This window comes from Apostichopus japonicus, chromosome 9 (assembly GCF_037975245.1).
Source record: "Apostichopus japonicus isolate 1M-3 chromosome 9, ASM3797524v1, whole genome shotgun sequence".
NCBI classification, from domain to species: Eukaryota; Metazoa; Echinodermata; class Holothuroidea; order Aspidochirotida; family Stichopodidae; genus Apostichopus; species Apostichopus japonicus.
This window is the reverse complement of record NC_092569.1, coordinates 21267175-21339263: the sequence shown is the minus strand read 5'-3', so window position 1 is coordinate 21339263 and position 72089 is coordinate 21267175. Positions and strand designations below refer to the sequence as shown.

At 41.2% G+C, this 72089-nt stretch overlaps 3 protein-coding genes across 6 annotated transcripts; 2 read left to right on the top strand and 1 right to left on the bottom strand.

The window, feature by feature from the left end:
- The first annotated feature begins 25455 nt into the window (after positions 1 to 25455).
- Positions 25456 to 47751, top strand: LOC139974504 (ras-related protein Rab-23-like). Of its 4 annotated transcripts, XM_071981694.1 has the most exons (7): positions 25470 to 25595; positions 26773 to 26930; positions 36011 to 36186; positions 36905 to 36990; positions 37711 to 37867; positions 38842 to 39005; positions 40340 to 47751. In XM_071981694.1, the coding sequence occupies exons 3-7, from the start codon at positions 36032 to 36034 to the stop codon at positions 40486 to 40488; spliced, it is 711 nt and encodes a 236-aa protein (XP_071837795.1). In that variant the 5' UTR covers positions 25470 to 25595; positions 26773 to 26930; positions 36011 to 36031; the 3' UTR covers positions 40489 to 47751. The 4 variants fall into 4 exon arrangements, with proteins under 4 accessions (XP_071837793.1, XP_071837795.1, XP_071837796.1 ...); XM_071981692.1 differs by lacking the exon at positions 26773 to 26930 and having other exon boundaries at positions 25456 to 25595; XM_071981695.1 differs by lacking the exons at positions 25470 to 25595; positions 26773 to 26930 and adding an exon at positions 25755 to 25893.
- Positions 47657 to 56598, bottom strand: LOC139974505 (BAG family molecular chaperone regulator 2-like). The gene is made up of 4 exons (XM_071981696.1): positions 56462 to 56598; positions 55037 to 55276; positions 54185 to 54371; positions 47657 to 52947 (listed from the first exon to the last, which is right to left on the bottom strand). Exons 2-4 carry the CDS (start codon positions 55230 to 55232, stop codon positions 52770 to 52772), a joined length of 561 nt encoding a protein of 186 aa, XP_071837797.1. The 5' UTR covers positions 55233 to 55276; positions 56462 to 56598; the 3' UTR covers positions 47657 to 52769.
- LOC139974503 (ubiquitin carboxyl-terminal hydrolase 14-like) lies at positions 56537 to 70414 on the top strand. Its single transcript, XM_071981690.1, has 12 exons — positions 56537 to 56687; positions 58642 to 58820; positions 60422 to 60526; positions 60889 to 60992; positions 61702 to 61888; positions 62850 to 63004; positions 63923 to 64037; positions 64626 to 64784; positions 64956 to 65081; positions 65900 to 65987; positions 66336 to 66443; positions 67701 to 70414. Exons 1-12 carry the CDS (start codon positions 56672 to 56674, stop codon positions 67874 to 67876), a joined length of 1518 nt encoding a protein of 505 aa, XP_071837791.1. The 5' UTR covers positions 56537 to 56671; the 3' UTR covers positions 67877 to 70414.
- The last annotated feature ends 1675 nt before the right edge of the window (positions 70415 to 72089 follow it).

Here is a 72089-nt window from a genome sequence, read left to right as displayed (position 1 = left end):
AGGCCGATTAACTAATACTTACAGCTCCCTATGCAGGCACCCGCTGTAAAAGATCGGCAAAAGACGCCACCACCGGGGTTCGAACCAGCGATGCAAAAGAGAGTCTCGCTCATCAGCTCTTACAGTGCGCCAAGCCATCGCGCCACTGTATGGACTGAGATATTAGGCCGATTAACTAATACTTACAGCTCCCTATGCAGGCACCCGCTGTAAAAGATCGGCAAAAGACGCCACCACCGGGGTTCGAACCAGCGATGCAAAAGAGAGTCTCGCTCATCAGCTCTTACAGTGCGCCAAGCCATCGCGCCACTGTATGGACTGAGATATTAGGCCGATTAACTAATACTTACAGCTCCCTATGCAGGCACCCGCTGTAAAAGATCGGCAAAAGACGCCACCACCGGGGTTCGAACCAGCGATGCAAAAGAGAGTCTCGCTCATCAGCTCTTACAGTGCGCCAAGCCATCGCGCCACTGTATGGACTGAGATATTAGGCCGATTAACTAATACTTACAGCTCCCTATGCAGGCACCCGCTGTAAAAGATCGGCAAAAGACGCCACCACCGGGGTTCGAACCAGCGATGCAAAAGAGAGTCTCGCTCATCAGCTCTTACAGTGCGCCAAGCCATCGCGCCACTGTATGGACTGAGATATTAGGCCGATTAACTAATACTTACAGCTCCCTATGCAGGCACCCGCTGTAAAAGATCGGCAAAAGACGCCACCACCGGGGTTCGAACCAGCGATGCAAAAGAGAGTCTCGCTCATCAGCTCTTACAGTGCGCCAAGCCATCGCGCCACTGTATGGACTGAGATATTAGGCCGATTAACTAATACTTACAGCTCCCTATGCAGGCACCCGCTGTAAAAGATCGGCAAAAGACGCCACCACCGGGGTTCGAACCAGCGATGCAAAAGAGAGTCTCGCTCATCAGCTCTTACAGTGCGCCAAGCCATCGCGCCACTGTATGGACTGAGATATTAGGCCGATTAACTAATACTTACAGCTCCCTATGCAGGCACCCGCTGTAAAAGATCGGCAAAAGACGCCACCACCGGGGTTCGAACCAGCGATGCAAAAGAGAGTCTCGCTCATCAGCTCTTACAGTGCGCCAAGCCATCGCGCCACTGTATGGACTGAGATATTAGGCCGATTAACTAATACTTACAGCTCCCTATGCAGGCACACGCTGTAAAAGATCGGCAAAAGACGCCACCACCGGGGTTCGAACCAGCGATGCAAAAGAGAGTCTCGCTCATCAGCTCTTACAGTGCGCCAAGCCATCGCGCCACTGTATGGACTGAGATATTAGGCCGATTAACTAATACTTACAGCTCCCTATGCAGGCACCCGCTGTAAAAGATCGGCAAAAGACGCCACCACCGGGGTTCGAACCAGCGATGCAAAAGAGAGTCTCGCTCATCAGCTCTTACAGTGCGCCAAGCCATCGCGCCACTGTATGGACTGAGATATTAGGCCGATTAACTAATACTTACAGCTCCCTATGCAGGCACCCGCTGTAAAAGATCGGCAAAAGACGCCACCACCGGGGTTCGAACCAGCGATGCAAAAGAGAGTCTCGCTCATCAGCTCTTACAGTGCGCCAAGCCATCGCGCCACTGTATGGACTGAGATATTAGGCCGATTAACTAATACTTACAGCTCCCTATGCAGGCACCCGCTGTAAAAGATCGGCAAAAGACGCCACCACCGGGGTTCGAACCAGCGATGCAAAAGAGAGTCTCGCTCATCAGCTCTTACAGTGCGCCAAGCCATCGCGCCACTGTATGGACTGAGATATTAGGCCGATTAACTAATACTTACAGCTCCCTATGCAGGCACCCGCTGTAAAAGATCGGCAAAAGACGCCACCACCGGGGTTCGAACCAGCGATGCAAAAGAGAGTCTCGCTCATCAGCTCTTACAGTGCGCCAAGCCATCGCGCCACTGTATGGACTGAGATAGTAGGCCGATTAACTAATACTTACAGCTCCCTATGCAGGCACCCGCTGTAAAAGATCGGCAAAAGACGCCACCACCGGGGTTCGAACCAGCGATGCAAAAGAGAGTCTCGCTCATCAGCTCTTACAGTGCGCCAAGCCATCGCGCCACTGTATGGACTGAGATAGTAGGCCGATTAACTAATACTTACAGCTCCCTATGCAGGCACCCGCTGTAAAAGATCGGCAAAAGACGCCACCACCGGGGTTCGAACCAGCGATGCAAAAGAGAGTCTCGCTCATCAGCTCTTACAGTGCGCCAAGCCATCGCGCCACTGTATGGACTGAGATAGTAGGCCGATTAACTAATACTTACAGCTCCCTATGCAGGCACCCGCTGTAAAAGATCGGCAAAAGACGCCACCACCGGGGTTCGAACCAGCGATGCAAAAGAGAGTCTCGCTCATCAGCTCTTACAGTGCGCCAAGCCATCGCGCCACTGTATGGACTGAGATAGTAGGCCGATTAACTAATACTTACAGCTCCCTATGCAGGCACCCGCTGTAAAAGATCGGCAAAAGACGCCACCACCGGGGTTCGAACCAGCGATGCAAAAGAGAGTCTCGCTCATCAGCTCTTACAGTGCGCCAAGCCATCGCGCCACTGTATGGACTGAGATAGTAGGCCGATTAACTAATACTTACAGCTCCCTATGCAGGCACCCGCTGTAAAAGATCGGCAAAAGACGCCACCACCGGGGTTCGAACCAGCGATGCAAAAGAGAGTCTCGCTCATCAGCTCTTACAGTGCGCCAAGCCATCGCGCCACTGTATGGACTGAGATAGTAGGCCGATTAACTAATACTTACAGCTCCCTATGCAGGCACCCGCTGTAAAAGATCGGCAAAAGACGCCACCACCGGGGTTCGAACCAGCGATGCAAAAGAGAGTCTCGCTCATCAGCTCTTACAGTGCGCCAAGCCATCGCGCCACTGTATGGACTGAGATAGTAGGCCGATTAACTAATACTTACAGCTCCCTATGCAGGCACCCGCTGTAAAAGATCGGCAAAAGACGCCACCACCGGGGTTCGAACCAGCGATGCAAAAGAGAGTCTCGCTCATCAGCTCTTACAGTGCGCCAAGCCATCGCGCCACTGTATGGACTGAGATAGTAGGCCGATTAACTAATACTTACAGCTCCCTATGCAGGCACCCGCTGTAAAAGATCGGCAAAAGACGCCACCACCGGGGTTCGAACCAGCGATGCAAAAGAGAGTCTCGCTCATCAGCTCTTACAGTGCGCCAAGCCATCGCGCCACTGTATGGACTGAGATAGTAGGCCGATTAACTAATACTTACAGCTCCCTATGCAGGCACCCGCTGTAAAAGATCGGCAAAAGACGCCACCACCGGGGTTCGAACCAGCGATGCAAAAGAGAGTCTCGCTCATCAGCTCTTACAGTGCGCCAAGCCATCGCGCCACTGTATGGACTGAGATAGTAGGCCGATTAACTAATACTTACAGCTCCCTATGCAGGCACCCGCTGTAAAAGATCGGCAAAAGACGCCACCACCGGGGTTCGAACCAGCGATGCAAAAGAGAGTCTCGCTCATCAGCTCTTACAGTGCGCCAAGCCATCGCGCCACTGTATGGACTGAGATAGTAGGCCGATTAACTAATACTTACAGCTCCCTATGCAGGCACCCGCTGTAAAAGATCGGCAAAAGACGCCACCACCGGGGTTCGAACCAGCGATGCAAAAGAGAGTCTCGCTCATCAGCTCTTACAGTGCGCCAAGCCATCGCGCCACTGTATGGACTGAGATAGTAGGCCGATTAACTAATACTTACAGCTCCCTATGCAGGCACCCGCTGTAAAAGATCGGCAAAAGACGCCACCACCGGGGTTCGAACCAGCGATGCAAAAGAGAGTCTCGCTCATCAGCTCTTACAGTGCGCCAAGCCATCGCGCCACTGTATGGACTGAGATAGTAGGCCGATTAACTAATACTTACAGCTCCCTATGCAGGCACCCGCTGTAAAAGATCGGCAAAAGACGCCACCACCGGGGTTCGAACCAGCGATGCAAAAGAGAGTCTCGCTCATCAGCTCTTACAGTGCGCCAAGCCATCGCGCCACTGTATGGACTGAGATAGTAGGCCGATTAACTAATACTTACAGCTCCCTATGCAGGCACCCGCTGTAAAAGATCGGCAAAAGACGCCACCACCGGGGTTCGAACCAGCGATGCAAAAGAGAGTCTCGCTCATCAGCTCTTACAGTGCGCCAAGCCATCGCGCCACTGTATGGACTGAGATAGTAGGCCGATTAACTAATACTTACAGCTCCCTATGCAGGCACCCGCTGTAAAAGATCGGCAAAAGACGCCACCACCGGGGTTCGAACCAGCGATGCAAAAGAGAGTCTCGCTCATCAGCTCTTACAGTGCGCCAAGCCATCGCGCCACTGTATGGACTGAGATAGTAGGCCGATTAACTAATACTTACAGCTCCCTATGCAGGCACCCGCTGTAAAAGATCGGCAAAAGACGCCACCACCGGGGTTCGAACCAGCGATGCAAAAGAGAGTCTCGCTCATCAGCTCTTACAGTGCGCCAAGCCATCGCGCCACTGTATGGACTGAGATAGTAGGCCGATTAACTAATACTTACAGCTCCCTATGCAGGCACCCGCTGTAAAAGATCGGCAAAAGACGCCACCACCGGGGTTCGAACCAGCGATGCAAAAGAGAGTCTCGCTCATCAGCTCTTACAGTGCGCCAAGCCATCGCGCCACTGTATGGACTGAGATAGTAGGCCGATTAACTAATACTTACAGCTCCCTATGCAGGCACCCGCTGTAAAAGATCGGCAAAAGACGCCACCACCGGGGTTCGAACCAGCGATGCAAAAGAGAGTCTCGCTCATCAGCTCTTACAGTGCGCCAAGCCATCGCGCCACTGTATGGACTGAGATAGTAGGCCGATTAACTAATACTTACAGCTCCCTATGCAGGCACCCGCTGTAAAAGATCGGCAAAAGACGCCACCACCGGGGTTCGAACCAGCGATGCAAAAGAGAGTCTCGCTCATCAGCTCTTACAGTGCGCCAAGCCATCGCGCCACTGTATGGACTGAGATAGTAGGCCGATTAACTAATACTTACAGCTCCCTATGCAGGCACCCGCTGTAAAAGATCGGCAAAAGACGCCACCACCGGGGTTCGAACCAGCGATGCAAAAGAGAGTCTCGCTCATCAGCTCTTACAGTGCGCCAAGCCATCGCGCCACTGTATGGACTGAGATAGTAGGCCGATTAACTAATACTTACAGCTCCCTATGCAGGCACCCGCTGTAAAAGATCGGCAAAAGACGCCACCACCGGGGTTCGAACCAGCGATGCAAAAGAGAGTCTCGCTCATCAGCTCTTACAGTGCGCCAAGCCATCGCGCCACTGTATGGACTGAGATAGTAGGCCGATTAACTAATACTTACAGCTCCCTATGCAGGCACCCGCTGTAAAAGATCGGCAAAAGACGCCACCACCGGGGTTCGAACCAGCGATGCAAAAGAGAGTCTCGCTCATCAGCTCTTACAGTGCGCCAAGCCATCGCGCCACTGTATGGACTGAGATAGTAGGCCGATTAACTAATACTTACAGCTCCCTATGCAGGCACCCGCTGTAAAAGATCGGCAAAAGACGCCACCACCGGGGTTCGAACCAGCGATGCAAAAGAGAGTCTCGCTCATCAGCTCTTACAGTGCGCCAAGCCATCGCGCCACTGTATGGACTGAGATAGTAGGCCGATTAACTAATACTTACAGCTCCCTATGCAGGCACCCGCTGTAAAAGATCGGCAAAAGACGCCACCACCGGGGTTCGAACCAGCGATGCAAAAGAGAGTCTCGCTCATCAGCTCTTACAGTGCGCCAAGCCATCGCGCCACTGTATGGACTGAGATAGTAGGCCGATTAACTAATACTTACAGCTCCCTATGCAGGCACCCGCTGTAAAAGATCGGCAAAAGACGCCACCACCGGGGTTCGAACCAGCGATGCAAAAGAGAGTCTCGCTCATCAGCTCTTACAGTGCGCCAAGCCATCGCGCCACTGTATGGACTGAGATAGTAGGCCGATTAACTAATACTTACAGCTCCCTATGCAGGCACCCGCTGTAAAAGATCGGCAAAAGACGCCACCACCGGGGTTCGAACCAGCGATGCAAAAGAGAGTCTCGCTCATCAGCTCTTACAGTGCGCCAAGCCATCGCGCCACTGTATGGACTGAGATAGTAGGCCGATTAACTAATACTTACAGCTCCCTATGCAGGCACCCGCTGTAAAAGATCGGCAAAAGACGCCACCACCGGGGTTCGAACCAGCGATGCAAAAGAGAGTCTCGCTCATCAGCTCTTACAGTGCGCCAAGCCATCGCGCCACTGTGTGGACTGAGATAGTAGGCCGATTAACTAATACTTACAGCTCCCTATGCAGGCACCCGCTGTAAAAGATCGGCAAAAGACGCCACCACCGGGGTTCGAACCAGCGATGCAAAAGAGAGTCTCGCTCATCAGCTCTTACAGTGCGCCAAGCCATCGCGCCACTGTGTGGACTGAGATAGTAGGCCGATTAACTAATACTTACAGCTCCCTATGCAGGCACCCGCTGTAAAAGATCGGCAAAAGACGCCACCACCGGGGTTCGAACCAGCGATGCAAAAGAGAGTCTCGCTCATCAGCTCTTACAGTGCGCCAAGCCATCGCGCCACTGTGTGGACTGAGATAGTAGGCCGATTAACTAATACTTACAGCTCCCTATGCAGGCACCCGCTGTAAAAGATCGGCAAAAGACGCCACCACCGGGGTTCGAACCAGCGATGCAAAAGAGAGTCTCGCTCATCAGCTCTTACAGTGCGCCAAGCCATCGCGCCACTGTGTGGACTGAGATAGTAGGCCGATTAACTAATACTTACAGCTCCCTATGCAGGCACCCGCTGTAAAAGATCGGCAAAAGACGCCACCACCGGGGTTCGAACCAGCGATGCAAAAGAGAGTCTCGCTCATCAGCTCTTACAGTGCGCCAAGCCATCGCGCCACTGTGTGGACTGAGATAGTAGGCCGATTAACTAATACTTACAGCTCCCTATGCAGGCACCCGCTGTAAAAGATCGGCAAAAGACGCCACCACCGGGGTTCGAACCAGCGATGCAAAAGAGAGTCTCGCTCATCAGCTCTTACAGTGCGCCAAGCCATCGCGCCACTGTGTGGACTGAGATAGTAGGCCGATTAACTAATACTTACAGCTCCCTATGCAGGCACCCGCTGTAAAAGATCGGCAAAAGACGCCACCACCGGGGTTCGAACCAGCGATGCAAAAGAGAGTCTCGCTCATCAGCTCTTACAGTGCGCCAAGCCATCGCGCCACTGTGTGGACTGAGATAGTAGGCCGATTAACTAATACTTACAGCTCCCTATGCAGGCACCCGCTGTAAAAGATCGGCAAAAGACGCCACCACCGGGGTTCGAACCAGCGATGCAAAAGAGAGTCTCGCTCATCAGCTCTTACAGTGCGCCAAGCCATCGCGCCACTGTGTGGACTGAGATAGTAGGCCGATTAACTAATACTTACAGCTCCCTATGCAGGCACCCGCTGTAAAAGATCGGCAAAAGACGCCACCACCGGGGTTCGAACCAGCGATGCAAAAGAGAGTCTCGCTCATCAGCTCTTACAGTGCGCCAAGCCATCGCGCCACTGTGTGGACTGAGATAGTAGGCCGATTAACTAATACTTACAGCTCCCTATGCAGGCACCCGCTGTAAAAGATCGGCAAAAGACGCCACCACCGGGGTTCGAACCAGCGATGCAAAAGAGAGTCTCGCTCATCAGCTCTTACAGTGCGCCAAGCCATCGCGCCACTGTGTGGACTGAGATAGTAGGCCGATTAACTAATACTTACAGCTCCCTATGCAGGCACCCGCTGTAAAAGATCGGCAAAAGACGCCACCACCGGGGTTCGAACCAGCGATGCAAAAGAGAGTCTCGCTCATCAGCTCTTACAGTGCGCCAAGCCATCGCGCCACTGTGTGGACTGAGATAGTAGGCCGATTAACTAATACTTACAGCTCCCTATGCAGGCACCCGCTGTAAAAGATCGGCAAAAGACGCCACCACCGGGGTTCGAACCAGCGATGCAAAAGAGAGTCTCGCTCATCAGCTCTTACAGTGCGCCAAGCCATCGCGCCACTGTGTGGACTGAGATAGTAGGCCGATTAACTAATACTTACAGCTCCCTATGCAGGCACCCGCTGTAAAAGATCGGCAAAAGACGCCACCACCGGGGTTCGAACCAGCGATGCAAAAGAGAGTCTCGCTCATCAGCTCTTACAGTGCGCCAAGCCATCGCGCCACTGTGTGGACTGAGATAGTAGGCCGATTAACTAATACTTACAGCTCCCTATGCAGGCACCCGCTGTAAAAGATCGGCAAAAGACGCCACCACCGGGGTTCGAACCAGCGATGCAAAAGAGAGTCTCGCTCATCAGCTCTTACAGTGCGCCAAGCCATCGCGCCACTGTGTGGACTGAGATAGTAGGCCGATTAACTAATACTTACAGCTCCCTATGCAGGCACCCGCTGTAAAAGATCGGCAAAAGACGCCACCACCGGGGTTCGAACCAGCGATGCAAAAGAGAGTCTCGCTCATCAGCTCTTACAGTGCGCCAAGCCATCGCGCCACTGTGTGGACTGAGATAGTAGGCCGATTAACTAATACTTACAGCTCCCTATGCAGGCACCCGCTGTAAAAGATCGGCAAAAGACGCCACCACCGGGGTTCGAACCAGCGATGCAAAAGAGAGTCTCGCTCATCAGCTCTTACAGTGCGCCAAGCCATCGCGCCACTGTGTGGACTGAGATAGTAGGCCGATTAACTAATACTTACAGCTCCCTATGCAGGCACCCGCTGTAAAAGATCGGCAAAAGACGCCACCACCGGGGTTCGAACCAGCGATGCAAAAGAGAGTCTCGCTCATCAGCTCTTACAGTGCGCCAAGCCATCGCGCCACTGTGTGGACTGAGATAGTAGGCCGATTAACTAATACTTACAGCTCCCTATGCAGGCACCCGCTGTAAAAGATCGGCAAAAGACGCCACCACCGGGGTTCGAACCAGCGATGCAAAAGAGAGTCTCGCTCATCAGCTCTTACAGTGCGCCAAGCCATCGCGCCACTGTGTGGACTGAGATAGTAGGCCGATTAACTAATACTTACAGCTCCCTATGCAGGCACCCGCTGTAAAAGATCGGCAAAAGACGCCACCACCGGGGTTCGAACCAGCGATGCAAAAGAGAGTCTCGCTCATCAGCTCTTACAGTGCGCCAAGCCATCGCGCCACTGTGTGGACTGAGATAGTAGGCCGATTAACTAATACTTACAGCTCCCTATGCAGGCACCCGCTGTAAAAGATCGGCAAAAGACGCCACCACCGGGGTTCGAACCAGCGATGCAAAAGAGAGTCTCGCTCATCAGCTCTTACAGTGCGCCAAGCCATCGCGCCACTGTGTGGACTGAGATAGTAGGCCGATTAACTAATACTTACAGCTCCCTATGCAGGCACCCGCTGTAAAAGATCGGCAAAAGACGCCACCACCGGGGTTCGAACCAGCGATGCAAAAGAGAGTCTCGCTCATCAGCTCTTACAGTGCGCCAAGCCATCGCGCCACTGTGTGGACTGAGATAGTAGGCCGATTAACTAATACTTACAGCTCCCTATGCAGGCACCCGCTGTAAAAGATCGGCAAAAGACGCCACCACCGGGGTTCGAACCAGCGATGCAAAAGAGAGTCTCGCTCATCAGCTCTTACAGTGCGCCAAGCCATCGCGCCACTGTGTGGACTGAGATAGTAGGCCGATTAACTAATACTTACAGCTCCCTATGCAGGCACCCGCTGTAAAAGATCGGCAAAAGACGCCACCACCGGGGTTCGAACCAGCGATGCAAAAGAGAGTCTCGCTCATCAGCTCTTACAGTGCGCCAAGCCATCGCGCCACTGTGTGGACTGAGATAGTAGGCCGATTAACTAATACTTACAGCTCCCTATGCAGGCACCCGCTGTAAAAGATCGGCAAAAGACGCCACCACCGGGGTTCGAACCAGCGATGCAAAAGAGAGTCTCGCTCATCAGCTCTTACAGTGCGCCAAGCCATCGCGCCACTGTGTGGACTGAGATAGTAGGCCGATTAACTAATACTTACAGCTCCCTATGCAGGCACCCGCTGTAAAAGATCGGCAAAAGACGCCACCACCGGGGTTCGAACCAGCGATGCAAAAGAGAGTCTCGCTCATCAGCTCTTACAGTGCGCCAAGCCATCGCGCCACTGTGTGGACTGAGATAGTAGGCCGATTAACTAATACTTACAGCTCCCTATGCAGGCACCCGCTGTAAAAGATCGGCAAAAGACGCCACCACCGGGGTTCGAACCAGCGATGCAAAAGAGAGTCTCGCTCATCAGCTCTTACAGTGCGCCAAGCCATCGCGCCACTGTGTGGACTGAGATAGTAGGCCGATTAACTAATACTTACAGCTCCCTATGCAGGCACCCGCTGTAAAAGATCGGCAAAAGACGCCACCACCGGGGTTCGAACCAGCGATGCAAAAGAGAGTCTCGCTCATCAGCTCTTACAGTGCGCCAAGCCATCGCGCCACTGTGTGGACTGAGATAGTAGGCCGATTAACTAATACTTACAGCTCCCTATGCAGGCACCCGCTGTAAAAGATCGGCAAAAGACGCCACCACCGGGGTTCGAACCAGCGATGCAAAAGAGAGTCTCGCTCATCAGCTCTTACAGTGCGCCAAGCCATCGCGCCACTGTGTGGACTGAGATAGTAGGCCGATTAACTAATACTTACAGCTCCCTATGCAGGCACCCGCTGTAAAAGATCGGCAAAAGACGCCACCACCGGGGTTCGAACCAGCGATGCAAAAGAGAGTCTCGCTCATCAGCTCTTACAGTGCGCCAAGCCATCGCGCCACTGTGTGGACTGAGATAGTAGGCCGATTAACTAATACTTACAGCTCCCTATGCAGGCACCCGCTGTAAAAGATCGGCAAAAGACGCCACCACCGGGGTTCGAACCAGCGATGCAAAAGAGAGTCTCGCTCATCAGCTCTTACAGTGCGCCAAGCCATCGCGCCACTGTGTGGACTGAGATAGTAGGCCGATTAACTAATACTTACAGCTCCCTATGCAGGCACCCGCTGTAAAAGATCGGCAAAAGACGCCACCACCGGGGTTCGAACCAGCGATGCAAAAGAGAGTCTCGCTCATCAGCTCTTACAGTGCGCCAAGCCATCGCGCCACTGTGTGGACTGAGATAGTAGGCCGATTAACTAATACTTACAGCTCCCTATGCAGGCACCCGCTGTAAAAGATCGGCAAAAGACGCCACCACCGGGGTTCGAACCAGCGATGCAAAAGAGAGTCTCGCTCATCAGCTCTTACAGTGCGCCAAGCCATCGCGCCACTGTGTGGACTGAGATAGTAGGCCGATTAACTAATACTTACAGCTCCCTATGCAGGCACCCGCTGTAAAAGATCGGCAAAAGACGCCACCACCGGGGTTCGAACCAGCGATGCAAAAGAGAGTCTCGCTCATCAGCTCTTACAGTGCGCCAAGCCATCGCGCCACTGTGTGGACTGAGATAGTAGGCCGATTAACTAATACTTACAGCTCCCTATGCAGGCACCCGCTGTAAAAGATCGGCAAAAGACGCCACCACCGGGGTTCGAACCAGCGATGCAAAAGAGAGTCTCGCTCATCAGCTCTTACAGTGCGCCAAGCCATCGCGCCACTGTGTGGACTGAGATAGTAGGCCGATTAACTAATACTTACAGCTCCCTATGCAGGCACCCGCTGTAAAAGATCGGCAAAAGACGCCACCACCGGGGTTCGAACCAGCGATGCAAAAGAGAGTCTCGCTCATCAGCTCTTACAGTGCGCCAAGCCATCGCGCCACTGTGTGGACTGAGATAGTAGGCCGATTAACTAATACTTACAGCTCCCTATGCAGGCACCCGCTGTAAAAGATCGGCAAAAGACGCCACCACCGGGGTTCGAACCAGCGATGCAAAAGAGAGTCTCGCTCATCAGCTCTTACAGTGCGCCAAGCCATCGCGCCACTGTGTGGACTGAGATAGTAGGCCGATTAACTAATACTTACAGCTCCCTATGCAGGCACCCGCTGTAAAAGATCGGCAAAAGACGCCACCACCGGGGTTCGAACCAGCGATGCAAAAGAGAGTCTCGCTCATCAGCTCTTACAGTGCGCCAAGCCATCGCGCCACTGTGTGGACTGAGATAGTAGGCCGATTAACTAATACTTACAGCTCCCTATGCAGGCACCCGCTGTAAAAGATCGGCAAAAGACGCCACCACCGGGGTTCGAACCAGCGATGCAAAAGAGAGTCTCGCTCATCAGCTCTTACAGTGCGCCAAGCCATCGCGCCACTGTGTGGACTGAGATAGTAGGCCGATTAACTAATACTTACAGCTCCCTATGCAGGCACCCGCTGTAAAAGATCGGCAAAAGACGCCACCACCGGGGTTCGAACCAGCGATGCAAAAGAGAGTCTCGCTCATCAGCTCTTACAGTGCGCCAAGCCATCGCGCCACTGTGTGGACTGAGATAGTAGGCCGATTAACTAATACTTACAGCTCCCTATGCAGGCACCCGCTGTAAAAGATCGGCAAAAGACGCCACCACCGGGGTTCGAACCAGCGATGCAAAAGAGAGTCTCGCTCATCAGCTCTTACAGTGCGCCAAGCCATCGCGCCACTGTGTGGACTGAGATAGTAGGCCGATTAACTAATACTTACAGCTCCCTATGCAGGCACCCGCTGTAAAAGATCGGCAAAAGACGCCACCACCGGGGTTCGAACCAGCGATGCAAAAGAGAGTCTCGCTCATCAGCTCTTACAGTGCGCCAAGCCATCGCGCCACTGTGTGGACTGAGATAGTAGGCCGATTAACTAATACTTACAGCTCCCTATGCAGGCACCCGCTGTAAAAGATCGGCAAAAGACGCCACCACCGGGGTTCGAACCAGCGATGCAAAAGAGAGTCTCGCTCATCAGCTCTTACAGTGCGCCAAGCCATCGCGCCACTGTGTGGACTGAGATAGTAGGCCGATTAACTAATACTTACAGCTCCCTATGCAGGCACCCGCTGTAAAAGATCGGCAAAAGACGCCACCACCGGGGTTCGAACCAGCGATGCAAAAGAGAGTCTCGCTCATCAGCTCTTACAGTGCGCCAAGCCATCGCGCCACTGTGTGGACTGAGATAGTAGGCCGATTAACTAATACTTACAGCTCCCTATGCAGGCACCCGCTGTAAAAGATCGGCAAAAGACGCCACCACCGGGGTTCGAACCAGCGATGCAAAAGAGAGTCTCGCTCATCAGCTCTTACAGTGCGCCAAGCCATCGCGCCACTGTGTGGACTGAGATAGTAGGCCGATTAACTAATACTTACAGCTCCCTATGCAGGCACCCGCTGTAAAAGATCGGCAAAAGACGCCACCACCGGGGTTCGAACCAGCGATGCAAAAGAGAGTCTCGCTCATCAGCTCTTACAGTGCGCCAAGCCATCGCGCCACTGTGTGGACTGAGATAGTAGGCCGATTAACTAATACTTACAGCTCCCTATGCAGGCACCCGCTGTAAAAGATCGGCAAAAGACGCCACCACCGGGGTTCGAACCAGCGATGCAAAAGAGAGTCTCGCTCATCAGCTCTTACAGTGCGCCAAGCCATCGCGCCACTGTGTGGACTGAGATAGTAGGCCGATTAACTAATACTTACAGCTCCCTATGCAGGCACCCGCTGTAAAAGATCGGCAAAAGACGCCACCACCGGGGTTCGAACCAGCGATGCAAAAGAGAGTCTCGCTCATCAGCTCTTACAGTGCGCCAAGCCATCGCGCCACTGTGTGGACTGAGATAGTAGGCCGATTAACTAATACTTACAGCTCCCTATGCAGGCACCCGCTGTAAAAGATCGGCAAAAGACGCCACCACCGGGGTTCGAACCAGCGATGCAAAAGAGAGTCTCGCTCATCAGCTCTTACAGTGCGCCAAGCCATCGCGCCACTGTGTGGACTGAGATAGTAGGCCGATTAACTAATACTTACAGCTCCCTATGCAGGCACCCGCTGTAAAAGATCGGCAAAAGACGCCACCACCGGGGTTCGAACCAGCGATGCAAAAGAGAGTCTCGCTCATCAGCTCTTACAGTGCGCCAAGCCATCGCGCCACTGTGTGGACTGAGATAGTAGGCCGATTAACTAATACTTACAGCTCCCTATGCAGGCACCCGCTGTAAAAGATCGGCAAAAGACGCCACCACCGGGGTTCGAACCAGCGATGCAAAAGAGAGTCTCGCTCATCAGCTCTTACAGTGCGCCAAGCCATCGCGCCACTGTGTGGACTGAGATAGTAGGCCGATTAACTAATACTTACAGCTCCCTATGCAGGCACCCGCTGTAAAAGATCGGCAAAAGACGCCACCACCGGGGTTCGAACCAGCGATGCAAAAGAGAGTCTCGCTCATCAGCTCTTACAGTGCGCCAAGCCATCGCGCCACTGTGTGGACTGAGATAGTAGGCCGATTAACTAATACTTACAGCTCCCTATGCAGGCACCCGCTGTAAAAGATCGGCAAAAGACGCCACCACCGGGGTTCGAACCAGCGATGCAAAAGAGAGTCTCGCTCATCAGCTCTTACAGTGCGCCAAGCCATCGCGCCACTGTGTGGACTGAGATAGTAGGCCGATTAACTAATACTTACAGCTCCCTATGCAGGCACCCGCTGTAAAAGATCGGCAAAAGACGCCACCACCGGGGTTCGAACCAGCGATGCAAAAGAGAGTCTCGCTCATCAGCTCTTACAGTGCGCCAAGCCATCGCGCCACTGTGTGGACTGAGATAGTAGGCCGATTAACTAATACTTACAGCTCCCTATGCAGGCACCCGCTGTAAAAGATCGGCAAAAGACGCCACCACCGGGGTTCGAACCAGCGATGCAAAAGAGAGTCTCGCTCATCAGCTCTTACAGTGCGCCAAGCCATCGCGCCACTGTGTGGACTGAGATAGTAGGCCGATTAACTAATACTTACAGCTCCCTATGCAGGCACCCGCTGTAAAAGATCGGCAAAAGACGCCACCACCGGGGTTCGAACCAGCGATGCAAAAGAGAGTCTCGCTCATCAGCTCTTACAGTGCGCCAAGCCATCGCGCCACTGTGTGGACTGAGATAGTAGGCCGATTAACTAATACTTACAGCTCCCTATGCAGGCACCCGCTGTAAAAGATCGGCAAAAGACGCCACCACCGGGGTTCGAACCAGCGATGCAAAAGAGAGTCTCGCTCATCAGCTCTTACAGTGCGCCAAGCCATCGCGCCACTGTGTGGACTGAGATAGTAGGCCGATTAACTAATACTTACAGCTCCCTATGCAGGCACCCGCTGTAAAAGATCGGCAAAAGACGCCACCACCGGGGTTCGAACCAGCGATGCAAAAGAGAGTCTCGCTCATCAGCTCTTACAGTGCGCCAAGCCATCGCGCCACTGTGTGGACTGAGATAGTAGGCCGATTAACTAATACTTACAGCTCCCTATGCAGGCACCCGCTGTAAAAGATCGGCAAAAGACGCCACCACCGGGGTTCGAACCAGCGATGCAAAAGAGAGTCTCGCTCATCAGCTCTTACAGTGCGCCAAGCCATCGCGCCACTGTGTGGACTGAGATAGTAGGCCGATTAACTAATACTTACAGCTCCCTATGCAGGCACCCGCTGTAAAAGATCGGCAAAAGACGCCACCACCGGGGTTCGAACCAGCGATGCAAAAGAGAGTCTCGCTCATCAGCTCTTACAGTGCGCCAAGCCATCGCGCCACTGTGTGGACTGAGATAGTAGGCCGATTAACTAATACTTACAGCTCCCTATGCAGGCACCCGCTGTAAAAGATCGGCAAAAGACGCCACCACCGGGGTTCGAACCAGCGATGCAAAAGAGAGTCTCGCTCATCAGCTCTTACAGTGCGCCAAGCCATCGCGCCACTGTGTGGACTGAGATAGTAGGCCGATTAACTAATACTTACAGCTCCCTATGCAGGCACCCGCTGTAAAAGATCGGCAAAAGACGCCACCACCGGGGTTCGAACCAGCGATGCAAAAGAGAGTCTCGCTCATCAGCTCTTACAGTGCGCCAAGCCATCGCGCCACTGTGTGGACTGAGATAGTAGGCCGATTAACTAATACTTACAGCTCCCTATGCAGGCACCCGCTGTAAAAGATCGGCAAAAGACGCCACCACCGGGGTTCGAACCAGCGATGCAAAAGAGAGTCTCGCTCATCAGCTCTTACAGTGCGCCAAGCCATCGCGCCACTGTGTGGACTGAGATAGTAGGCCGATTAACTAATACTTACAGCTCCCTATGCAGGCACCCGCTGTAAAAGATCGGCAAAAGACGCCACCACCGGGGTTCGAACCAGCGATGCAAAAGAGAGTCTCGCTCATCAGCTCTTACAGTGCGCCAAGCCATCGCGCCACTGTGTGGACTGAGATAGTAGGCCGATTAACTAATACTTACAGCTCCCTATGCAGGCACCCGCTGTAAAAGATCGGCAAAAGACGCCACCACCGGGGTTCGAACCAGCGATGCAAAAGAGAGTCTCGCTCATCAGCTCTTACAGTGCGCCAAGCCATCGCGCCACTGTGTGGACTGAGATAGTAGGCCGATTAACTAATACTTACAGCTCCCTATGCAGGCACCCGCTGTAAAAGATCGGCAAAAGACGCCACCACCGGGGTTCGAACCAGCGATGCAAAAGAGAGTCTCGCTCATCAGCTCTTACAGTGCGCCAAGCCATCGCGCCACTGTGTGGACTGAGATAGTAGGCCGATTAACTAATACTTACAGCTCCCTATGCAGGCACCCGCTGTAAAAGATCGGCAAAAGACGCCACCACCGGGGTTCGAACCAGCGATGCAAAAGAGAGTCTCGCTCATCAGCTCTTACAGTGCGCCAAGCCATCGCGCCACTGTGTGGACTGAGATAGTAGGCCGATTAACTAATACTTACAGCTCCCTATGCAGGCACCCGCTGTAAAAGATCGGCAAAAGACGCCACCACCGGGGTTCGAACCAGCGATGCAAAAGAGAGTCTCGCTCATCAGCTCTTACAGTGCGCCAAGCCATCGCGCCACTGTGTGGACTGAGATAGTAGGCCGATTAACTAATACTTACAGCTCCCTATGCAGGCACCCGCTGTAAAAGATCGGCAAAAGACGCCACCACCGGGGTTCGAACCAGCGATGCAAAAGAGAGTCTCGCTCATCAGCTCTTACAGTGCGCCAAGCCATCGCGCCACTGTGTGGACTGAGATAGTAGGCCGATTAACTAATACTTACAGCTCCCTATGCAGGCAGCCGCTGTAAAAGATCGGCAAAAGACGCCACCACCGGGGTTCGAACCAGCGATGCAAAAGAGAGTCTCGATCATCAGCTCTTACAGTGCGCCAAGCCATCGCGCCACTGTGTGGACTGAGATAGTAGGCCGATTAACTAATACTTACAGCTCCCTATGCAGGCAGCCGCTGTAAAAGATCGGCAAAAGACGCCACCACCGGGGTTCGAACCAGCGATGCAAAAGAGAGTCTCGCTCATCAGCTCTTAGAGTGCGCCAAGCCATCGCGCCACTGTGTGGACTGAGATATTAGGCCGATTAACTAATACTTACAGCTCCCTATGCAGGCACCCGCTGTAAAAGATCGGCAAAAGACGCCACCACCGGGGTTCGAACCAGCGATGCAAAAGAGAGTCTCGATCATCAGCTCTTAGAGTGCGCCAAGCCATCGCGCCACTGTGTGGACTGAGATAGTAGGCCGATTAACTAATACTTACAGCTCCCTATGCAAGCAGCCGCTGTAAAAGATCGGCAAAAGACGCCACCACCGGGGTTCGAACCAGCGATGCAAAAGAGAGTCTCGCTCATCAGCTCTTAGAGTGCGCCAAGCCATCGCGCCACTGTGTGGACTGAGATATTAGGCCGATTAACTAATACTTACAGCTCCCTATGCAGGCAGCCGCTGTAAAAGATCGGCAAAAGACGCCACCACCGGGGTTCGAACCAGCGATGCAAAAGAGAGTCTCGCTCATCAGCTCTTAGAGTGCGCCAAGCCATCGCGCCACTGTGTGGACTGAGATATTAGGCCGATTAACTAATACTTACAGCTCCCTATGCAGGCAGCCGCTGTAAAAGATCGGCAAAAGACGCCACCACCGGGGTTCGAACCAGCGATGCAAAAGAGAGTCTCGCTCATCAGCTCTTAGAGTGCGCCAAGCCATCGCGCCACTGTGTGGACTGAGATATTAGGCCGATTAACTAATACTTACAGCTCCCTATGCAGGCAGCCGCTGTAAAAGATCGGCAAAAGACGCCACCACCGGGGTTCGAACCAGCGATGCAAAAGAGAGTCTCGCTCATCAGCTCTTAGAGTGCGCCAAGCCATCGCGCCACTGTGTGGACTGAGATATTAGGCCGATTAACTAATACTTACAGCTCCCTATGCAGGCAGCCGCTGTAAAAGATCGGCAAAAGACGCCACCACCGGGGTTCGAACCAGCGATGCAAAAGAGAGTCTCGCTCATCAGCTCTTAGAGTGCGCCAAGCCATCGCGCCACTGTGTGGACTGAGATATTAGGCCGATTAACTAATACTTACAGCTCCCTATGCAGGCAGCCGCTGTAAAAGATCGGCAAAAGACGCCACCACCGGGGTTCGAACCAGCGATGCAAAAGAGAGTCTCGCTCATCAGCTCTTAGAGTGCGCCAAGCCATCGCGCCACTGTGTGGACTGAGATATTAGGCCGATTAACTAATACTTACAGCTCCCTATGCAGGCAGCCGCTGTAAAAGATCGGCAAAAGACGCCACCACCGGGGTTCGAACCAGCGATGCAAAAGAGAGTCTCGCTCATCAGCTCTTACAGTGCGCCAAGCCATCGCGCCACTGTGTGGACTGAGATATTAGGCCGATTAACTAATACTTACAGCTCCCTATGCAGGCAGCCGCTGTAAAAGATCGGCAAAAGACGCCACCACCGGGGTTCGAACCAGCGATGCAAAAGAGAGTCTCGCTCATCAGCTCTTAGAGTGCGCCAAGCCATCGCGCCACTGTGTGGACTGAGATATTAGGCCGATTAACTAATACTTACAGCTCCCTATGCAGGCAGCCGCTGTAAAAGATCGGCAAAAGACGCCACCACCGGGGTTCGAACCAGCGATGCAAAAGAGAGTCTCGCTCATCAGCTCTTAGAGTGCGCCAAGCCATCGCGCCACTGTGTGGACTGAGATATTAGGCCGATTAACTAATACTTACAGCTCCCTATGCAGGCAGCCGCTGTAAAAGATCGGCAAAAGACGCCACCACCGGGGTTCGAACCAGCGATGCAAAAGAGAGTCTCGCTCATCAGCTCTTAGAGTGCGCCAAGCCATCGCGCCACTGTGTGGACTGAGATATTAGGCCGATTAACTAATACTTACAGCTCCCTATGCAGGCAGCCGCTGTAAAAGATCGGCAAAAGACGCCACCACCGGGGTTCGAACCAGCGATGCAAAAGAGTGTCTCGCTCATCAGCTCTTAGAGTGCGCCAAGCCATCGCGCCACTGTATGGACTGAGATATTAGGCCGATTAACTAATACTTACAGCTCCCTATGCAGGCAGCCGCTGTAAAAGATCGGCAAAAGACGCCACCACCGGGGTTCGAACCAGCGATGCAAAAGAGAGTCTCGCTCATCAGCTCTTAGAGTGCGCCAAGCCATCGCGCCACTGTGTGGACTGAGATATTAGGCCGATTAACTAATACTTACAGCTCCCTATGCAGGCAGCCGCTGTAAAAGATCGGCAAAAAGACGCCACCACCGGGGTTCGAACCAGCGATGCAAAAGAGAGTCTCGCTCATCAGCTCTTACAGTGCGCCAAGCCATCGCGCCACTGTGTGGACTGAGATAGTAGGCCGATTAACTAATACTTACAGCTCCCTATGCAGGCACCCGCTGTAAAAGATCGGCAAAAGACGCCACCACCGGGGTTCGAACCAGCGATGCAAAAGAGAGTCTCGCTCATCAGCTCTTACAGTGCGCCAAGCCATCGCGCCACTGTGTGGACTGAGATAGTAGGCCGATTAACTAATACTTACAGCTCCCTATGCAGGCACCCGCTGTAAAAGATCGGCAAAAGACGCCACCACCGGGGTTCGAACCAGCGATGCAAAAGAGAGTCTCGATCATCAGCTCTTACAGTGCGCCAAGCCATCGCGCCACTGTGTGGACTGAGATAGTAGGCCGATTAACTAATACTTACAGCTCCCTATGCAGGCAGCCGCTGTAAAAGATCGGCAAAAGACGCCACCACCGGGGTTCGAACCAGCGATGCAAAAGAGAGTCTCGATCATCAGCTCTTACAGTGCGCCAAGCCATCGCGCCACTGTGTGGACTGAGATATTAGGCCGATTAACTAATACTTACAGCTCCCTATGCAGGCACCCGCTGTAAAAGATCGGCAAAAGACGCCACCACCGGGGTTCGAACCAGCGATGCAAAAGAGAGTCTCGATCATCAGCTCTTACAGTGCGCCAAGCCATCGCGCCACTGTGTGGACTGAGATATTAGGCCGATTAACTAATACTTACAGCTCCCTATGCAGGCAGCCGCTGTAAAAGATCGGCAAAAGACGCCACCACCGGGGTTCGAACCAGCGATGCAAAAGAGAGTCTCGATCATCAGCTCTTACAGTGCGCCAAGCCATCGCGCCACTGTGTGGACTGAGATATTAGGCCGATTAACTAATACTTACAGCTCCCTATGCAGGCAGCCGCTGTAAAAGATCGGCAAAAGACGCCACCACCGGGGTTCGAACCAGCGATGCAAAAGAGAGTCTCGCTCATCAGCTCTTAGAGTGCGCCAAGCCATCGCGCCACTGTGTGGACTGAGATATTAGGCCGATTAACTAACACTTACAGCTCCCTATGCAGGCAGCCGCTGTAAAAGATCGGCAAAAGACGCCACCACCGGGGTTCGAACCAGCGATGCAAAAGAGAGTCTCGCTCATCAGCTCTTACAGTGCGCCAAGCCATCGCGCCACTGTGTGGACTGAGATATTAGGCCGATTAACTAACACTTACAGCTCCCTATGCAGGCAGCCGCTGTAAAAGATCGGCAAAAGACGCCACCACCGGGGTTCGAACCAGCGATGCAAAAGAGAGTCTCGCTCATCAGCTCTTACAGTGCGCCAAGCCATCGCGCCACTGTGTGGACTGAGATATTAGGCCGATTAACTAACACTTACAGCTCCCTATGCAGGCAGCCGCTGTAAAAGATCGGCAAAAGACGCCACCACCGGGGTTCGAACCAGCGATGCAAAAGAGAGTCTCGCTCATCAGCTCTTACAGTGCGCCAAGCCATCGCGCCACTGTATGGACTGAGATATTAGGCCGATTAACTAACACTTACAGCTCCCTATGCAGGCACCCGCTGTAAAAGATCGGCAAAAGACGCCGCCACCGGGGGTTCGAACCAGCGATGCAAAAGAGAGTCTCGCTCATCAGCTCTTACAGTGCGCCAAGCCATCGCGCCACTGTATGGACTGAGATATTAGGCCGATTAACTAACACTTACAGCTCCCTATGCAGGCACCCGCTGTAAAAGATCGGCAAAAGACGCCGCCACCGGGGGTTCGAACCAGCGATGCAAAAGAGAGTCTCGCTCATGAGCTCTTACAGTGCGCCAAGCCATCGCGCCACTGTATGGACTGAGATACTAGGCCGATTAACTAACACTTACAGCTCCCTATGCAGGCACCCGCTGTAAAAAGATCGGCAAAAGACGCCGCCACCGGGGGTTCGAACCAGCGATGCAAAAGAGAGTCTCGCTCATCAGCTCTTACAGTGCGCCAAGCCATCGCGCCACTGTATGGACTGAGATACTAGGCCGATTAACTAACACTTACAGCTCCCTATGCAGGCACCCGCTGTAAAAGATCGGCAAAAGACGCCGCCACCGGGGGTTCGAACCAGCGATGCAAAAGAGAGTCTCGCTCATCAGCTCTTACAGTGCGCCAAGCCATCGCGCCACTGTATGGACTGAGATATTAGGCCGATTAACTAACACTTACAGCTCCCTATGCAGGCACCCGCTGTAAAAGATCGGCAAAAGACGCCGCCACCGGGGGTTCGAACCAGCGATGCAAAAGAGAGTCTCGCTCATCAGCTCTTACAGTGCGCCAAGCCATCGCGCCACTGTATGGACTGAGATACTAGGCCGATTAACTAACACTTGCAGCTCCCTATGCAGGCACCCGCTGTAAAAGATCGGCAAAAGACGCCGCCACCGGGGTTCGAACCAGCGATGCAAAAGAGAGTCTCGCTCATCAGCTCTTACAGTGCGCCAAGCCATCGCGCCACTGTATGGACTGAGATACTAGGCCGATTAACTGACACTTGCAGCTCCCTATGCAGGCACCCGCTGTAAAAGATCGGCAAAAGACGCCGCCACCGGGGTTCGAACCAGCGATGCAAAAGAGAGTCTCGCTCATCAGCTCTTACAGTGCGCCAAGCCGTCGCGCCACTGTATGGACTGAGATATATATTTTTTTTTTCATTTCATCATTTTTTTCATTTTTCATTTTTGATTTCATCAATTGATTCATCATATTAATTAAAATATCATATAATTGATTTATTGTCGAAACGTTTAATTTAATCTTTAATTTTTCTTCTCTTTTCTTTCTTCAGGGAGTCTTCTACATTGTTAAGCTATTGTATGCTTTATAGAAGACTTCCTTTCACCTTGTATATTTGCACGTGAAAAAACAAAATAAATCAAATCAAATCAAATCAAACAATGTGAAGGCTTGCTTCGCGCCTGTATACCAGTTCTTTAAAGTTTCACGAAAGTTTGGATCAAGTTACATAACCTTACAACTACATTTATCAACAATGATTCAAAGGTTTCTATATGCCTACAGTACATGTGAAATAATTTTACCGTGTTTTACACTTTTCTCGTTTTTTCCTCTTGTGTGAATATGATCGCCGAATATATTTGATTTGTTTTATCGGATGGCTTACAGAAATATCGATGGTGACACAGCTATATATTGGACCTCGTTTTCCGTATTCGTCGGTTTTATGCTTAACATGTATTCATATTGATAAAGTGTTGCAAACTAATTGTGTCATTTTTCCGTGTGTTACGGGGTTTGTTTTTCTTCTCGTTTTGATATGTTCACAGAATACTTTTAAATTGTAAAATCGGGAGTGGCTTACAGGATTGTCGATGGTGACACAGCTTTTCTTTATTTGCCAAAAAAAAATGCCATAACGCTAAAGTAATTAAACGTAAAAATTCCCTTTAAAAAAGGTTGAAATTCCAATTTATATTAATTAGCTTAGACAAAATGTAATTTGTAAACAATCGTTAATATCTGTATGAAAAAATAGTATATAATGCATGTTTATAGTAAAAGCAAGATTCCATATAAAACTGGATTGTTGCAAGTTTTAAATGGGTTTAATAAAGCTAAGTTTCTAATTATCGGTACTTAAATGAAAATCGAGATTGAACTTGCAGTTAAGGACTAACATCTCTTGCCCTTGTTATTCACATTGATTTCGTAACATTTTGCGAGGTGGGATGGGTGGGGGCAGGGATTCCAAGTATAATGGCTTTTTGTTCGCTTCCATGCATGACTTCATATTGGCAATGTTGCAGAAAAATGGTGTCATTTTCCGGTGTTTTAGGTTTTTTCCCCCTCTCGTTGGGATATGTTCGCTGAATACTTGTTAATTGTACAATCGGGTGTCTTACAGGATTTTCGATGGTGACACATTTATATCGTTGACCTCGTTTTTCGTATTCTTAGCTTTTATATGCTAAACTTTTTAGTACGACAATCGTTATGATCTGTCTGTGCTTTTCTAAAAAAAAATGTTATCATGTTTAAAATAATTATATGATGTGTGTAAAGTAAGCGTAAAATTCCCTACAAAAGTGGATTGTTGCTTTGTGAGTTAATTTTTCAGGTTGAACATCCAATTAACAGTAATTACACAAAAATCGAACTTGCAGTTCATGATTTTTGTAAAGTGAGGGTTGACCTCTCCTACTTTGAGAAATTTGGTAAAATGGAGGGTGCTACGATGATTTAGTTTGCAGATTTCCTGACCTTATAATTCGCACATCCAGTATACGTAAACTTCACGAGGGGTGAGGGGGGTGGTAATTTCTATGCCTTCTATTTGTTTGCTTCCATGACATATTGGTATAGTGTTACAAAACTTTGAGAAATAAAATCACCTGATTACAACCCGGTACCTTTGTGTATTCCTTCTCGTTTGCGTGTGTTTCAGTGGAAATCCAACTATATAATATGACGTTCATAATCATGCCCGTATCCAGGGGTGGGGGGGGGTGCGTTTATAATATGACGTTCATATAAGAGGGAACGAGTATCGACTCCGGTTTCCAAAGTCACCAATGGTGCAGCACCAATCCTTCTAAACAAAAGTTACTTTGTCTTGTTTTCTCTCATAAATTGTAATAAATTGTACGAGTGACCATGGAGTTATTAACAACTCCATGGGGTAACCCAGCAGATGTGGTCCCAGTAACAGGAATGGATCGGCATGTGAAACTTGGCCTTTCCAGTACAAAAATCTCAGAACACTTACCTTGAAGAGAAGACTTGATATAAGTCGGTAAGAGGCCTTGAGAAACCAATTAGACTGAAAATCCAGGAAAACCTGTGCTAGAGAGACTAGGACAATTTGTACTAGGTTACGGTGACAATGGGGGGGGGGGGGCGGAATAAACTGCCAAACCGGCATTCACCCACAATCTTACGTACATCCATTTTGAGCTTCTGTTGGTTTCGTATGCCTTATGATTCAACAAACTAAGTATTATTATTATTAAAATGTTATTTTTACAGATCAAAAATAATTTAATAATCCTCTGAAAGTATTCTTTATGTAGGGTAATAATTAACACAATCTACTTATATTTCAATGTATAGCAATACAACTGCGGAAAGTAGGCCTGTATAGGAATTCCGTGGATAATTACAATGGACTTGAATTAGCAAAAAGAGGGGGCGTGTATCTTTTTTGAGCAGTTGTTATTGCTATGTTTGTTGTACAGTCTAGCTGTGGTATGTGCAAAGAAATCCGTGACGAAACATCATCTTCAGTTTGGTCTCTAGAATTTGTAAGTACAATAAATGAACAAATTCTGTAATTGAATCACATATCATCTATGTATTGTGCTTGGTAAAAAAAGATTAATTAAAATTATATTATATTGTATTTATCAGTTATTGGAAATAATCTGAGATTAAAAAGAACAAACATTATATTATAAATTAAATATACTTTATCATATATTTCGTCTGGCAAACTGACATTCGCCAGGCATTAGAAAAAAAAAGAGTCATCTGTTTCTGAGCAACGGTACTTTAAAGGACATTGCCCAAAAGTGGCTGTCTTCCTGTCTAGCTGATTTGTTTTCGATCGGGACAAAAGTATTTTGATTCATCTAGAAAGGTGAGTAAAATAATCGTTTCATTGTTTTAATAGATATTTAGAGTTAATTTTGGATTTAGTTTTTAATGTTGACTATTTGTCTTTGCCGAACCTGGCACTTGCTATCACTGTCAGTGTCAGTTCCAACGTTAAACCTTCTGTACATTATCTTGGGCTACTGTACACCTGTTGTTTGCTGTAGAACCGTACAGTATGCATTGACCCTCCACTCCCGAGTCCTGGCTAGGCCTACACTTAAACAACCTCTAGACGTAAATCAAGTTACTGTAGGCCAACCGTTGAAGGCCTAACGAGTAGTGTACGTAGTGTCAGTATACTTAAAGCTAGCTCCAGGCCCTAGGCTACTTTGTTGCTAGCACTGTATTGGTAATAACATTTACTGTTTAGGCCTAACTTGTGAGTTCAGGGCATATACACCAAGGCTTGTGGATAGGTAGGCTACGCTATATAGGTAGACTGCATTTAATATAAGTAACACAAATGGTCAATTTCATGGTTTGTCAAAATCTCAGTGAATCAGATAGAAATATAGTGTAGGTAAATATATATCAATAATAACATAGGGCCTTTAGCTGTTTCGTGTTAATTCGATCAAACTCTGGTCAATGAAAAAAAAAGACGGCTGGATTAATCAAGATACAAAGATCTCAGATGCAGACTAACAGTCATATGGCATTAAAGCAACAAAGTGGCTATTCTTACGACTAGTCGTAACAATAATTCCCGATTATGCATGCGCAGTTGCTATTTTTACAACCAAGAGTACTATTTTTACGACTAGGAGTTACCATTATTTTCCGATTAGGATTAGGGTTAGGGTTAGGATTAACCCTACTACATGTGAAGTTGCTTTATTTACTTTACTGCGCACGAATTCGCCGATGTCGTAAGAATAGTTAATCAATAATTGTTACGACTAGTCGTAAGAATAGCCACGGCCTTAAAACAATTCACACAAAATTTCAGCATCAAGTCTAAACCAAGAAACTTTCAAACTCTTGCAATTTGAATTATACATGACTCATCAAATCCAACTTCCTGAGAATTATTTCTCAAAAGAAAGCGAAAAAAGGAATTTTTTAGTGGCAATCTATTGGATATAAGAATAAATTCCTTAAGATTTTTCATCCTATGGTTCAGGATAAGTGAATTTTTGAATCTCGCTCCAACTTCACAGTTATTCAACGTCAGATATTTTGATCAGTGGAGAACGATGAGCAACGGTGATGTTGCAAGTTAGCAATCTTTTGGGAGTAATTATAGAATACAGGGCCACTCGATGATTCTATCTGAGCATCCGGATGCGCGGATGCTCAGTCTCACCCCAGTAGGTATGTGAGTAAAAAATGTCAAAGTCCCAGTTCTTTCTTTTTGAGTGGATGCGTGGATGCGGGGTCAAAAATTTCCTAAGTCCTTCCCTAGTACTTCTGTGGTGGAATTTTAGAGGGTGTCGCACATGTACCGATGCCTTTTAAGTACGAGACACAATTGATGTGGAATATCTTCGTACATATGGGACTTTTAGTATTGGAAATAAGGATAGTATATATGTTGAAACTTTTCGAAAATTATTTAAGTCCATTCCTAGTACTCCCGGAGTGGATGTGCGGATGCAGAGTCAAAATGAAATACGTGATGGTATATGGGGAAACTTTCGAAAATTATTTAAGTCCTTTCCCAGTACTCCTGTGGTGGATGCCCGGATGCGGAGTCAAAATGAAATACGTGATGGAATTTTAAAGGGCGTCATACGTGTACGGACATGTACAGACACACCGCGCATCCGGATGCTGGGAAGAGTTAATAAATGGCCCTGTATTCTATAATTGTACCATCTTTTGGAGCGTTCAAACGTTTATAATTTCCTAACTAGTTCTTCATCATAAGATTTTGTTCAGATATTTGTTACTAGAGATTTTTTGAATCACTAAAATCCATGACAGGGCAAGGCTTAGGGTGAAAAAAGACAAAAACTGTCTCCCATTTTGCACTAAAAAAAGAAGGTTTTTTTGTGGCCTGCATTATAAACAAACCAGTAAGTGAAACTGGTATCACTAGAAGATTGAATCTCAGAATGAAATGACGCTACCTGTGCATGTCTGGTCTCATTTCTGCAAAATAAATATACTTTCAAGTCATACCCAATTTGGGACATTTTGGTGAAATATACATAATAGGATACATGTGGCAGGAATCTAAACAACTACTGTAATATTTTCAGCAAAAGGAACAATTATTTCTTCACTTGACTGTCCGAAAAGAAATAGTTCTATGGTAGCCTCTGAAGATTCGATGAACAATAACATTTTACCTCTGAAATTAATCAACATGTGTACTTCTAGCCTCAAATGAACATCTGGGCAATTCCGTAAAGTCAGACGTCAAATTTCTTAACATAAATAGCCACCATTTTTTAGTGAAGCATTTCAGACATGGGTTTTGATCATTCGGTTTCTTTGGTTTTTCGTTTGCTTTTAGGAACCGGTTCATACCACGGTTTCAAAAACTGGTTTAGCTATGAGACCAGTTAACCATGCAACCTTGCATCATCTTCGCTCATAATGGGGCAGCTGCCGATTTGTTGCAACTGCTGGTAGTTCAAGGCTGCAGATCTATGTTTTATGGCTTCATATCTATTGCAAGAGCTTGAAAAAGTATATACTTAACAATCACCTATGTTTGCAACACCTTGATTTGCAAGGGGTGCACTATTTCTATACTGTACTGTACATGTGCTGTTAACCAACCTTCCACTTTATTCCCTTTATGTTGTTACATTTTAATATTGGTATGAGTACAGTAGATTGGGGGAGAGAGAGGGGGAGGGAGAGGCATATTTAAGGTATTGTTCATAGTATATTATCTTGCCTTATTAGAGCACAGTGGCTTGTATGCTTGTGTACTTTCAGTGTGAGTCAGTCGTTGGAGCATTTAGAACTCATTGACCACACAATTGACTAAAATGCTGTTAATATCTATATGTGATTAATTTTATTTTCTGAGCATGATTTTAATAATGTTCATCAAGTGGCCTAATCTCCCTTCAGTGCTCAAGAGTAATGCTCACTGTGCAATGTCAGGGTTAACCATTTCATGAGAAATTCACTCTCCTAACAGTCCTGAACTTTCACTACGAAAAATTATGCAAATTAAAAAAAAAAAAAATTAGACGAAATTGAAAAAAAATCAGCAGAGATTTTTACTTCTCCTACATATGTAAAGCAAAGCAAACTTGTAATGGTTGTCTGACACCATGGTGGAGTTTTTAGGCAGAATGTACTCAAATGTTTACATAACATTCATATTGCATTGTAACTAAATAACCCCAAATTTGTCATGACCTTCCATATCTTTGGAATACTGAGAATAAAACAAAACTAGTGTCTAGGCCTACAGTATACATCTATTCATCAAACCCACAGTACTGTACATACTGTATCACTCCTATGGTGCACATACTGTATCTCTCAGGATTTGTTGTCTTGCTACTGTACAAGTTTTCAGACTAACCAAATTTGATGTTCGGAGTTCGGACTAACCGAGTAGTAAGTCCTGGTTGTCCGAATGTCAACCAGAAAGTAAATCCTTGAATATCTGTTTACGTTGAGGTCTGGAGTGCTTGTTGGAAATTGGTGGAACTACCTGTACTCAGAGCAAACTACTAACCTACATGAAATCCAGCAATGGTTTTCTAAACCTGTGTAATTTTACAGTTACTTTCATAGGAATACTTTATCTGTAGAACAGGAGCTATTGACAGAACTGATACTGAAATAAAATTATCTTAGTAGATTTGAAGTGATATCTTACCTGTAATGACCAATAATACATGTTGAACAGTTAATTTATGCCTGACTACAGTATGAAGTACAAAATATACACAAAAATTTTACTTTTGATGAACACATACTGTAGTCTTCTGTATTCATAAACAGTACAGTATGTAGTAAACCATGGTATTGTACAGCACCCTAACATGACCAGTCACTGCGCAAAATAAGATTGGAACAGTGATAAGTACACTTGGTACATAAGCATACTGTACTGTACATGTTACATGCGCAATAATGGCTGCCTTAATATTTGAAGCTTTGGCACGTGTAGAAGATATGTACAGTATACTGTATGTATACTGTAGGGTGGCTAAGACTTTGAATCAGTTCTCAATACAATTTTGTGAGAGTTAAATCCAGTAGGTCAGTAAGTACTGCAAAGTAAGATTGGAACAGAGATTTACACAGTTTGCTAGTACTGTATATATACATTAATGTACTGTTCATGCACAATACGGCCATACTGTAGGGTGCCTTAGTAATCATTCTTGAACCCAGAATTTGATTCATTTTGTGAGAGTTTAATCTGGTAGGTGAGTAAGTTCTGCACAATTAATCAAACTCAGCATAATTTGGATGTCCCTCAAACCATGCTTTTTTAATGCAAGTTAGCAAGGATGAGACATTACCTACAGTATGTACAGTATATATATACTTTACTGTACTACAGTATTTTATATGCGATTCAAAGACATCCTTCCCTAAATCCCACTTGATCTTTTTCTGTCAGTGATACGTAACTTATCAATTGGTCATAGTTCTGCACATTTTGTAGAAGTTAAGTACAGGTTGTTGGAAGCTTGATCTGTTACAATCACTTTCCCTGCCTTAATTCCATTCAAAACAGACAAAAATGCCTCAGGCTACAACTCCAAAGTAATTTTTGTTCATCAATAATTATCTACTGTACTGTTTCAGAGTTTGCATAATTTATGTACAGTCAGTTTACTATACCTCTACCATATATACAAGAGTTTCATTGCAGAAGCTAGCTTACCTGTGTTCATCACAATGCTTTATTTGCTCATGAATGGGAGTTGTTCATGCATATATTCAGTAGTCGTTTTTTTCTTGCCTCACCCAGTTGGGACAACTTTTCTATACTGTAGTGTCATGTCCTGCTTCAGAGCACTCGTATTGTCAGTAGGAGCAGTATGAATATCATGTTTCTATCAGATTAAGATAAGGAACTGTTTTACTGAAAATACCAGTGCTTTGAGAGCATCATATTGGAGAAAAGTTTAGAGAAAATTGTCCCAACTGGCTGCTTTCCTTCTTCTTTTTGATAAGGTTGCCCAAAGTACGGTAGTCAAAAGAAATATAATATATTTAGCTCAATTTACTGCACTGTACTCTCTACTTTTTCTCAATTTATTTGACGATTTCTCTGGAGTATATATTGTTCCTAGCATGAAATCAATGGCAATCATACACTACTGCTTCACTTTCAATGTTGGATCAATTGCCTGTCTGGTAATTAGTTTAATTCTATGGTATACAGCTTGCGTCTTCCATTGTATATTACAGTATATATGCAGAAACCAAAGCACTTAAGAAAATAACATTTTTTTCCAGCTCTAGATTTTAAATTGATTTGAACTGCAAATTAAAAGGAGGTGGAAGAAGCCTGAAAAAGAGCTATTAGTAACAGTGTGTTAGAAGAGGACAGAGAATATGAGCAATATGGAGGATTGAAAGAAATTTGTGGAAAATGAAAATTATAAACAGTTGAATAATTATAACAGTTTGGGGACAATTTTAAGTAAATTGTACCAACTTGTAAGTGACCTTTGTTATGTATGTCAGGTGTATACATCACTGACTTTCCTCTTGTTTGTTTAAAATAAGAACTTTACAATAACAAAAAGGAAGGGGGAAAAAAACTGCTGGTGGATATGGTTATTGGACATGATTGTGGTGTAGACATTCTTGCATTCTAGAATCTAAGCTCCCTTGGCATAGAGCATATGCTTGCATAGTTACAGTACTGAACTTGAGTAATGCATTGTTGTAGTCAGTGCAGTAAAATGGGCACAGAAGCAGACATTTTACAGTATATATAATATATATTGGAATACAGAAATAAAATAAAAACACCTTGGTCATATTCAAAGTCCTCTTTTGACCTTGAAGTATTCAGGTATAATTTAATTCGCAGTTTGACATTCTTTGTGGATCACCTCTGCCCTACTATACACAGCTACTGTACTGTACTGTATATATATACTGTAGAGCTCTCCATGTTTTCACCATAAAATCATGTCAGGGTCTGTCTGTACAGTGCACACTTGTACAGCAAAGTATGTATACAAAGTACAGTATATACATGGCATATATGGCATCATTTATCCAGTATGATTATCACATTGCAAAATGCTGTGCAAAATGGTCAAGCTGACCGAAGTCAGTCTCTTAGTTTCATGTTTAACGTCCATGATTATGAATTGTCAATTGTCAACAACTCTGTAACTGGACGACATACATTTATCTTGGAGTGACTCAAACCGGGGACCTTAAAATTGGAAGGCACTGGCGTTAACCACTGAGCTAACACTCCGGCATTAACCACTGAGCTAACACTCTGTTAACCACTGAGCTAACACATACAGTAAAGCTCCTGTATGAAGCATATAAATAAACATATCTATGTCAGTGTTTTATAAGAGATATAATTTAGAGCCTTTAAATTATCTTTAATTACTGTATACCCTGCAGTGCTATAGGTTCTGTATACGTTACCGTAGACGCATACAGTATATAGTCAAAACATGACATTGTGTTTGTCACATTAGCATAATGTTCACATCTACTGGCATACTGTACTGTACAGTATATCCTGTACTGATTACAGTACAGTCTGGAATCCTTACTTTAGATTAAATACTAGACAGTTCAGTATATATAGTACTGTAATACAAACTGTTATTTCCAGTGTACAGTAACTGTATTTACATTGTAGTAGCACGTAGTACAGTATTTATGCATTGCATAATTTGTACTATGCAGTACTGTAATAACTTTATGTTGGTTTACTATAAATGAAGAGCCCTACGTTCAAGATTATTAATGATTAAACAGATAGCTAAGAAACTCAAGTGGCTAGAATTTTAAATTATTCAGCATTTTGAGAGAATGTCGTGTCTCTAGGGACATGCACTTAAAAAGTGTCAATTCAACTTTACCTTTTATGCAGTTTTTATAAAAAAAAAAAGCACCGTCATCTGTTCTTAAATCTAAGCATTGAACTGTAAGCTTTGTGTATACATGTGTATGTGGAGGTATTTTCCCTCTTACCTACCTACATACCTACAGTAAGTTATTTTCAATCATTCAGCAAGGAGAAGGTTTCAATACAAACAGACTATAAAAGTAATAGTTCCGGCTTCATTTGAAATCAATATCTAATTGGAAAGTCTCTCATTGAAGTTACAAAGTCATTGTACCTGAATGAAGCTGCTCTATTTACATTGCATTTTGTGTCTTTGGGGGATGAAGTGACTAATGAACAACACAGAGTATTGTATAGACTTAGCTCCCTACTGTACAGTAGGTAAGGTTTAGTTGAAATCAATGTTAACAAATTCCTGTGGATAAAAAATGTCAAATTTCAATCATTATACAGTAAGGAGAGTGAGTGATAGTGTAGACTGTGGACTTACTGTACATGGAAGGGAGCTTTTATCTGTAGTGGAGACCATATGAATCTTTGTATTGAACATGTATGTAGACTTGCCTCTCTTGAATAGATTATAAACTACTGTAAGTTGTTTTATTTTTTTTTTTTCTAATGCAAGTCAAGTGCACACACACACACAAACAAGTTAGATCAATGTTTGCAATGTTTCATGGTGAAAAATGGGTTTTCTCATTAATATTTGCCTTCCTTAAATTACAAAGCCTTTTCTACTCATAATTCAAACAAAATTTGCCTTTTAAAAACAGATACACTTACTGTTCACCATGCATGATTCAAGGATTTAAGTAAGTCCTGCAAATAAATTGACTTTGTACAGTAGCTCTTTTATCTGTCTCCAATATTCAAATGCAACTTTTAATTGAACCATGTGACTGGAAATTTTAGCACTTATAACCCACTACCATGTACCCCATTCCCTGGATACCAGACTTAACTCCTCCACCCCCCCCCCCCCCACCCAAAAAACAACACTGTACACCATTCTGAAGATGTATTTCTCCATGGATCCTACTGTAAATTTTCAAATTTTAGATCTAATTTCATCTGTGACCAACTTGTTTACCTCCCTTATTGAACCATAGGTACTTTACTAGCATGCAGAACAATATCCTATAATCTTCCATGTTGGTTTCATGTACACAAAAATTCCCCCAGGTTTTATCCTCACTTTAATAACATTTCACAATTTTTCCTCTCAAGATTGTTATTAGAAATGAAAGGTACCGCAGGCCCTCTAGTTAGTCTCTAGTACAGTAACTACAGTATTACATTATCTATGCAGTAGAGATTTAAATCTGTAGATCTGGAAGAGGAGCACATTTTACAGTTTTTTCCCCGGCTGAGATGATTTAATACCAAATATCCAGATGGATAAATTAATACACTGTATTGCCTGTAGCATTATATCCAGATGTATAAATATACTGTACTATTCCCTGTAGCATTATATTGAGATGGATAAATACACTATATTGTACAGTAGCATTTTCATATCTAACTTTTTCTGCAACCTCTCTTTAGGTTTTGCAGAAAATTAATGTCACAAGATTGAATTAAACTGTCACATCATTTTCATCATTTTGTAAGGCAGGGCTTATTTTTAAGATAATTTTAAAGTTGTCCTTCGGACAACCTTCTCGTCATATTTGGTTGTCCAAGTTTAAGTGTACAGATTTTTTCCTCAAAATGTGATTTATTTCTAAAGCTGTTTCTAATATGAATGAAGGGTGATATCAACAAGCTACTATCACTTTTTTGGGGGCAGGTTTTCAATTTAAAGAATAAGGTTTTTCAAATTTTGTTTGAAGTGTTGAAGACTTGTAAATGGCAAAAAGTCAGTCATCTGTCGGACAACCTAAGCAAAGTTTAGGTTATTGGTCGTCTCAGACGACCCTTAAATTTGAGCTCTGTGTAAAGATTCTAAAGAAGTACAGTACAGTACTTCCAAAATTTATAAGTTGCACGCCTGCTTTAAACCAAAACAAATAATAAATAAACTACGAAAGAAAGTAATGATAAGAAGAATCACTACTGCGCAAGAACATTTGGTATTGAAGGATAGTTCCAAAACTCCATAGATTTTGTAAATTTTATGAAGTATAATTAATTACCAATGGCATACATGTAGAAAATGCTCCAGGGAATCTTTTATTCATGTTACAGTATATACAGTACATGAACAGACAGTTCTGAAAGTACTTTTACATGTACAGAGTTTATATTGTACTCAATTTGAGAGACTTCCCTTTGTTTCCATAGATTGATGTGCTCTACTTCTTTCTAATTTTATCTTATTAGTTTCATGACATTCCAGCTTGCAAGTAGATTTAAAACATCTCCTGTTTACCATGTCTGTGCTTCCTTCAAGTATTTGTCTTCGTCTGGTACGTCATCTTTTCATAAATTTCCTTTGGGGATTGCTTTTCGGAAAAGGCTGCTGGAAGAATTCAATTTGTTCTTGGAACAGAGTTTTACATCAATTGCCTGATTGCTTCCCAGAGCTCCAAGTGTTAACAGTGTGTATCTACTGTGTACAGTAATACAGTAGTATGCAGTGATACATTGCATTGGTTTTTATGGATGCAGTTAAATACTGTAGTGAGTGGCCCGGGTTCGAATCCCGGTAGACGGAAGTTTTTTCACTGTTCTGGATTTTCCAAATCACAACGACATATAACTGGCCATATAATGACCATATGATATGTAAACTTGATGATTGACTAAAAAGCAGAACTGAGTGTTTTTACAAGTATTGTTTGTCAGTATTTACTGTTTGTGGCTACCTATGAAAGTAGGGTGATTGCATTGATGGTGTACATCATTAGCACATTTGGGCTGCTATGGAACACACACATGTATGTATACTGTCCATACTGGGATGGTTAATCAGCTAAATATCTTGTTACAGTACAATATAACCAACTGTCCTCTAGATTTTCCCAAAAAGCAATTAACCAACAAATTTTCAACTTTGTTTTAAACACAAAGTGTGTTTTCGTACTGTGCACATGTCTGTTCCATTACAGTCTTTCGTCTTGAAGGACAACCAACGACTGTGCAGTTCGGACAACATTACAAAAAGAAATCTAATAAATTCCTCAACAGGATTAAATGCTCAGGCTGCAAATTTTCTTAAAAGCCAGCTGTTCATGTCCGGTCACCTTCTCTTGTTTCGTTGATGGGATTGATCAGATTACACTTTGGATCAAACGCAGGGACGTTTGATGAGAAGTTTACAGACTTATTAATGTAAATTGCATACAGTAGGCCGAGTGTGTATATATACATAATGTATGTATCCAGTACAGTGATTGTCAGTCTCCTGCAGCCATCCTGTATGTTCTACAGAATTCGCTCTCAGTTCCTCTCTTTTTCTTGACTTTCAGACGAGGCACCCGAGAGGCAGAATGAAGGAGGAGGATATCGAGGTTGCCATCAAAGTGGTTATCGTTGGGAATGGCGCCGTAGGAAAATCCAGCATGATACAGAGGTACTGTAAGGGTATCTTCACCAAGGATTACAAGAAGACGATTGGAGTGGACTTTCTAGAAAGACAGATCAAGTAAGTCATGTAACATCTACAGGAAAAACATATATTTTCATACAGTAACAGCCCCAACATCTGTGTCTTGTATGGAACTGCACAATAAACAGTATCTATAAATGCTATCATTTCATATGAGTAAACGCTTTGGGTGAAGTGGTTGTTTTTCACATTTTTTTCCCGGCTAATCTGTGATAAGTACGAATGGAGACAAATACTGGAATATTCTTTGAACTGAAAATGCCAATGTACTGTGCAAATTACCGTACTGTAGGTCTACTCTGAAATTTCAGATTTCTTGTAACTCTGTATTTAACAAGATAAATTCCATTCCAAAGAACAGTTAAATATACACTAGTATATCTTTTCTGCTTCTCCCCACAAATGTTGAATGCACTCTGTATTTTTACTTGACTTACCATGATAATATGGAAGCCCTTATAGGAAAGCCTGCTGAATTGGGTAGTGATGTGGAAGCAGATCTTGTCAAATAAAGGGGGTGGGGGGCAGTGCTTAAAGTTACCAGGTTGATATTAATTTTTAGTAGATAAAGTGTTTAACATTTCTAGAAGGGGGGGGGGGGGTGGCAAGTGCACTGAGCTGTAAATATTGTGGCTTGCAGATTCTCAATGCTATATGTTTATAAATAAGATCTATATATACTTGCATAAAATATGATCATCGTTTTTAGGGTACGAAATGTAAATTTCTGTCTTTCCTTCTCACGTTGCTATAGATTCAATGATGAAGATGTTCGACTAATGCTGTGGGACACGGCTGGCCAAGAGGAGTTTGACGCCATCACCAAGTCATATTATCGAGGTATGTATGATTATTATTATCATGATTTATTGTCATGCTTTGCTGTATAAACTGTAGTTTTCTCCTCAGCAACACCCACACATAGAATGCTTTGCTATATTAAGTTTTCTCCTGGGCAACACCCACACAAACAGCATTTCTACTTAATCATATATCACAAATTGTTATAAATGTGGCTTTAAAGAGAAATTGAAGTTGCCAAGTTAAGTTACATTTTATATCCCTGAAACAATACATCGGATACAGGTGGGTTTTGACCAAATGTGGCCAGTTATAGAGGAACAATTTCACTGAGATACTTGAAGTGTTATAGCTTAAAGCAGAATTGCTAGTAAATAGTGTTCATATAGTGTTGCTTTAATAACTCAAAAAGTGAAACCTTCCTTACTGTCCAATGCCAACATTGTGTACGTCAGCAGAAACCCTTCATGAACTTCACAATCACATTTTGCCAAAAGAATGTAAAGTATGCACAAACTTAGACCAATTTTGTCCTTTTGTTTTTTTTGTTATGCCACAGAAAACCTCTTGTCTTACTTTTTTCCCCATAGCATACATTTAGCTTGTAGAGTTGCAATTTTGAAATAAGGTTAAGGTTTTTGATGACTAAGGATTAAAGGTCATGTCACATCTATCTACATCAAATTCAGAATTCATTTGGTTTTTGTTTAAAAACTTTCTTTCAGTTTCCTTTTTTTGTCTCTTCTTGTTTCATCTCAGGTGCTCAGGCTGGGGTATTGACTTTCTCAACCGTAGACAGAGCTTCGTTTGAAGCTATTGACAAATGGCGAGCCAAAGTGGAAGAAGAAGTGGGCCAAATACCTCTAGTCCTTGTCCAGAACAAAATTGATCTAGTAGAAGAAGCTGTATTGGAACCGTAAGTTCCAACATACACTTCTCATGATTGTGTTTCCATACACACAATTTGAGTAATGAATGTATTTTTTTGAGCCAAGAATACAAACACAATTTGTTTTATTCTCACCAACCTGTCCACTCACAACATTATCACTCTTGAGTGATTGGTGACCTCTTTAACACTCTTCATCCTCAGTGATAGTTTGGTAAGGGTTTACAAGTTTTAAAATGGTCACCATTCCACTCTGGATAAGCTTGACCAAGAGTCACTGATGAACATGTGAGGAGACAGTTAAGCTTGTATTTACTTCACTCCTATTGTACATGTCTCCAGTCTACTTATATGCACTTTCCTCATCTACCTAACCTACTATCCGGTGACAATGTTTGCACGGCGCCCTCAATCATACATCCAAGACTCCACCCACTCGATCCTTCTTCCGGGTTTAAAATTCAAGGAGTGACCTCTTCTATTTTTGTGGTGAATCCTAGATACATGCAAACCTGGTAATTAATGGACTAAATATGTCAAATTCTCCATCAAGGGAACAATATCAACCATACAGTCCCCTGCTTAGTCAACAGAACACAGATTTAATATGTATTCTGACAGAGTGAATGTACATTGCTGTACGTTGTTACATTAAATCAGTACAGGCCCCGAAGGTTAGCCGACTATTAGGTTTCTCAAACTTGTACTGTACATGTTTCTTGTGTTTTGATCTAGATTATTTTCAGAGATTGAGGAATGTTAAAGGTCAACAATGTTAAGGCCAACTTTACTTTTACACATTCTCTTATGTACACAGGCTCTCTGTGGAATAAGCAGTTAGCAATTGCTAACAGCTTTATTTTATTTTGAATGTTAAGATAAACAGTTTAAATGTCTCAGGAATATTAAATGCTGTGAAGGTTGGGGGGGGGGGGGGTAAGGGCGGGGCTGATGTTCAGATTTAAAGCCTCCAATCTATTTTATTTTCCTCTCCTCTGTAGGGAAGAAGCGGAAGCTCTTGCCAAACGATTAAAACTCAGGTTCTATAGAACTTCTGTGAAGGAGAACCTCAACGTGGAAGAAGTATTTCGCTATCTGACAGAAAAGTATATCGAAAGAAGTTCTGCCGTGACTGATGACAATGCTACCACAAGTGCTAAAATAGGTGAGAAGAATGACTGTTTACATGCTCCGCGTTTATTGATAAATTTTTGCAAAAAGTAGACCTTGAAATCTTAGCTTGTCACCTGATATTAAATATTAAAAAAATATATAAGCAATGCCTTTTGAGTCATCCAGAGGTGTAAATTCTACCATTTCAAACTAATGGAGCTTTCAGTTACTGAGTATAATCAATAAATCAATAATGCTTGTGGATTTCTAGGGATATTATGATAGTTGAGGCTACAGAAGGCCTTACACATCAGATTTGATAATATGAGAATTGTATACTTATAGCGACTTGTGACTTTGGCACTGTGAGAGTTATCCAGTAGCTACACACTAGGTAAATTGGCATTACCACAACTGTATGTATGTATGTATGTGTGTATGAATGTGTGTATGTGTGTATGTATTTTAGATCCTCCTGCAAGCAGGAACTCGCGAAGAAGCCATCATTGGCCTATCAAAGCTGCAAGCTGACCGAAGCCAGTCTCTTAGATTCATATTTAATGTCCATGATTATGAATTGTCAATTGTCAACAACTCTGTAACTGGACCACATACATTAATTTTGGACTGACTCGAACCGGGAACCTTATGATTGAAAAGCATCGACGTTAACCACTGAGCTAACACTCCACAGGTTTAACTTCAAGTTTAACGTAAACCAGCGTGTATGTGGATACCATAGCAGGAATAACACCAACAGTGTGGCATATATCTGTAAGGTATAGGCTCAGATATTTATATACATGCCTGCTGTCACCTGGCCAAAGAGACATATGTTAGGCTATAGGCTAATATTTCATTTCAAATCAAACCCAGAAATGAAATCTTTTGTAATGTTTCTCTTCCAGGGTTGCACATTGGCTCACATTGATGCCTTGATCTAGGTCAAAAGCCTACAATGTTTTTCGTGAGCCACTGTAGCTTATAATGTTATGATTTCTGTAAAATGGCATACATCAACAGCATGAAATCGTTTTCCTTTGATGTTAGGGAATGATTTGAGCTGTTATACTGTATACTTTATTTATATGATTATTTTTCAATTTCAAATTGATTTCTGACATGTTTTTACAAGATTAATACAAAACAGTACAGTAAGAAGATTAACATACAAAGGACACTTGAAAAACAGCAAGGCTCTTATCTCAGCTAGTGAACCAAGTAGAAATAAAAAAAATTAAAAAAAACACGTAAATTAAGTAAATATTATCAGTCACTTGATTCATCTTCATATATGTAAGCACTTTTAATATTGTTTGAAATCATTAGTTTGATCTTTTAAACCAAGGCTCTCACATGTGCTCTGCTAATCTTGACCTTTGACAGGTATATTTAATACATCGACACCCAGCAGCACATCGCCGGACGGAAACAGTCCAAACAACAACGAAAACGGAACAACGATACAACTGAGGCCGAACAAACAACGAACAAAGGGGAAAAGCCAAAGGTTTAAATCATGCGTTATATTGTAAAAATGTTATTAGTCTTATAGGTTAAGATCATGATAATGACCAAAATATTTTGTTTCCTATCCTTCTCCCCCCCCCCCTCCCTCCATCACCCCCTTACCGATTGGTGCTATGGTGATTGGAAAATTTTGTGAGGTTTGTTGTATAGATTGAAGTATATTGAACCACAACATTTTGCCATGACTTGGGGAGATGGATTGGAAACTATTACATCCCATTATTGAAAGGAAATGGGTTAAAAAGCATGGAATGAGAAAGCAGGGGTATAGATTGCAAATTCCAACCCAAGAATAGGGAAGAAGGACTTTTGAGGTTGGAAAATGGGATTATGCAGTTTAATCAGGCAGAGGGGCATCTTAAAAGCACTGTCTTCAAGACAGGTGAGAACCAAAGTCCTAAATTATTTTACTTGGACAAAGTTAAATACTTTGGAAAGAAATTGTAATATAGAAACCCAGAATGAAAGAGAATAAATGGCAAAGTATTGCATAAGAAGTGTAATTCAGAGGATTATTATAGAAAAGGTTACTTATCAGTCAAAATATTACTTGAACTATGAACTTCAAGATTATTTACAACAATGACCAAATAGAAACAGGATATAAATTAGAATGTTATTTTAAATGTTTGCCTGGAAATGTATAAATTTTAAAGTATTTTCAAAACTTCAATTTAGGTTTGTTTTTTTTTTTAACCTTAAAAAATTTGCTCGTACCAGCTGAATTTTCTGTGCTGTAGTTCCTCCTTATAGAAGGAGCAAGTTTCTCACATTAGCAATTTAGCAGAACTATCATATAGTTGTTTAGCAGTGCTGGGTTAGCATGAAGCTATACCAGAAGCTATATAAAAATTATTCATCAGCTTTTTCGACTGAAGTTAGTGGCTGTTACAGGTTTGATCGGCAAGCCTTTTATGCTTCCATTTCTGTACGGTGAATTTTTCAAGGTTACAGAAAGCTTCAATCATGCTCAGAGATACGTACACATTACAGGCAGATAATCATTTTCAGCATATATTTCGATAGAAATCGTATAGAACTAGCAAATATTAAAAGTAAATCAGTGTTAGTTTCTGAATCAGTTTCCAACTTTTAAATGTTAAACAAGATGTTGTACTTTTTAAGGAATGAGTTTGTTGAAAGGACGCATTGTTTTGCCCAATAACCAGGCTGTAATTTTTTTAGCCTAATCAACTGATATGCATTTCTCAGAGATTTGTATCTTTGTGTTTGGGGATTATATATGAGAAGAACATTGTGATCTTTCAAGATGTCAGAATGGAAGTTGGTTTATTCCATATCTGACTAATTAATTAATCTTAGTAGTTTTTTTTGTTTTGTTATTTGTATGCACAAACATATTTGACACAGCTCATGTTAAGACTAGAATAGTCAACAGTTGGGAACATTGAAGTTTTTTTTCTTATATGATGTATCATACGCTAGTAAGGTTTTCAAGAAGTGTGAGATACAGTTTATAGAAAAGTTCAAGCTGTGGTTAAAGTTATGGTTTCGGTGTTCATTGAATGCCCCCCCCCTTCACCTAAATTAATACCATGTTAATGTTAAACTGATATTACTGTCTGAAAAGGTTTGACCTAAGTAATGAGGAAAGAGGGAAAAGAGCTGAGAGGGGAGGTGTGGAGGGAAGGGGAGGGTGAGAGGGGAGGGATCTACAATGTATAGTTTTCTGGCAGGGCTGAAGGGCTTGAGTCATCAGCTATACATGTACACTAGACTCTGACCTGGCTCAGAATATGATGGGGGTGTGGAGGGGGGGTGTGTTTGATTCAGGACTTGGCTCGTACTCGGTTTTAGTAGACTCGGCTCGGACTCTGGACGGGTGAACTCGACTGCAGCTCTGTTTCCTGATAACTTTAGATTTCTATAACAAGATGATGTTATTGTGTCTTTCACATCTTTCCTTTTAATATCAACTCAAAAAGTATTCAGTCAGTCTGTCTGGGCAGTCAAATTGTTTAATTCTTGTCTTTATCTACTATATAATACCAATTAATGCATTAAGTGTATTCATTAGTTTCAAGCTAAGAGAGAGGTGCTGTAAACACCTTGACATTTAGGAATCATGTTCTTGGCTAAAATTATTTGCTACTTTCGTACTGATGGGATTAATATACTAACCAGTTCCAGTTTATATTTTACATATTTTCATTTTTTGAATTTGACATTTTAGTCACTTAGTATAACATGTTAACCGAACTCATACTGTTTTGGCTTTGGAAAGTCATGCTATAGGACTTATAAAAATGACCGGTGGTATAAGTTGTCGAGATTGTTGAGCTTATATTGATAATTGTTAAGAATACTCAGACAGTATATTAAAGTGTTCTTATAGTCACTTATTAGGAGGCAAAACAGAATACACCAGCTGTCCTTTATACCCACTAAGTGGTTAAATATTACATTACTATGCATGATTTCCAGTACAGTTACTGTGCTACAATCCCTGTTCCATCTTGTTGTTTTGATCCTAGCAGGATCATCTTCAGCCTTCTTTAGCCTTGAAGAAGATCCTGCTAGGATCGAAACGTCAGGCCAACTTACTTTTATACATTCTCTTACACAGGCTCTCTAGTGGATAAGCAGTTGCTAACAGTTTTATTTTATTGTATTAATTGCGGACTGTCGACATACACACTGCAGTACCATGCATGGTATGTCAATTACAGGTCAGGGCAAATTTTGAAGGATTCTTGTTTTGGTTGTCCGTTGGACCCTTGCAGGGTAACACCAGTGTTGCAGTTTACTTATCGTTTTTGTTATTTAGTTAAAATGCAGTTTGAATTTCATGTCCACCTTGAGGTCAACCTCCAAAGCTGGTATTGGTCCTTTTGAGGTGAAACTTGGTCTTCTCGGGACGACCTGACAACCAGACAACCATTTAAAATATTGCACATCATCATTTTGTTAAGACTATATGCAACCGAACTAAATTTTGAAGTGTTAGTAAGTTTTACTCTGTTATCATATGAGACTGGCGAATGAATTTTACTATACATACAGTAATATAATCATAAAACACACTCATTTCATAATTCACCCTATTGCGATCTTAGACTGGTGTGTGTATATATATATATATATATATATATATATATATATACATATATATATTAGAGATATAACATAATTCTTGCTCTAACTTACACAAAACATTGAATTTAAAGCTTTTGCCACAAAAAATAGTAATAATAAAAAGAAGGAGATATTTGTGCTAATCTGAGCAGAACCTTGATCAACTAGCTAGTTTTATTTACCATCCTTTATCTTCTCAGTTTCTTGTGTATTGCCCTCCAATAATTGAATCCTTTTACAATGTAGCCTATGTTGTACTTCAAAACAGCAGAAGCCTTACAACACCTTGAAATTAAGAAAGCCTTGCTTGTTTTTCAGTACTTATCTGAGTCCTTAAATTGTATTCATATTGTTAAAAATACCCACTTCATATTGTATATTCCTCTCTCCTTCTTTGGTCTTCTGTTGTAAAGAGTTTGGTCAATAGTAACCTATTGTTCTATAAATAATAGATTAATTTTCTTAGATCCTTGATATTGATATCTATCAACCAGGCTGTTATTAATTTCTCAGTTTTTTGCTTTACATTTATATTATTATATTATATATATATACATATATTTACATACACAAGATGAGTACTTAAAATGAAGATTGTAGAAGGTCATCAGTATTGGTAACCAAATTTTAGAGTGCTAAAATTGCTACAAGTTTTCAAAAGTACCTTGCTAGAGAATGTGAACCTTCAAATCTCTCCCATGCAGACATTAACCAGTGTAAGCATAGACAATTAAAGGCATTGAAGACTCGCCCCAAATAGCGTGTGCGGCCATCTGAAAAAGTTTACTTTCCGTTGCTTGCAAGTGACGTTTTGTTCGTGTTGCTACAAAATGCAGACAGTAATGAAACGTGATACCTTGTTATCTTTAGCTGGACCTGAGATGTCCATCGCTGTATTGTTTATACACTGTGCTGTGGGTATTGACCGCAGCTGTATGTACTGACTGTACACTAGTGTCTAATTACTGATTGTAGCAAGCTGTGTGTGACATGTATTTTCTGGGATCGATGGTGGTGTTTAACACTTCTGTTACACCTCATTCGAAACAAGGTCAAATTACCGGCATTAGTCGTTTCTTTTTGCGGGAGTCTTCACACTCTTTAAATATCTCAGAGCAGTTGATAACTGTTGGCAGAGTGGCAGTAAAATGATTGTTGAAATTTCAGCATGGGTGACCATTATCTGACTTGCTAGCATATTTTTGGGCCATACATGGTGACCTTTAAGGTGTTCCAGGATGGACATACACATGCTTTTAACATTGTACTATACCAATATGAAAAACTGTGTTTAAGGTATCACTCCATATACTGTAATGATTGCTTAACATTTAATTTATCTTCAGCAAATATCATTTTTTTTCTGTTGACCAATGTCGACAGTCAGTGAGATATATTGTGACTTGATTTTGTGTCTTATTGTACTGTACTGTAGATATCGTACATCACAAATATGTGTTAAGTTTCCATATAAGTTTCTTTTATATAGTACGTATATATGCAAAATAATTGCTAATGAATATCCGATAATACAGTGAATTTTTATAATAAGTGTGAATTTCACCCAGCGCAATTTGCTTAGTGCTAATTACCACTATATACTATCCTCTCATATCATGCTTCAAAGCACTCGGACTGACAGTACAAACAGTTCCTAACCTTTATCTGATGGAAAAATAGGGTATTCTTACTGTTCATACTGTCAGCCTGTACAAGTGCTCTGAAGATGATGTGAAGGTACTGTACAGTATAATACTGTATATAGATATAATGCAAAAGAAAGAACCGAGCCAATCTGGGGGAATTTCAGCAGCTTATAGATCACAATTAAGCATTAATTGTTTAAGAGTACATCTGAAGAAAAAATACATTTCCACAAACAAAGAAGCACATTTCCTTCATATATGTATATATATATATATATGTCCTAACATTTGGATATTTGCTTGTGAAGAGGTGGATAACGGTGGGATATCATCTTGAGGTAATAAGTGAGGTAAATGATTTATTGGTGTAGAATACTCGATATCCATTGCAGTTTTCAAGGTTCAAAGTATTCAACTATTAATTCATAACGAGGAATTATGAGAGCTGTTAAATCATTAACAACAATACAGCAGCATTTAATCAGAATGGCTGTTAAATCATTAACAACAATACAGCAGCGTTTAATCAGAATGGCTGTTAAATCATTAACAACAACACAGCAGCATTTAATCAGAATGGCTGTTAAATCATTAACTACACTGCAGCATTTAATCAGAACGGCTGTTAAATCATTAACAACAACACAGCAGCATTTAATCAGAATGGCTGTTAAATCATTAACTATACTGCAGCGTTTAATCAGAATGGTTTACTAGGTTTGATCCATCGAAATCAATTTCAGTCCTTCTGGTAAATTGTCAAGTAAAATTGTTTGGAGAACACATTAATTTATTCTTGCAGTTTGGGACACGTTAAATTGTGCATAGTGTGTTACGATGTGGGGTAGAGTGAATTTATTTGCTGACACTGTATATTTTAGACAAAATTTAGAGGGTATTAAAGTTTGCCATAAGCAAATCATACAGAAAATGAGTTTTTGAATATTGGTGCTACAATAATAATAATTGTATATAATATGCAACTGATAAATGTATATCATTTGACTGCAGTTATAAAATTTGATCTGAATTCATATCGATAAAAAAATGTTCTCAATCATTAACGTAGTATTATACTTCCATCGATACAGGTTATCCTAAGGCTGATGTCATGTTTCAAGAGATATTTGTCGCATCAAACTATGCTAACCTCAAGTATATACATGAATGTGAGATGATGCTTAATTGAGGACTACAAAGTATGAGTTAGGTTTGTAGAGTGACCACAACCACATTAAATACATTAGCTAGGCTCATCAATCAACGTGACTTTTTCAACATGACCAAGCTACACCTGCAAGTGGTTGGAGCTATGGCTGAAGCTGAATAAAAATGCCATTTCATATGCTCACTTACTCTGCTATAACCCTCAACCCATGTTCTGCATGGTTACATGAACCCTAATGTGTTGCTAGGGAGAGGATGGTCAGGGGTCAACTAGGGTACTTGGAAAAATATAGGATAAACCAGTTTATTCTTTGGTTCATAGTACAAATAAGTCACTTTAAATTGGTGTTTCAGTGAGATATAATTGTCCACAGGCCTGACAAGCCGCTTGAAACCTGGTTGTTCCTAATTAACCAAGTTATTCCTCCTGGGTAAAATAGACTTTTACTATAGGGGGAAAAAAAATTGCCCAAGAAATGTTTGTTTGGAGATTTTCAAACCTTGGTCTAAATTACAAAATGATTCTGGGTCTTATTTTGATATGTATCCTATGTTTTGCTTTGAGGATGAGATCATTTCTCCTTTAGAGCTCCCATGGGGTCAGGTTTCATACCTGGATAATTGACCCACACTAAAGTACTACAGTCTACAAAAGAGTAAGCTTTGGTCAGTGACAATGAATCAACCTGATAAGTAGCCTCTTGTTGGATCCCATTTTAAAGTTCAATTTTTTTTTTTCACATATAACGGCATTGAAGACTCGCCCAAAGCGTGTGCGGCCTTCTGAAAAAGTTAACTTTCTGTTGCTTGCAAGTGACGTTTTGTTTGTGTCGCTACAAAATGCAGACAGTAATGAAACGTTATACCTTGTTATCTTCAGCTGGACCTGAGATGTCCATCGCTGTATCGTTTATACAGTGCTGTGGTTATTGATCACAGCTGTATGTACTGATTGTACACTAGTGTCTAATTACGGACGGTAGCAAGCTGTGTGTGTATTTTCTGGGATTGATGGTGGTGTTTAACACTTCTGTTACACCTCATTCGAAACTAGGTCAGATTACCGGCATTAGACGTTTCTTTTTGCGCGAGTCTTCACACCCTTTGAATGACACAATGGAACTCACCTTTATATATCTTGTGAAAGTTTCCAATGGATTATTAATACCTGGACACCAAATAGTTTGCTTGCGGTCAACATTTTATACCAAATTCAAGAATATTTTACATTAAGATCCACAAAAGATGACACAGAGGTAAAATGTTTATAGGAATGTGAAATGTACACTGTTTATTCATTCCTTTGTTTTCCTCTTTTCTTTACAAATGAGCAAAATATACAACTGCTATTAACAGAAAGACTTGAGAAAATGTATCTGTATTCTTTATTGTGAGGTCTTCTTAGCATTTACCATATTCTTTCCAATTTGAACAAAGTTTCCATTTTTGCAATATTAAAGAATGTAAATTAGCCAGTCTCTATATCATTTTTGTCATATTTTAATATTTTCAACAATTCACACAATAGTTCCATTACTAAAGAGTTTTGAGTTGACCTTCATAAATCTTTCAACTCCATTTGAAACTGTAAATGCCATTTAGGCAATTCACCTTATGCTGATAATCGACACATTTCATTTCAAAATTTGGATTAAGAGAAAAGAGCAGAACATATTAAGCTTTCTTAAGTGAGTTCTAATATGCGATTAATATCAAATTGATTAAAGTGTCTGAGTGACAAAATGTTATGGATTGAATCGAATTCAATTATTCCTGGATGCTTGACCCTTCATTTTGTGAAGAAATCTAGCAGATGTCTAAGTTTGCTCAATAATAACAAGCTTAAATTGAGAAATACTTTGAAGCTTTTAATTAAATCCCAACCAGCCTACCAGATGTACAGTAGCCATAATTCAAAGAGTGCGCAAACTTTTAGGCTCATGACCCATAATCTTCCATAAGAACTGAACAACTACTCACCCCCACCACCTCATCATTGATTCCTCAGAAATAAATGAAACCGAAGCTTTAGACTGCATTTGATGTCAGGAACAGATTTCCTTTGTCAAGCTCTGAAAACTAAAGATAATTTTTTTTATGACATTTGGAAAAATTGTGTGACCCTCAGAATTTTTTTATAAGCGACACACTGTTGTGTTGGGCATCATAGTTTCTGTAACACTGTTTTAACATTTCTTTGTCCAGTATGAGGGACAATTAAAACAAGATTTAAGATCTCCAAGGTCTGGATGAGAGGCCTGCATCAACATTATGGCATTTAAACTACTACCATGACACCTTTACACAATCGCTTCTAATATAAGTCAGTACGCCATATATTTATATTTATATATATATATATATATATATATATCTGTCTAGCATCATCACTGCTGAATGCATATAGTGTTCATTTTGCTTTTATTACCTCATTTGCATTTCTAATTCAGAGTGCCATATAAGTGCATTTAACTAACTGAATACAATAGCACAACAGCTTCCAACATAAGTCATATTCAGTGTATGCCATATATATGATAGTCTATGTATGTCTAATATCATCACTGCTGAATACATATAGTGTTGTACTTTGCTATTATTACAGTACCTCATTTACATTTCTAACTATGAGTGCCACATAAGCACAATTATCTAACTGAATAGGCACATGAAAAATAAAAATCTCTATGTATATGCAAGGAGAATAACATAAATAACAATGTCTCTTATAAGTGCATCTTTGGAAAGGAAAGGAAAGGGAAAAAATGCATATATTTTTGTTTCACCATATTTACCATTTGAATTTTTCACTTAAAGCAGTTTACAATTGTTAAAAACAGCAACAAAAAAAGCAAAACAAAATAGTTACAAGACAAGTGAATCCCTGTGTAGTGTAAGTCTCTTCTAGCATCACGGCCCAGTATTTGAGAAAGGCACACTTGATCACAATAATACCAACTAAAATAATTGAAAACATCATCCCTGGGTGTACCCAGGCATGGGTCCATAGGGGGTGTACACCCCTCCTCCCCTCCTGGAAGTACCCTAGGGTCACACCGCTCCTGTATAAGAGTCTGTATCAACCCCAGATACCTGTAACATATACAATGTTAAATATATATCAGTATTAAAGTGCCAGGTACTTAAAATGTATTAATGAAAAGCAAAAAAAGTAATAGTAGCATATATACACTTTATTAACTAATATATCTTTGATCGTGCTAGTATATTGCTAACACACTTTAATCATAGACTGCCAGGATTTTGGACATCCAACTCCAGCTAAAAGCGATTATGAAACGACTCCTGCATTTATTCTTGTAGGCTAGTCCCTATAGTGTTGCATACTGTAGCGTGATAAAATGCAACGACTATGAACTGAATATTCTCACAATTGTGTGTAAAAATTTAGAAATGAGCACCGCAGGAAAGGTGGGTATTAAATGGCAATTTTTTCACAGCTTCCCAAGAAGTCTGCTTGTGTTACAACAAATAAATATATTCATAACAGTATCTGACCAGTCAAGAGTTTTGCAACAATGCTCAAGTAAATTTGAATAAAACAAAGACAAGATAAATTATCAGGGAAGTAAAAATGTGATTATTAGAATGATGATGACGATGTGACCTTTTACATAGTTTCATCTAGTACTTAATATGACTAACACATTTACAATGTGACTACTGTATGTTACATTTAACATGTTACAGACTTTAACAAGTCTAACAAAGTGGTTGACTTTAGAAAAGGAATTACGACAAGTGACAGAAAATATGACCCTCTTATGAAAGAGAAAATTATTCTACACTGTTGCTTGAAAACTGCACCTGAGTAAGATACTTTTCTTAAAGCAAGATACATGGTCAACTGAATGCAAAATATCTTTTCGCAGATAAAACCAACAACATAACATCCAGCAGTTTAATATACAAGATACGTTTTATAAGCATCTGGTTGACTTTAATGTTCTTAACAAAGTTTCAACCAAAGAGATTTGCAATGTCTAATTGTACTTGTAGCAAAAACAACAGTTCTGAACAAGTGCTATGAAGTAGTTTCTCCGCTCAAAATGGCAAAGTTCATTGTTATTTGTATAAACCAAGTTATGGTAGGTCAATATAGCATTAGAAAGATGTAGGTCTAGTCTAAATCTTGGTTGATCTGAAATTACTGTAACAAAATTATAAATTATTAACTACTAGTAGTTTTAATTTATAAGTTGTGATATTTTTGGAGGAAGTTGCTAAATTATAAACAGAAACTGATATTTATTTGCTCACTTCTACTTATAGCAACCTACCTCTAAGATAACCTAATTAATCAAGCACAATTTCACAGATAATTGGTGGTTTGAATCAAAACAAAGAGCGGACTGTATGAAAACTGTTTTACAACAAAGTCACAAATTTAGTGAGTTTTTTTTTTTTTCAGTCTTGGATACTCTCATAAGTACTGACCATTAAAAATACAGTGTTATGTTACAAATATTTCATAATATTAAAAAAAAACCTGTTAGCAAACTGCTTATATCCACTAAATAGCCTGTGTAAGAGAATGGGTAAAAGTAAGTGGGCCTGATGTTTCTATCCTAGAACGATCTTCTTCAGAGGCTGAATGACAAGAATCAAAAACTAATAGGGACAAATGTCTCTTGTCCCTTGTAGTCCCTTGTAGTACCTTGTAGTTTGTCCCTTGTAGTTTTTCCCTCGCAGTCCCTTGTAGTTTGTCCCTTGTAATTTCTGTTACTTGTTATTCCGCCTCTGAAGAAGATCCTGATAGGATCGAAACGTCAGGCTCACTTACATTTAAGCACAAATATTTCATGCCAGAGTCTCAGAGAAAGATGCTTGGTACCTTTGTTAGGATATTAACTTTGGTAATATAAAGCAATTTAAACCAAGATCACTGAAGCCTCATTTTGCAGGAATTTGACAGTTGCGACAAGTAAAGGAAATATCAGATGCCAAGAAAAAAAAATCTGTCACCTTAGTCAATGAACAGGATATGATGAAATTAAGCATTTACACTTTAGAGTATTATTTATGCTTTTAAGTTTAAAAAAACAATTAAGAACAAACTTTCTTAGCTTTATTATTGAAGTTTATCTGCCAGTTCAGAATGGAGTGCAAGTTATCGCTTTATATCCAATACCATTGTACAGCTTTAAGTGCAAGTTTGTACGACCGAGTTTTTACCTAAGTTACGTTGGACCACTAAGTTCTTTCTTTAGTAGCACACTCAAATCCCCTTTACTAACCAACATTATCATACAGATACAGGCATCTTCAACATGGCCAAAGTTTTTCCAGGGGTTTTTAACGGGTACTGGAATTAATTAGTACTATGTTATTGCACTTTCAGGAAGAAGGAACTACTTGAGATGTTGGTAGCTCCAAATTCACATTCTAGTCTATACATTCTTCATTATCTTTCTTAAGAGCATTTGTATGTATCCGACAAAACTATCACATTTATGACCTGTCTCATAGCAAAGAAGGAAAAGAAGAAAAAGAAATGTCATTAAGTCTTAAAGGCACAACATGTAAGTTCAAATTTCACCCTAGCCTCACTGCAACTTTTTGTAAAGTCATTACGCATTTCCAGGGGTTTTTAACGGGTACTGGAATTAATTAGTACTATGTTATTGCACTTTCAGGAAGAAGGAACTACTTGAGATGTTGGTAGCTCCAAATTCACATTCTAGTCTATACATTCTTCATTATCTTTCTTAAGAGCATTTGTATGTATCCGACAAAACTATCACATTTATGACCTGTCTCATAGCAAAGAAGGAAAAGAAGAAAAAGAAATGTCATTAAGTCTTAAAGGCACAACATGTAAGTTCAAATTTCACCCTAGCCTCACTGCAACTTTTTGTAAAGTCATTACGCATTTTCAACCATTGAGTTCCTTTTAGCTCTCTTGTAAAACTGTATAATCTTGCTTTAGAAAAAAAGAAACTTTATCCATGAAATAGCACCAATAAATTTGAGTTATAACGTTCAAATTGTTAAGTCAATGTTCGTTCAGGCTTAAAGGTGATTGCTAGCAATGCACCATGTCAAGGAAAAAAAGGCTGCAGCAGATGCAAGATCCGCTGCAGCTAGGCTGAGTAGATACAGAAACACAAACAGAAAGACACTATCTCTCAGACCAGTGTAGTGTAGAGAGTGTGTTATTGACCTTCAGAGAATTAAATGATTAAATCCAATCCAGCCTGGCATCCACCACAACATACTAACTTTGACACAGTGTCAATAACCTAACAAAATGAGTGTCTGGAGAAATAATTAGTCAGATTCTAATGGACTGTTCCTAGAAGATACAAAGAAATGTAGCATCGATCGACGCCATCTCTGCCCCGACATTGTTCATTTCAAGCTAACTTTGGATCAAATGATGATAGTATACCACTCATGGCCTCCATTTTGTCTAAAAGTATCTGCAACTTTTTCCGAATTTCCTTTTGGTCATCGGCTGCACATTCCAAGAGAGTGGCTTGGAAGCCTTCATCGGTTGGGCCCTTTGGTTCTGTAAGACAGCTGTTTAAATATCTGTAGAGAAAAAAAGAAAGAAAACCAAACATGCTCCACATTTAGTCATTCAAAATTTGTTTTGCTTTTCCTCTAAGCCGGGAAAATTTATAATGGTCATCTTAAACATGTGACCAAATACCTGTTTGGGTAACTAAACTCAGCTCTGTAGGTTGGCTGGCTGATGACTAGTTCTTATTTATCAAATTCATAAACCCGCCAAAGAGATAAAATGAAAAACTAGTATCACCCTCCATAACTTTGGCGATACTGATCTAAAACCAAAATAATGTTCGGTCTATGAGCCACTCTAGGGGGAGTTTTACTGGCCCAAAGCTGGTATTCTATTTACCAAACCTGCACATGGCCCCAACAGTCCATCTTCACTTTGGCTAGTAACAAAAGTATTTCATTTTGAATAAGAAATTTCTTTTTCGTAGCTTTGATAATAAAATATTGCAGCAGTGCAGCTCTCCAAATTGAAAGATTGGTGATTTACACATATATACATTAATTATGAATAATCATTGCAAAATCATAATATAATGAAAGTTTATAGTTCTGCCTGAATGTGTTCTCAGTACACCATAGACTGGCAACAAATCACTTCATTTAATTTAACATTTACAGTAGAAGTATTTCATATTGAGTCAGAAATTTCCTTTGGTAGATTGGATAAATAGATACTGCACCTCTTAGATTGGCAATTTACAAACACTTATACTTTGACAATAAAGTAACACTGTACATACATTAACTATCAATAATCATTGCAAAATGATAATACCATAAAGGTTTAAAGCATTGGCTGTATATGTGTTCTCAGTAATCCGTAGACTTGCAACTAGTCATTTAAACTTAACATTGAGTAGTTATCAGTGATTCTTTTTCAACACGGTATGAGTCATTGAATCAACCCACTGTATATAACTCAATGGTATAAAACACGGCAAATTGATTGAATCAGCAGAGTATTGGAATTAATTTAAGTGTCTCGATTCTTGATTTTTTAAATCAGCTGCGATATCGACAGACTTATCAATTAATCAATAATTTAACACACAAATTTCTCTATTTTTAACATACAAGTGATTGTGTACAGTATGCCATGTGTTGCATATGACACTTCAAAGGTATCATAGGCTAGTGCATTAAACTTGAGAACTGCAACTGGAGGACAAGAACTATTTTTTTTTTAATATAATTTTTTTTTAGGCCCCTATATTAACTACTGTAACAATAACTATGACACACAAACCTCTGAGCAACGGTTTTAGTTCTTCTCAAATCACTATGGGCTGAATCTACCAACGACTCGAGAATTTCTGTGACTCTTTCCATTGCAAGTTGCTGACTTTGGTTACGAATGATTTGGACTTCAATTTCAACTCCAAGACACCGCTTAACGAGATGGTCTAATCTTAATTCAATCTCTTCTCTTTCGGCTGTCAAAATGAAGGAAAGTGTAGAATGAAAATATGTATTATGCCAACCTGGATGTCTGTGATTATAGGGCACTAAGCAGCCAGATATGCATGAGGGAGAGGCAGACTGACTTACTAAGTACTGTAAACTTATAGAAGAGTGGTTTGTAGAATGTTAAGTTCTAGCTCACTTTGGCTCTAAAAAATTGATATGAAAAGCCATTTAGATGAGTCAGAAAGTCAGTTAGCTTTGTGATTCCTTGCAATTTAAGTGAGCCCCTTCATAGAACTAAAGTATACTGAATTTGACCAAACCATGTTCCCCAAAAGAAAATCATAGCATAAGAGAATTCACAGATAAATTGCAGAGGTCTTTAATTTTGGAGTTATCATTTTTAAAAGGTTGTCAGACTTTGATGCCTGTTGACCTACTGTGACCTTTGACCCTACCAATTTTAATCAAATTCTTTTAACCACCAAGCTGGATCTAAATACTGAAATAAAACTGAATATACAAAGCAGAAAATGTCAGTTTCGACTATACTGTGTGACAGGTGTAGTAAGCTGCCTAGTCCAGTCTGCGCGGAATAAACAACATGGCACACACTTAAGATAACATCATTAATAAATACCATATTAAATATATCATCCATCGAACCCTAACCAGAGAATGTAACATACTGTACCTCCTTTTGTGTCTTTCAATATAGGACTGTTCAAAAGTGAGCCCAGGGAGTTAAGGATTGCCTCCCTATCCTCTTTCACTACTCTTGCCAATTCCCTCATCTTGTCCACACCATTCTCTAAGGAATCCAATGTTTCTTGTATCCTATCACGTGTCAAATCCTCCACTGGCATTAAACTAAGGTGATTGTTAGCCATTTTGCATCTTTATAAGGACATCACATCAATGGGGATACAAGGACCTACAATACAGTATGTAAGAAAACAACAAATTATGAATTTACATATATGCTGACATGGGTGAAAGGTGGCCACTGACACAAATATGAAATGCACTGATGGCACAGGGAGAAGCCACATGCAACAAGATGACATGAGCTCCTACTGTATCAGTGAACCATGTTTGAAAACTTTTCAGGAACCCTGAAGGTTGCATACATATATAGTTACATACAAATACATACATATATATGAATGTAAGAGACTGTTGCATATATACACACAAACAAACATGAAATGAATGTAAGGACTGACTTCAGTCAGCTTGCGGCTTTGATAAGCCAATGAGACTTCTTTTCTTCGCAAGTTCCTGCTTGCAGGAGGATCGAAAATGCATACATAAATATATACATTTACTTAACAATGATATTAATTCAATTTTGATTGAAAACCTAAATGTTCCACATCCAGAGGAACACTCATCAAACAAGTTATGTTCTATTTAATATTTTACGTAATTCTGGCAGTCATTATAATATCAACAATATGGGATGGGTTCGAACCAGGATTTATTGCAGAATACCCCGCAACACAAAGCTCCACACTGTAGCTGACTACACTGTCGGAAGAACTCCAACTGTCCTGACATTGTAGATGGTGAAGCCACAACAGCATCATACATTAAACTTTATGAAAGGCATTTCTCCTCGTATTGAACTTCCTTATGCATAATTATGAACAGACAGTGTATGGGTCCATAACATTATCATACATTGGACTTATTGGCATTTCAATTGGCATTTCTCTGTGTATTACTCGACTGCCTATACTGACGATGTTGCCAACCTCTTAATTAAAGGGTATTGCTCCAAAGTTGTGGGGTACTCCTTGTCCCCCTACTGCAACTCTGCCTCCCACACTGAAGCCATTGACAGTAGCAACACTACAAAGCAATCGCGAAACTGATATCTAGTATAGCCTGCTGTAGACGAGGACTATGCATATGGCTTAGGCATAACTAATGTACAGTAGGCTACCATTGACAATTCAATAGGTTACGCCTACTGTACGTTAGTGGTAAAACATTTCATACTAGACCTATAGTTGGTACCCCTACCAGTACCACTAAAGCAGAATTTAATGTCAGCATGTTAGAAATATTTCATAAATAAGAACTATCATAGAAATATTCTTCTACTTCTCCTTACAAGAAATATTTTGAAACGTTCTCGCTATTCACTAGGTGGTCAATTGATGGTAATATATTCTGCTAGATTATTGGATGCAGCTGCATGCTAGACTTCCATTATGAGCTGAAACCATAGCCATAAACGTGACAAAGCAGACTACAGACAGTTACTGAAGTATTAAATGTGTAACAACTGGCGATATATCTTCCAGCAAAGACAGCAAGCCTCATGTCTGTTTTCAAAGGTTAATATTGATTGAATTCGACATCAATTTGTCCCATCAACTTTTAATTTTTCTTAAAAATCGTTTCCTTCATTAAGCTCGAACTTGGGTTTCTGTGTTATTGGTATCCTAACGCATATGATGTTCGATAAACAAAGGCCTAGCGTTAATGCAATGTTATGGAACAATTCTGTGCGCTTGCTTAATCATTTATTTAATGTAACAGCGGCCAAACGTTTAAAGCCAAAGTTACATACAGGTCACTCATTTTGGCTACTTTATGAACAGTCGGAGACCTTGCTTACTTAGGACTTAGTCAGTAACTTAGGTCAAGTGAGTAGCTTAATCAGGGTACTGGCCCACTGTATATGAAATCTATGTCGAGGCTAGGCTACATTAGAGCAATGTACCTAGGCCTACTGTAGCCTAGGATACGGATGATATATCCACGTTGTAATTGGGTTAGGCCATGTTGGTCTTAGGTTTAGTACAGTTATGTTACATTTTTTTGGACGAAGTGATTATTCGCAGGGCAGCCCCAGCGAATAACGTACACAGTCACCTTATTCGCAGGGCTGTAACGATTTTGAAAATAGGTTTATTATTAGGTTTTGCCGTTGATACCAGTCAGTTTAGGGGCCTTGAAAAAGCCAACCTTTTGGGCCCAAATAGTCGTAGCCACTTCATAAGCTAATTTTTGGAACCCAAGCAGTTCAATTTTAAAAGCTTATTTTAAGGGAGCTTATCTTGGGATTCCCCAAAAGCCGACCTTGCCTGAAAGCCAATATGGTCAAGGGTGTGACACTCACCCCCCCCCCCCTCCCACACCTTTACATGCAAATGAGCAGTCACTCTGAAATGGTGAAAATGAGGGATGACATTTTTTATGTTGGCGGTACTAATGCTAGATTGGTTCAATCTTAAGGCCCTAGGCTCCCAAAACCAATCCTAACAGCATTAAGATAGGAATCCCAAAGGCCAATAAATTCCTCAAAATATAGGGGCAGCTCCCAATTAAGACTCTCAAAAAGATAGCTGGTGCCCAAAAGCAAACTCGAATAGCCCCAAAAGTTATTGCGCCTGTTAACCCAGTCTAAGGCTGCCCTGTGAATAAGGTGTATGTGTCTGGCTATTCACAGAGCAGCCCTGCAAATAAGATGCTTGTGTCTGGCTATTCACAGGGCAGCCCTGCAAATAAAGTGTCTGTGTCCGGCTGTTCGCAGGGCAGCCCTGCAAATAAGGTGTCTGTGTCCGGCTGTTCGCAGGCCTGCCCTGTGAATAAGATACTTGTGTCCGTCTATTCGCAGAGCTGCCCTGCGAGTAAGGTGTATGTGTCTGGCTATTCGCAGGGCTGCCCTGCGAATAAGCCCCACCTTTTTTTAATGTATGAATTACAATTGCTTTCTATGTCAATACTTGTATACAGCCTACCATATAAATAAGTACAATTTCAAGGTTGACATGAACCCGGAAGGAATGATAGATTATATTAACTGCACTCAGTGAAATGGTATATTTCTACAATAGTAATTGTTGTTAAAGTTCATGCACATTCATATGCAATATACAGTACTGTACAGTAATGTATTAAAATGCCCATACTGTAGTTGTTGGAATCCAAAATAAATGTAAATGCAAAATAGGTTGTGAACAATTAAAACAAGGAGAAGGAAGTCACTTATGAACAGGTGTATGATGATAGCATTAATTATATATCTTGAGTAAAATGTAATTTACATGTAAGTATGGAATTAGAAATTAAGTTAACACTATTATGATTTTGTTAGCAATGGAAAGAGAGAGTACAAAAGGTGTGAATCTTATCAACAAGTAATTATGCTAGTTTAGGAGCATGTGAATAAAGCCATATATGTATGTACCCCAACTTTCCTTTCATTTAAAGGTTTGGAGCATTCCTATAATCATTTAATGATCTTAAAGTGTTAACGTTTTTGCAATCTCTTCCTCTCTACAGTTCATGTGAAATGGGGAAAGGAGAAGTACAAAGATTTGGAATGTAATACAGAGGAACCACCTCTTGTATTCAAAGCACAACTTTTTGCTCTGACTGGTGTAGAACCAAACAGGCAAAAAGTCATGTTAAAGGGAACTGTGCTAAAAGACACAGACTGGGGAACATTCAAGCTGAAAGATGTAAGTACTTTGAATATTTTCTATTAATCGGTTTATTTATAGCTAAGTCAAGTTTTGATTGGATTAATTTTTTTGAAATTCATGTGACATTCTGGTGGCACACAATGTCAAACTTAAAATGAAGAGAAAAATATTCCACAATGTAAGTTAAAACCTCAATCTCATTATGCAGTCCCTAAGTAGAGATATGGTTGATAGATTGTTACCTATATTTTGACTGGCTAAAGCTTCAATTACTTTGATCAGTGTGATCACAATAGACCGTGGTCTGTCTCGTCACATCATCGGTCAAGGGCCAAGATTATCTTAGTACTGGTATGTAGACCTCTTTTATAAGTATCTCTATATATAAGATATTTTTAAATACAATAATTGCCTTAGATTATAAATTTTCAACAGATCTGATTAAAAGATGCCCAACATTTACCTTTTCTGTTTAGGTTGACTTCAAGTCTTTCTTAAAAAAAGTGCACTTTGACAATAGTGAACTACACTAGTGTTTGCACGGGTTATCCAGGTACCCGGGTACCCGCCCGACGCGATATTACCCGGTTCCTAATTTATTACCCGAATCCTAAGCAAAGTGTGATTTAAAAAAAAAAAAAATTGCCAAACCGACGGTTAGGCTGATTTCCCATTGACTTAGTGTGTTGTTAGGCTACCATGTGTTCGAAGATAACAGCAATAACGAAAGCTTTCCATAGATATCTTATAACTGCGTCACAATTTCAGCTAATAAACAGATGGCTAGGCTAGACTACCCCCATTGACTTAGTATGGTTTTAGGCAACCATGTGGTCGAACGTAACAGCAATAACGAAAGTATTCCATGGATGTCTTATAACTGCGTCACAACTCCAGCAAATAAACAGATGGTTAGGCTTAGCTAGATTTCGCATTGACTTAGTGTGGTGTTAGGCTACCATGTGGAAGAAATTATTATTTATTCATTCGTTTATTTCAAAGAAGGAAAGGCTGACAAGGAATTTTACGCGATGTTTATGGATTAAAGACGGGATAACTAAAAAATAGTAATCGCAAGTGGCTTTTTACTAATCGTTTATTCCAAATGCGATCAAATATTCGCGCAATCTCGCGGCTAATGCGAACCCTGGGCCTGCATAATAGATAGTAGTAGTATTAAAAACTGTTTAAGAGCTAAATTGGATATTTATATGGTTTGATCCAATAGACGTGCACGAGCTAGCATAAGCAGCGGCGGCAGTGCGATGATAGTAGTAATGCTAATTATAATTAAATAATTAAGAAACACAAGCAAATAAAAATTATTGAGGGAGATTTTATACCTTATCTTAGACCTACGTATTTGAACATGAAAACATTGTCAGTAGAGAATATAATGCATTTATTACAGCATCCAATAAGTAATTTCTTGAAAATCGTGATACACGAGGGTAAACAATTTTTTTCCGGGTACCCGGATACCCGACGGGTAACGGCCCTCGGGTACCCGGTTCCCGATTTTTGGACCCGTGTAAACACTAAACTACACACAACTATTGTATTGTGAAACATACAGACTTAACTTTATAGACATTTTATCTGAATGTAATATGTGGTGTTCCTTCTTTCATGTTCAGGGTGCAACATTGCTAATGATGGGGACCAAAGAAGCCCTTCCTGAGGCTCCAGTTGAAAAAACGTTGTTCATAGAAGACTTGACTGAGGAAGAACTTGCCAGTGCAGTAAGTTGATTCATGAATTTCTCTTGTATCCATGGCTACAGTTTTCTTAAAAGAAATGAAAAAATTTTGTTCATTTGTTGTAGTCCAATTTGTTCAAATACGAATTCTCATCGATGTCATGGAACATTTAAAAAAAAATTGTTTGCTCAAAACAGTCATCAACAATTGAAAGGGAGGGAAATGACTGCTTTTAAGCAAATTTACTTTCAATTATTTATTTTTTAATGACAATTTCTTAGTTCTCTTCCATGACTTCAGTGGAATAGATCTATCTTTTCTTTGGATATATGCAAGTACAAACTAAATTTCTGCACATTTGAGTCTTTTCCTCTTCTTTTTAACTTTTGACATTCTCTTTTCAGCTTGAATTTCCAGCTGGGTTAAGCAACCTTGGTAACACATGCTACATGAATGCAACTGTGCAGTGCTTGAGGAGTGTTCCAGAGTTGAAAGAAGCCCTAAGAAAGTAAGTCTTCTTTCTTGATTTTTGGAGCTACATACCTATATCCTGTGTGTGTTCATAATTAAATGCATAATATGGCTTTTAACTGAGAGAATGGCCAAGTTGGTGGTCCCACTCTGTAACAATGACGTGAGGAGTGAGTCACATGATTCCCATGACAGTGAGTATGGACTAACAAAGTATTAAATAGCTCAGTCCTTTATGGTAGGTGTTTCTGTTGACTTTGCATTATGAACATGTTAGTCAATGTCTCCTTCAGTACAATTCCTGTACTGGACTATTATTAATCCAATGCTGACTGGCTGATGTAAATGTAAAACTGTAAATGTAAATAAAATCTTATATAGCCCACTACTCGCGATGCATCAGTCTGCTTTACAAACAATCTAGAATACACAATGACATAAAACAGTGAATACTTAAACAGTAAATACATATACCATATACAGATACAGGAATATGAGATCAAAAAATTATTAAAGCACTGGTGAAGAGTAAAGCAATGAAACAGATTGACTACAAAATCTACAATTTGAATGCTAAAAAGTGAAAATTTCAATTGAAGCTAGAACCTAAAAACCAACACGACAGAACATCATAAAATCTAAAAAATCCTAGAAACCATCATTATAGTGCTCTTGAAAGAGATGCATTTTCAGGTGTGACTTGAAGGAGGTGTGTGTCATATCTTTGCTATGTGTTTTATTTACAGGTATTCAGGAGATCCCAGGTTAACTGCGACAGATACAGCTGTGGGAGTTGTGGCAGCTATGAGGGACCTCTTTGTCCAACTAGATCAGAAGTCTGAAGGGTTTCCTCCTTTTGTGCTATTACAACGCCTGCATGCAGCATTCCCTCACTTTGCTGACAGAACGGAGCAAGGTGTATTCCAGCAGCAGGTCAGTGTTTTTGTTTTATAAGTCATGCTTATTGCTTTAGTACATGTGAAAAGTAACACCAACGTTTGTCTCTCTCTGATATAAGAACAAAAAAGTGGCAGTGGAAAATTAGCTTGAAATTGGGGGGAAAATATAAAGTTCATTTAATAATATAGTCATTTTTGGTCGGTACAGAGTTTATTCTGTTAAGAATTTGAAAACTTGTTGAACTGTTTCCTTCCCAGCATACGTGTGATTTCATCCTTATTTGGACATTTATATGGACAGAGGGGGCATGTTCAACAATATGGTGGTAGAGAAAACCATAGGGTCTCCAGATCTCTGGATAATATTACCTTAAAATAACAAATTATACTAAATAAGTGATTATAATCTTTGTTACTAACTTGAAAACAAGTTTAATTCTCATTCAAATTCAAATTCTTGTGTTTTGAAACACTTTGAATCTGGAAATTACATATATCTGAGATGTGCACATTTTTGAAGTATTAGGAACGCCTTCTGACTCATATCAGATTGCTGCTTTTCTATTCGTGAAGAATTTGTCTAATATCTAAACCAATTTGATGACCTCTTTCCCTTGGTCTTCAACACTTAAAGCAACCGATGTATCGAAACACACACATTCCTTATTTGCAGAAAAACTAGTTTACTGTTGCAAATTGCAGAAAAATAAAGTTTGCATGTGTTAGTGTTTCAGATGAGAGCACACTTTTGGGCGGAAAGACACTATAACCCTCTATATAGTACATTACATAAAAATTATCTCAAGTACATGTGCGTCTTGAAGTATCACACCTCTACTATTCAGTCACCATGCTAATGTCCATGTGTGTCCGTAGTGACATTCATGTAACCGAAACAAAACTCATATCTTGTTATCAACCATCATGTACAGGTTGTAAACAGTTCATGGATACCGTGAATTATTTTCAAGTTTCTACTCTTGTTTCTCCAAAAGGATGCCAATGAGTGTTGGATTCAGATTACGAGAATGTTGCAGCAGAAGTTACCCAGCATAACAGACGCCGGAGAGCCGATGGAGGTTGACGGGGGGGCATCTTCTACAAACAAGGGTTTTATGGATCAGTACTTCCGAGGGGAGTTTGATACCACGTATCCTTTCTCAATTTAGATTTCTAATGGTCTTGTTAATGGGTTTTTCTCTTTTTTTTGGTATCTTTGGTAAATTTCTCCATGAAACAGGGTTTACGGTTAGTCCTGGAACAAACTCCTGGGAGAATTATTGGCTGAAGTGACTTTAGCTAATCCACAAAGAGATCCCTTGAAGTTTTGCTGAAGAAAATAAGAACAAAATTGGCAAATGTTAGCAATATTGATAGGGACATTGTATCAGAAAATTGAAATGGAAACAGGAAATTTATATGCTAACACTTGATAGTATTTGCAAACTTCTGTTATATCATCTTTTAAGTACATCACACCAGCTCTCACAACAATATGAAATAGAAATAGGAAATGTATATATATGCTAACACTTGTGTTGCGTAGTTTGGGGTAATAAGTTCAGGACAATGTTATTCGATGCTCTTCTCCATTTATTATCGGACTCCCCGAAATGCCACTGCTTCCTTTCACAATCTCAAAACATCAAGCCTTCATAACAACCTCTGCTACCTTGCAACACTATCACCGCTATCCTCTCACACAACCTCGGCTTCTCCCTTTTCTTGTCTCTCCTTATTCCCTTCGCTCCTCACCTCACAAAAGCCACAGTCCAACTGCGCTTAACCACTCTCCTCATCTCTAAGCTCTATCCTTTAATCCTATTAGCAAGTCTTTACATGTCTAAGTAATCCCAGCTTTGTAATCCCCTTAAGCTATCCCTAGGACATAAGCAGCTTTCTTCTCATTACTTGCAGACTTCATAGTATTTGCAAACGTCTCTTATATCATCTTTTGAGTACATCACACCAAATCTCTTGAAACCTTTGGGTGCAGAATGAGCAACAGGATTGATTATAAAAGAGACAGAAGTATTTGTTGTCTTTCCTTGACAAAGTTTCTATTCAGTCTAAAGTGTATTGAGGCAGAGGACGAGAAGCCTACCAACTCTAAGGAATCATTTTTTCAGCTGAGTTGTTACATTGACCATGAAGTTAGATACATGCACACAGGGCTACAGTCGGTGAGTAGTCATTAGTTAATTACTATTTGTATCACTTTTATCTTTTGCTCTTCGATCTTTAAAAGGTGAGCTGCCTGTAAAACAATCTATCTTCTTCAGATCTCTTCAACTTCTTTCATCCTTACCTCTTGTATCGATTCTTGTTCCATCCTTGTTATATTATTTACACAAATAGAATGTAAATATTTAAAATAAATACTTTCAAAACCTAAGTACTTTTAAAAAGAGATTCCCCTTTGGCACCGAAATAGATTCACAGAAGATTGGAATTGTAAAGATCTCTGAGAGCCATAGCACTTGCCATGTTCACATTACAGTATGTTAGTGTCCTCTATTAGCATTGCCCTTTAAGTTTCTTAAAAACAGAGTCACAAATAGTCAGTTCCTTTGTCAAAAGTTTTGGCTTGCTTTTATTTTAAACAACACCAGAGAACTATGCCTCATTATTGCACAAACTGATAAATCATTGGATTACATCGTCTACATGTATATTTCATAACGGATGGTCGTTGCCGTCATCTATTTATTAACTGCCCGTATCACTCAACAGAAATCACACAATCGATTTGCCTTTGTTTCCATTTTTAGAGGTTGTCAGAACATATTGAAAAGAATTCTCCGTCGTTGGAGAGGAATGCTCAATACATCAAGGAGTCCAAGTTGAGTCGTCTTCCTGCTTATTTAACCATTCAGATGGTCAGATTCCAGTATAAAGAAAAGGAGAGTATAAATGCCAAGATCCTCAAGGTTAGTAGTGTATCATTAGTGCTTAGCTGAATGCATTACTCTTGCCATCATAGATACTACAATGGCAACTGCTGAAAGAACTTTCTTTGTGTCTGTTGTGAACCCTGTCAATGTTTAATAAACTAAAACAACAACTTATACTAAAGTTCACCCCTATCTGTTTTCTGTCAGGACGTTAAGTTTCCAATGACTTTAGACGTCTGGGATCTATGTTCAGAAACTCTCCAGGAGAAGTTGGTTCCAATGAGAGACAAATTTAAAATTATGGAAGATAAGAAGACTGCTGAGGCCCAAAAGGTAATTTCTTATCTTTTTCCTATATTTTGCTTGTCATGAGAAATTTGTTTCTGTCATTATTATGATTTTTCTTTTATTCTTTCATTTGTCACCCTTCTCAGCCATTTTTAGTTTCACCTTGTATTGTCACCTTTGTTTTTGCAAGTCCTATGTTCCCCTTTGTATAATTAGGTCATTCCATAGGAAGGGAATCAGCTTTGGAACATTTTGGTTTAATGTGAGAAAAGGATTGTGGCATGAAGAAAGAGGGAGATTCATGTCAGTTTTGTTGTCACACTGACAGAAAGTGTTATTGGTGATATTAAACCAACTTGTCTGTGATGGGGTGATGACAAGAGTTGGGGGGGGGGGGGTACATTAAAAACATGAAGCTCTCTTTAGAAGCTGTTTGCATCCTGGTCAGGGATGTATCCAGGGGGAGTAATGGGAGCGATCGCTCCCCGCCCCTTTTTCCCTGAAAAAAAAAATTTAACTTAATACTTAAAACCCTCAGTCTTTCACCTGAAAGTTTGTCTGCTACGTAATACAATACTCTTATTATTGTTTATTTCCCGCAACGTGGGATGCATTTTGGGCAAAAAATTTCTTTGTACATCATGGCCCTCCGTTAAGTGTAATAATGCTCCCTATGTGAGAAATGCCCCTTTTAAAATTCTTCCCCCCCCCCCTCCTTTTTAAATTTCAGGTTACGTCCCTGATCCTGGTAGCTATCTAATTTATGTAATTTTCTGTTCTTTCTCTGGTACATGTAAAGGAGAGTGTTGAAGACATTTTTTATTTTCTAAAACATTTCTCTATGATGTTTTTCCATATTCTAGGCAAAGCAAGAAGGAAAGAAGGTTAAACTGCAGAGTGAAGTGGCTGTCGATGAGGATGCTAAGTACCTTCCCTTTGAATTCTCAGACGGTAAGTGAATATTAAGAAATAGTATTTTCATTACCGAAATTTAGTCCTTCCAGAATAACAAGATTTCAGATGCAACTGTTCGGCACACATTTAGACGGAGCTTATTTAAAAAATTCTTTTGGTTTCACTTGCAATTGGCTTTTTCAAGCAATGTGCTCATTATCAGTAACATTTTTAGGAGTGTGCGTATTTGTACTTATCACCAGGAGTGAAATCTTGTGTAAGATCTGATTTGTCCTGCAGTCTGTCTATTCTGAAGTCCAATTCATTAAAGTTTGATATGTAATATGGTCTCACGATAACGCCTGCTTGACTGTTTATTGTGGTCACTATTGGATCTTATTTCAGATAAAGGTAGTAACAACAGTGGCTATTATGAACTCCAGGCAGTGTTGACTCACCAAGGAAGATCTAGTTCATCTGGCCATTATGTCGGCTGGGTCAAAAGGAAAGGAGGTGAGTGGATCGCAAGGTAGTTTGCTGGAAGTGGTTTCCCTAAGATCAAGTATGCCTTGACCCAAAGATGTAAACACACCAGTGTTCATGAATGTGCACAAATGAAATATGATTTACAGGCTTTTGCATTTTGTGCTTTATATATTCCTTTTATTATGATGATTATTAATTTCAAAGATCAACAAAATCATTAAGTATTAAATAATGTGTAGGTTCTATCCCCTCCCCCCCCATATCCCATCATCCCATCCCCATTCAAACAAAGAAAAATCCAGAAGAGAAGAGGGAAAACCTGATATGCTTCTTGCCTGTGTGGAGCTACCTGGTTATTATGCAAAGTACTATTCATCTCCACATGCATTGTTCTCTGCCATGGCACAAAACAGATTGTTTTCATCCCAGTTTAACCTACAACATGTGCATCGGGTACATAAGAGGACATTGTATCATGAACATCAATAGGATAGATACAACTCATCCATACATACTGTATGTTTACTGTGATATGATGTAATGTGTGTTTGATGATTCATTGATATTGGGTATCTTAAACATACTCAATGCTTCATGGAGGCTTTTCCAGACATTTCAACTCATCCATACATACTTTATGTTTACTGTGATATGATGTAATGTGTGTTTGATGATTCATTGATATTGGGTATCTTAAACATACTCAATGCTTCATAGAGGCTTTTCCAGACATTTCAACTCATCCATACATACTGTATGTTTAATGTGATATGATGTAATGTGTGTTTGATGATTCATTGATATTGGGTATCTTAAACATACTCAATGCTTCATGGAGGCTTTTCCAGACATTTCAACTCATCCATACATACTTTATGTTTACTGTGATATGATGTAATGTGTGTTTGATGATTCATTGATATTGGGTATCTTAAACATACTCAATGCTTCATGGAGGCTTTTCCAGACATTTCAACTCATCCATACATACTGTATGTTTAATGTGATATGATGTAATGTGTGTTTGATGATTCATTGATATTGGGTATCTTAAACATACTCAATGCTCCATAGAGGCTCTCAGGCTTTTCAAAGTGTGAAGCTACCAGTGAATATCATGAATGAATGTGAGAAAATCCATTGGAAATATGCCTCTAAATTTAGCTTTATATCCAACTCAGTCTGCATGATCTTTGGGAAACATGAGGAACAATTGGGCCGAAGAACACAGCCCATTAAAATGTGGGCTCAAGATTTACTTGAATGTCTTTCTCTCTATACCAGATGAATGGATTAAGTTTGATGATGATGATGTATCTCCTGTGACTGCAGAAGACATCTTGAGACTCTCGGGAGGCGGTGACTGGCACTGTGCTTATGTCCTCTTGTATGGCCCTCGGAGTGTGGAGGAGAAATACCTCACAGAGGAAGGGAAAGAGTCAGCAACGGTTGAGTCCTGAATAACATCCAAGATAAACAATAGCATTTATCTTACTATCAGCAATGGGATAAGCCATTCAATAAACTTTTCAGTTTTTGTTGTATTTCATTCATATCAATTTGAATGTGACTGTGGTATGTTATACAATAGAGTTATTTTGAGAGAACACACTTCAATACCAAAGCACATATGTGTTGCTACTTGAAAGTGGTTATGCTTAGGTGTGGTTGGTTTCTGAGAGTAGTTTCCCATTAGCCATTATACAAGCATCGTAACTGTGCAGTATTTTGGCATGTTTGACCACTATATATCAGGCTCAAAGATTGGAACCTGAATTGCACTGTATAACATATAACAACTGTATATTTCCAGTCAATTGGAAGTTAACTGTGGTATGGTCTGCAATAAAGTTCTTTTAAGAGAGAATACATTTCAATACCATAGCACACATGTACTGTTATTGGAATCATGCTTAAACAGTAGAACCTGAATTGCACTGTACAACATTAAATATTTCATGTCAATTGGAAGTTAATTGTGGTATGGTCTGCAATAGAGTTATTTTAAGAGAGAATACATTTCAATACCATAGCACACATGTACTGTTATTGGAATCATGCTCAAACAGTAGAACCTGAATTGCACTGTACAACATTAAATATTTCATGTCAATTGGAAGTTAATTGTGGTATGGTCTGCAATAGAGTTATTTTAAGAGAGAATACATTTCAATACCATAGCACACATGTACTATTATTGGAGTCATGCTCAAACAGTAGAACCTGAATTGCACTGTATAACATTAAATATTTCATGTCAATTGGAAGTTAACTGTGGTATGGTCTGCCATAAAGTTCTTTTAAGAGAGAATGTATTTCAGTTCCATAGCACAACAAATTTAACGTTCAAACTTTGTGTAGCAGTTTAGAAGGCTCTGAATTTGGTCTCCTCTAGAAATGTAGGGATAAGTAAAACACCTGTCCTCCATTTAAAATCCATTCAAAGGGGAATGTAAGACGATTAGTTGTATAATTGGTAAGTAGTTAATTCATCGTTGTTCGTATATAAGCAGACGTTAAGTCATACTCTTATGTGTTGGATGAAAGCATAGAGGTTAAACATGTGGTTTGACCATGATATGAAAGTAGCTTTCGGCGATTAATTGACAATTTTACTAAGTTATTCAAGTATTACTAAAAAATAAAGATTGCTATAGATGTGCTTAACCACCTATGATATCTTTTCATAAAAAAAAACCTGCTTTTATATTATGGATAAGGTTCATGTGAAACCTTTCATATTTGAAATGGTTGGAGAGCATTTGATAACTGCCTTAGTCTTCTTTAATTTATTGGAAAGAGAAAAATAGTATTTGTGTTAATATTAAGAAACCTTTGAACATATTGTTTGGGACAGCATCAAACTGTAGTAATGGAGACATCAGACATCCAATATCCAATATCTAGGCTTGCTCGTACAATGGTTGGTAATTGTTACACAGTCTGTCAGGATAAGGTGGTTGTCTTGAACTAATGAGGTGTGTAGGGTGGGCATAGGCCAGTGGTACCTAAGCATTTTGGAAGCATTACCCAAAATGCCCTCTTTTTTCCAAGCCCATACTCTGCCCACATGTCTTCTCTATGTAGAACAGACATTGCACACTGTTGGAAGAGAGAGAACCAGTTAACTTGGTCGCCTTGTACTGTTGGAAGAAAAAGAAGCAGTTAATTTGGTTGCCTTGTGTAGTAAGTGTATTTCATCGTTAGTTATATGGTCATACACTAAAGTACATCACAGCATGTTACATAGTATAACAACATACAGAGAGGCCTGAACCAATGAATCTACCATATGTTTCAACAATATCATTTCTTTTTCTTGCTGTCAACAACAGAGCCATATACTTCTCTCAACCCCCTCCGCCTGCCCCCCCCCACCCCAACAAAAAAGAGAGGAAATAATAATCTGATCCAGGGGTAACTTATCCACAGGTAGGGAAGCACTGGCCAATTGGATGTTTTCTTTCATTGGGTGATTTAATGATAAGTATACAGTGAAACTGGACCACAAAGTCCAGCATTCTTCAAAGGAGATACCAAATTATGTCCAAATTGTTTACGATTTAGCAAATGAAAACCTTTTCTTTTCCTTAGAAAAGTGTTAATAGAGCTGGTGGTGAGTGTACTTTTCTGTCCCTATGCCTATTTTACTTAATACCCTATGATGATGTGAAAAGGTGTACCATTTTCATTAGCCTTATAAGTTATCAATATTCAGTATGTACCAACATACTGTAGCTCTCTGGTTCACTTTTGAGTATACTTTGCTTCCCAGTATACATTCTCCCCATAAAATAAGCAACTACCTTCAGGATAAACTCATTCTTTAGCAGAGTGGTATTACAGATTGTTTTTTTCTTTATTATCTTGATACCCAAATTAATGTAGATTTTCTTTTTATTATGCATCAACAAGTAAATGATGTCCAAGAGAAGGAAGGAATGTGAACAATATAACAAAAATAATTGAATCAATACAGTTTTGTTATGATTACATCATATTATATGGATTCTTATTGTTTTCATTTGTAAGAACTGAACATTTGGGTCCGTAGTTGAAATAACTACTTAATATCTAACAGGGAGAAGATCAGTATTGGAAGTTAGCTGCATGGTTCATCCTTATCGAAATACTTGATATGTAATATTTGAACAGTTGAAAAATACAATTCTTGTACTTTAATACAAAATTTTTGAATTAACTTAATGAATGTTAAAGTTACATTTGTAACTTAGGTTAAAAAACATGCCACAAGAATTTAGCTATAGGTTGATCCAAGAGGAGATAATAGCATAAAAATGTGGTTGATCTTGTCGTAAGGTGATATGACACTTTTACACAAATACAAAGCACCTCACACACCCCCTCCCATTCACATCACACTCCCTCGTACATTACCCATCTATATGTATTCAATTCAATTCTTTATTTCCAGTATAAATCATTCAACATTTATAAGTAGGAAAATAAATTATTTTTGAATTAACTTAATGAATGTTAAAGTTACATTTGTAACTTAGGTTAAAAAACATGCCACAAGAATTTAGCTATAGGTTGATCCAAGAGGAGATAATAGCATAAAAATGTGGTTGATCTTGTCGTAAGGTGATATGACACTTTTACACAAATACAAAGCACCTCACACCCCCTCCCATTCACATCACACTCCCTCGTACATTACCCATCTATATGTATTCAATTCAATTCTTTATTTCCAGTATATATCATTAAACATTTATAAATAGGAAAATAAATAAAAATTATGATTATGATATAAAAAAAAACACTGAAAAATCACAACAATGGTTCTAGAGCACCATGCTGTATGAACATGGACGTCTTACAAACAAAAGAATTCCTATAAAGTTCAATCCTGAATCTGGGAGTTATTACTTCTGTAATGTATACTATTCCTATTGAATCTTTTTTATACCCTAATGGACTGATGAAGAACATTAAACCAATAATAATTTTTATGAAAATGAAATGAAATTTGCTGCGAAGGATTATAATTATTCCATCCGTGCTCCTCAAGAAAACCCCTTCCACACATTCAATCAAGCCTTCTAACATAATGTAATGGACCAATAAAAAGCATAATACAACATTAATCTCTCAAGTTTTCCAAACAATAGACAGTATATAGTGAGGTTCTTGCATTTAGGTGGAAAAACACATGGAGTTCTTCACAGCTTTATATTTCGATGTATCATGCTTCAAAAGTTTCCAGACTTGGACACAGCTGGTTGACCTCAAAATAACCTTTTGTACTACTAGTTCAAATGTGTGGAATTATTGTGCTTACAAAGGTTCAGGCTTTGCTATTCGCTTACCTCAAATGTGCTCTTACGTCGCACTGAGTCCACATAAGAGAATAGAAATCTGTTTCATATTAACGTAGAGCTATTCTACACACTAAAGAATGTACTGGTTAAATGATATCCTTGAATTACTATTGGTGTAGGTATGGTGCTTACAATTTTTTAACCCCAAATAAATTGTTGGATTCGTAAGTTCCAGAGTTTGACCTAGGCCTATGATGACCTCAAATGACGTTTGCAGTCCATAAAACGATATATTCATGTAGCTAACTCTCTAGGATGGATTCATACATCAAGTAGGGCTATAAACGTAAGTTAAACCATCATGATGTACGTTGTGCATTTTTGTGTT

Coding starts and splice junctions, on each gene's coding strand:
- LOC139974503 (XM_071981690.1), top strand. Junction 60,527..60,888: donor AGGAAGAACTTGCCAGTGCA/GTAAGTTGATTC, acceptor TTCTCTTTTCAG/CTTGAATTTCCAGCTGGGTT. Junction 60,993..61,701: donor TTGAAAGAAGCCCTAAGAAA/GTAAGTCTTCTT, acceptor TTTTATTTACAG/GTATTCAGGAGATCCCAGGT.
- LOC139974504 (XM_071981691.1), top strand. CDS start 34,973: ATGTCTGTGCTTCCTTCAAGTATTTGTCTTCGTCTG. Junction 36,991..37,710: donor CACCAAGTCATATTATCGAG/GTATGTATGATT, acceptor GTTTCATCTCAG/GTGCTCAGGCTGGGGTATTG. Junction 39,006..40,339: donor TACCACAAGTGCTAAAATAG/GTGAGAAGAATG, acceptor GACCTTTGACAG/GTATATTTAATACATCGACA.
- LOC139974505 (XM_071981696.1), bottom strand. CDS start 55,232: ATGGCTAACAATCACCTTAGTTTAATGCCAGTGGAGGATTTGACACGT. Junction 54,372..55,036: donor ATTGAAAGACACAAAAGGAG/GTACAGTATGTT, acceptor TCATTTTGACAG/CCGAAAGAGAAGAGATTGAA. Junction 52,948..54,184: donor ACTAAAACCGTTGCTCAGAG/GTTTGTGTGTCA, acceptor TTTTCTCTACAG/ATATTTAAACAGCTGTCTTA.